Below are 72,089 nucleotides of genomic sequence, written 5' to 3'. Positions count from 1 at the left end.
TATGGAAAAATTCAAAGGCCGCTAAAACGGGTGTCCATGTTGAATATTGGCCGTGACGTCACAAGGCAGTAGCAGAAGGCAGCTTCTACACCGTTTAGTTCTACCACTATTATTGCATTGAAAAATTTCAGAATTAGAGGGTATCCGTTTTTTGCTGTCATAAAATATCTTCAGAATATATATGTGGCTGCTTCTCTTTTGAGTAAACGACTTCATCATTGCGTAATATATTAATATTCATTTACGTGTCAACTTCAAGTTTGGAAAGAGTAGTACGAATAGCACATTGAATCTTTAATAAATGCATGATGGCATTTATTTTTCACTGGGTATATTTTGGCACAATGCCGTTTATCATGCCAAAACTTTTTTTGTAAGAACCGAGTCAAACTAATAAACCTATTTCAGACGTTTGCTGCAAGACTTATTCGTTGCGTATGTATTCACGCCGGCCGGAACGTTCGCCCTTCGCAACTAGAATCATGGGATGTTAGCCTTATTTCCGAGCTGGCTGGTCGTTGCAATGGTTCGCTGTCCAGGATGGGTTCAAGAAAAGATAATCTTGGTTTGGAGAAGGAAAATTCCAACGATTTATAAATGGTATACCAAACTTTGATGTATTTATGGTTACTGAATTTTTGAATAAGGAGGACAGGTTCAACGCTCCATAGAAATGCGAGACGTTAAGGCTAACAAGGGGAGACCGCGTACCTTGCTGCATCTTTTTCAATTGGGGCGTTAGTTAGGCTGCAATTAATTAATTTTCATGCGTTACTTTTTACAAGTTATATATATAAAACCAAAATATCCTCAATTTCTTGGTGGGTCGGTTGGGGTAGTGGTAGCGTGCATAATTCAAAGGAACAATTTCACCCGATGGACCGTGGTTCAAGACTACGTCACGGCATTATTTTTTGTTGTCTTCATTGTGATCATACGGCATCAAGTTTATCATTATTTATAATTGCAGCAATCATTGACATGAGACAATTTTTTATCATCATTATGGCGTTTAGGTATTTTAGCAGTGTCATTACAAACGCAGAGACACGATGATTACAAGGGTTGGTGTGCGCTAAAATGTTAATTTTTTCTTTGCATATACTGACCAACTTCCACATTAAAAATGAAAACCACTCTTGCAAGAGCACATACCATTAAAGGCTCGCGGCAAGCAACAATATGCGTACAGGCATAATTAATAAGAACACAAAGCGAATATAAAATGCCATATATCTCGAACACTTGTAATTCACATTACTCCAAAGGGAGTTTACTTACTCAGTACATACCTCAGTACCTTGTACTCAGTACCTACCAGTTTACCTCAGTAGCAGTGCTAAAAGAACCATTCTGAAATATAATTTCAACTAACAAATGGCATGAAATAAAAGTTGATAACCCTGGACCGGGCGCGCTGGCGTATAAAATACGTCAATCTTTGAAAACCAAGGATTTCGACATTGTACGTACATTCTGGGCTATAATGGTCTCGTGTATTCTTACAATGTACTTTGACTGCCTATATTGCGAGTTTTCAAAGTTCGAGGTATTGTAGCTAATTTTTTAGATCAGCAAGATGAACCCGTCACCAGTGGAGTACAAATTACGCCGCGCGACCTGCCGTGTACCTTTATATCTGTATCACCTATAAATGTACTAATTTCAACAAATAAAGATTAACTTTAACAAAAATCGTTTGTTATCATATATGCACATATCATGGGCAAAGTACGCATTTTGCCCGGTCGTGTAAAAAAACAGTCGCGCCCAGGGGCGGATCCAGGATTTTTTCTGGGAGGGGCACAAGCAAGGCCGTATCCAGGATTTTGTTCTGGGTGGGGCACAAGGATACCTCGTAATACAAAACGAACGCAATGATAATGGGACCGTATTAAAAACCATGCATATTTTTGAGGGTCTGGGGGGGCACGTGCCCCCGTGCCCCCCCCCCCTGGATCCGCCTATGGTCGCGCCATAATTCTTTAACCAAACTACTTTCAGTTTATAAATTACGTAGGTCTACGCGGAAGATGCTATATTTTGACTCAACACACTTTCTGATGTGACTGAGGTACCTATTAAGTAAATTATTATAATATAAATATCAATTTGATCTTACAATACCTTCAAATGATCTTCAAAACAGAATATCATCGATAGGTAAGAGTCAGGAGCAGCCTTGAACCATTTATTCCGTATAGCTTGTGCTTAAGGCACGGGAATGAATATCTTCTCCAGGCTTTTGTTTCGACGTCGAGATGAAATTTGGAACAAAAAATCATTTATAATTCTATTTTGAATTCATGTTTTCGGTACTAGACGACATTTTTAGGAAGCAAACTCCACCGATTCCCGGAAACTCTCGCCGCGCTAAAGAAGGCGACGGAATACAGCGATACTCCACTGGTGACTACTGCCTTGTGACGTCACATCTCAATCAAGATGGAGGCACTGTGTTTCAGCGCAACATAAAATTTTCCGACTTTCAAAACGTGCATACCCCAGATGCAGAAAATAAAAGTGACTATACTAATGTTTCTTTTTTAGGCTAAACTTTCAAATTCAGCAATAAAAAAAAATTAGTGCACTTCCCTATTGTAAAAATTATACGTCATAAGAAATTAATTTCAATCAGCGTGTCATATCATTTTTTTCACTACATCTTCTTCTCTATTCTAGACTTTCATTCCCTGATGCAAAGGAAGAGAGAGCCTTTTCTTTCTTTCCGCACCGTAATTCCTCCTATCGCCTTAATATCGCCGTAAAAAACCTCATTTTACCGGCTCCACCCTCGAGGAGAGGGCGCACATATAATATAATCATATTAAGTTTTCCAATATTGTATCTTCAGTTAATCTAACTGTTCCTACTATTCACACCTATTTCATATTCCACATGTATTTACGAATCATATGTATTATCCATAAACCTTTCGAATAACGAGGGGTTATAACAACCTTTGTAAATCAACAGATATCTTCCATTTGTTATAAAATATATTTTTTAAATGTGTTCACGAAAATGTCATCTTTTTATTTTTATTTACTAATGTGACTATATGCCTTTTGCAATATTTTGTTAAAGTAAATTTATCCGAATAATACATATTTTAGTATTATAATTCATAACAAATTATTTCAATCAGCGTGTAATGTTATTTTTTTGGACTGTAGCTTCTACTCCAATCTGGACTTTTCATTCCTGATGCAAAGGAAGAGCCTTTATTTCTTCCCGCACTGTAAGCTAAGGGTTCCAACTCATCACTACAGATCTAATTAACTATTTCATATTCCACATGTAAGTACAAATGATATGTATCATTGACAAATTTTTCGAATAACAGATATTTTTATTTTATTTATCAAAATGTATTTAAAATTTGTTCATCAATATGTAATATTTTTATTTTTATTTACTAGTGTAACCATCCGTCAATTGTAATATTTTGTAATAGGATATGTATCCAAATTAAAATAGATATTATTAGTATTACTCTTCACAGCCAATCAGTTTTAATAATCATGTCATTTAATGTTTTTTCACTGCATCTTCTACTTAATTCTGGACTTTCATTCCCTAATGCAAAGGAATAGAGAGCCTTTTCTTTCTTCCCGCACCGTAATTCCTCCCATCGCTTTAATCTCGTCGTAAAAGACCTCATTCTCCCGGCTCCACCCTCCCCAAGAGAGGAGAGAGGCCACACACGTGCTCTCCAACACTATCGTGCACGCTCACAAACGATCACTGAGGTGGGAGGAGAGGTCGGAGGAGACGGATGGATGGGGTGGAGAAAGGAACGGAATCTCGGGAAGGAATCTCCCGCCAGGGGGTGAACGATGGGCAGAGGGGGAGGGAGGGGTTGGGTCTTTTTGCCGCTCGCATCAAGGAAGAAGAGGCGGCTGCACAGTGTGGCACAGTGTATGTGCGGGTTTCATTTGAGGAAGAAGGAGCTCGCTTCCGGGCAAAAGGAAGGGAAGGTTGATAGCAAGCAGCAGCCCGGCACGTCCTACTCTCTGTTTTGGGGGCACGGAGAAGAGGAAAGGGGGTTTGCCCTTTCAAGCGGGGACGAAGATGAGGGAGAGGAACAAGAGAGAGAGTGAGAAAATGGCGGTAATTTACACTCGCCTCAAGTTAGCGGTCAATGATTAAGCTCGTGGAGAGGGAGGGAGCTGTAGTTTGGTGGGGGGGATGATTCCTTTCATGAGGCCCTCTCTCTCTCTTGATAGTTTTGAACTCTTCCTCCTTCGGAGTGAGAGAGGGTTTTTGATCTTTACACATAGGTATATATCTCCCGCGGCGCGGAAACTGATTCAATCCGGCGAGGAGCGTTTTGTCGTGGTTTATTTGAAGGAAGAGAAGGGATTTAATCGGGTCTGATGGGGTTTGGCGGATTCCGAATGTTTTAATGAGAATAACTTCATGAAATTTCTCCTCTCCTCCCTCCGCTGCGACGCGAATTAGGTGGTGTGGATGAGTGGGTTGGGGGTCGTTTTAATAAGCTCACGAAGGTCCATATTAGATTGCTTCATTTTGCAACTATTGTTTCCGAACGAAACTTGATACCCGTCGAAATTATTCCGATTTTACTTATCTATGAGTTATCGGTGTTGGCGGGGCACATGACCCGTGCATTAACTGTGGACCATAAGGTCTTTTGAATATGATTTTCGAATGCAGGAAACGGAATTACCTACTATTGTGATGAAAAGTAATGTCATTTGCCTTTGCATTTATACTAGTGATCATTGAGCCTTAATTACAGGGTGAAATAGTTTAAGTGAACATATTAAAGAATCATAAATATATAAAAATGTAATTATCAATGATAATTTATTTACTCCTACATTTTGATTTTGCATCTGAATAAGAAAGATAACAACGAGAAGGAGCTTTAGGTGATTTCCAAGGCTATAGGATCAGAATTGACTCACCATCAGACAACAAAAATGATTGCCAATAAAAGAAAACAATAATGCAGTAAATAATACATGAGTGCTTTAAATAAATAATATCAAAGTAAATGTTCAATTATTTCCTGTAGGAAAAGCCAGTCTTTGGCAAGTCTTAACATTTTATTTGGTGATTCTTTTGTTTAATTTTAGCGGGCAGTAAATGAAATAACTTTGGCCTCATGTAAAGAAAACAACGTTTATATAATGTTAGCTTTGGTCCATTTGTTACCACACATGACTCACTAATTAAATTATATTTTTATTTATCACATCCACTCGGCATATTGCTACTTCATTCACAAAAATGTTTTAGGACTTTGAATAAATACAAATGCCTTAGTGGCAACAATTTTAGGGCCACAAACAACGGAAATGAGTGTTCAAAAGAATTTTTGGACAATATTATCTGTTTTGTTTTGCAAAACAAGTGCATACATGAATGCGTTCATGTATGCACTGTCCCAGCAGATTATACCGTAAGAGATTTTGGAATGAACAAGAGCATTATAAATGTTTTTTTAACGGAAGTGGACATTTGTTTCGTAATTAGTAAATTTTTGACAAGGCACTTTTCAGCCATTTTTCACAGTAAGTAAATGCTTATCCCTGCGCAGATTACTGTCCAAAATCACTTTTAAGTATTTCATTCCATTCATTCTATCAATAGCTGGACAGTTACAGACATAATTGAAACAATTTGTAGTATGAAATACAAATTTACAATAAAAAATACTTGTATTGCATTTGTCATAACACATAAACTTCGTCTTTTCATTTTACTCTAACCCACTGATATCAAACCATTTTCGTAAGAAACGTAGGTCCTCTGTAACAAATGCTTCAGCACAACTCCAATTAGGTGCTGAGTAGCACAGTGCTATATCATCAGCAAAAGCTGTGAGTTCACCATTGAATTTATTTTCACATAAATAGTTTCTGTAAAAAAAAACAGTATAGGTCTGAAAACAGAGCCCTGTGGTACTCCCGTCTCAATAGTAACATATGTTATCGTTATATTCTATCGCATATTCAACTTCAAGACTACCGAGCCCTCATATGTCATCCTCTTCACTTTTCATATAATAAACATTTCTTTTTCCTCCTTTCCTTAATTTTTCTTACGCATGCTCCCTGCTTTACGCTTACTAATGTATTTCTCTCGACTATTACTTGTATATTCCTGTCCCCCAATTTTCTGTAAGTTTTCTATCTCAACTTTCAAACTCATATTGATTTAAAAAATCAAGAAAAATCCTTTTTGGAACTGAAGAAACATTGAAAATATAACATAAATCTAGGATATAGCTGTATTATCGGTCGTATGCGAGAGAACTTGAAGGAAAATCTTCAACCGTGGATTCGCTATTTGACAAAGAATGCAAACTTTTCAATGAAAATATTGACAAAGCTTTAATTCCCACTTCGAACGTGTATAGACTACATGCGATACAAAATTTAATTTAGACATCCCATGTACTGAGGAACCTATGGAAGAAACGGGATGGGATAAATAAACAACTGCAATAGATAAATAGAAGTAAATCTCCGGGATTTGCACTTACTAGAAGTAAAACTCCTTGAGGACACGCGCGGGTAAATACCCGCGCGTGTCCTCAAGGAGTTAGCGTCACAGATCGCGCCGTTCTTAGAGATAATATTCAAGAAGTCATTATCTGAAGGAAAGTTACCGCTAGCCTGGGAAATTGCAAGCATTACACCGATATTCAAAGAGGGAAACGGACATTACCCATGCAACTACCGTCCAATTTCATTAACATCGAATATAGGCAAGGTACTCGAGCATATCGCTGTTACCAATATCATGACTTTCTTGGACAGACGTAACTTCCTCCATGACTGTCAGCACGGCTTCCGAAAAGGTAGATCATGCGAAACACAGCTCGAACTCTTTCTTCACGACATTCTCAAATCTGGTGTATCTAAAAGACAAGTTGACGCCTTATTTCTAGATCTAAAGATAGTCGGAACAACTGTTCCGAAGGAACTACCCCCTGACACTGTTCACCTGTCGGAAACGTTCCGCCAAACTCCCTACTCCGGCACATCTTAACCCCGTACCTCACGTGATCTCATTAAAGATCACTTAAAAATTAACAGATTTCATAATTATCTCTCTGGATATTTGCACATCTCCAGTCTCCATACATCCATATTTATCTGTTATACACAAGAGATTTTAAAAATTTTCGCTCAAAATTAATTGATATGCAAGATTTCACCCGAGATTTGTTGATTTTTAAGTGATCTCATTTGAGGTCACGGGAGGTGATTGGTTAAGATAGGAACGCAGAAGTAAGCGAGAGGCAGGATGATCGTTAGGCCAGGGTTCAATGTGTGGGGTGTGGTTGGATGTCAGGACTATCCTTTTTCTGGATACCTACCTCCATTCGCTATCTCCCCATCTCCATACCTCCCTTCCCCCCTGTTTTAAGCGCCTCTTCCTGAAGACAATCTTCCCTGGAAAGAGGCTGGAATATCTGGAGGCGCTGTTTCCGAGTTTTTAGCGTGGCCAGGGTTCCGCCATCTTACGTTTTGGTAAAGTGCGTTGCCGTCGAGATATTTTCGTCTTTTTGGTTTATTTTGATTAAAAGGAACGATATAAATATTTCCTTAGATGAAAAGTATGGAATTAAAAAAAAATATATCGTACGTAACTGCGATATTCATTTTCTTTTCTACACCTCGGAAATTGAAATCTACCTATCGGCCATTTAAAAAATCAAAGGATGGGTAAAATTTAATTTTAAAAAGCTATTTGCATTGCAAAAATATCATTCTGTCTACAAAAAATGCAATGAAATGCGCCAATCAAATATTTTTCCCGTGACGATATGAAGAAGACGACCGTAACGCCGATCTCATATTTTTTCTCATGTTCTTCTTCACTCTTTCGGCCGTAGTAGCTAAGCGTTAACGTTAAAGCAATTTTTAATGATTCATTGTTTTAGTTGAATAAACAGTGAGTAAAATCATATAAGACTCGATCCTGTGGAGCTGCGGCAGGTTTTCATACAAATGGTTAAAGTTCAGCGTTCTGCCTTTTTTGCGGCGATATTTTTTTTAGTAGTTTGACAATTTTTGGACCTCGTCTTTGACTGATATTTTGAGTTGGCTAAATTTTGTTCTGAAAATGCACTAATTTAAGTGAAAAAAGCTGCCATGATCACTAGTAAAAGGTAAATGTAATGGGAGTTATCCCATAATTCGCGATACTGCTATTCATGTATAAACTCTGTGTCCTGTTAGCCAATTCATAGGTGAGGATAGCCTTGAAAATATACATTTGTACCCTAACTGTTAGATTCCAATTAGCAATAATAACATTAAATACCAGTATAAATGCAAGGTAATTACTATTTTACACCCGTAAAATTTTATTCTAAGCTAAGCTATTTGTAGAACGTAACCGTGGTAATTGAGAATAATATTTCCCTGGGAAAATATGTTTGCGACATAAATTCTCGAAGCCTACCAATGAATTAATTAAAGAAAGTTTACTGTGGTCCTTCCTTAGATTATTTTAGTTTATTAAAGAGTTATGACCAAATATTTCACCAAAACGTACGCATGTACCATTATGAGATTGCCAATGTTTTCATCTACATCTACATACTACCCCGCAATCCGCCTAAAAGGCGTGTGGCAGGGGGTGTTACGACACCAGCCGTTCTTACATAAAAAAGAAGTGCTGGCTAGAAGGAAATTGCGGCTAGCATTTATTAACGTCCTTTACGCTTCGGGGGAAAAACGAATTCCCATATCTATCCGTTCGGCAAAACATCTCTCTTAATTTATCGCTTCTGTCGCACCTGTAAATATAGTGAGGGTCTAATATTATGTTCTCCATATCTTCTTAAAGATATCCATTCTCAACTGTTCAAGCAATCTAAGCCTTCCGCCCAGCCTCCGAGTATCCAGCGGCTCCCAGCGTAATTCGTTTAACATCTGGGTAATGCTATCTGTACGCCCGTAGCAGTTTTTGACGAACCGCGCAGCCTTCATTTGTATTTTATTCAGCTCGCGGATTAAGTCTTTTTGTACCGGATCCCATACGCTCGCTGCATATTCAAGGTGAGGTCGGACGAGTGCAAAATAGCACCTTTCTTTTTCTTTCTCATCCGAAAATCTTCCCATAAAACGATTGACGAATCCTAACTTCTTCAGGACTATGCCGCGAATATTCCTTATATGTTCGTCACGAAACGAGGAGGTTATCGAAACTCCTAGGTACTTCACTTCGTCCGTTGCCTTTATGTTAATACCATCCACAGCATAAACATGGTTAAAGTTGGACGAACTCCGCAAAAAATGTACGGACATGCATTTGCTCAGATTAAGTTTCATTCCCTATTCTTGACTCCAAATATGCGATGTTTTGGTCAAAGTGGGCGTGGCTTGTCCTGCCCAAGCACTCCCATTCCTGCCACACTTCGCTCCACGCTCGAAACCAGTGGTGCCCCCTCCAGTATAGTACAACCTACTTGCAACCTCCCCCATCTGACCATCTGGAAGACCGGAGAGGCATCGTTTCGTGTCAATGAGTCTGTGTCTCTTGTAAATTCCTTCCGCCGCTTTGTCTTCGTTCCATCACAACACCCTACCTCTCTCTCTCTCTCTCTCTCATTGATCTACCTATGGGACCTTCCAGTCCACGTGCTGTTTTCTACCTCTCCCTCACTCTAACTGCTCGGCGAACTCCAATACTTCCGATTGGGTGGGTCACCAGTTTATTGCCGTTTGTGACAGAAATATATTAATTAAATAAAAATATCCGTACTTTTCCATATTTTGATGCGTCGCTATGCCTACTTTTCGAGATATTCTCGGCGAAAAATCAAAGGTCTTGACCCTTTCTTAGATAGGTTGGTGACGTCGTGAGGTCGCGACGGGCGGGCCGCTGCTTCTCCGGTGCTCCTCGGTCTTGAGCATGGGCCGCTTGTGATTCATCGTAATTTATAATATTGTGAGCGATTCCTTCCTTCAGTGAATTGGTCTCTCCGAACGAGTAAATTAACCGGGTGATGACGTCATCAACTCATGAATAGCGGGTGATAAATTTTGCGTTTTCTTATTTAACACTTAACGAGCATAAGAGCGAGCTGACTGTGAAATATTCATTCTTCGTCGAAATCCTATCATCTTCGCTTCCTATCATCTTCCGAATCCTTTGAACGAATCATGATTTCGAGTCCGAGTGAACGATCCCAGTCTTAACCTCGTCCATCCCTCTACCTATGTACATTATACCAGCATCATCTAATTTTCTTTTTCTTTACAGGTACCGGGTGACATTTTCTTTTAATAACTTGTATTAGTAGACACCCATGCTTACATTAGCTCTTTCTCAGTAGGTTTTCGCACGTTTTTCCTGCCCCCATCTTGTGTGGGCGTTTTCCTGCAGTGGATTTTTTCCATAAAGGACGAATCATTAAGTTTTTCCCACGTTTTTTCACATCTTTTTACACTAGGTACCTAAATGGTAACGTTTTGAACTTATAATTTTGCTTGTTGATTGAAAACCGTGCTTTCACGTATCTTTTGCCAAAATTGACTGCATGTAATTTCAAGAGCAACTTGACAACGTATTTCACTGCAAAAAATTCATGTACGACAATGGGTTGGACGGAAGATAGGACTTTCTAGTTCCAATCTCGCACAATAAATTTTTGTGCAAAATAACACATTCCATCTGTTACCAAAGTCTTTAACCCGATTTTGAAGAACAAAGTCTCAAAGGCCGATCATTAGATTTTAAAACTAGGTACACCACGTTTAAATAATTTTAAATCTGCGTGGACTGGTGGCATGCACACTAATTTCACGTTAATTTCATAATGCGCACGGAAACGAAATTCCAGCGCATTTTTCCGGTCGTCGTACAGATGCATCGCTTTATACGACGTACCATTCGTAGCAAATAAAAAAGATTCAGATATCAGCATTTCCATTATGCGACTGCTAGTTTACGGCTTTTGCGGAAATAATGTAAAGTTTCATGTTATGTTCGTTGGTATTTTAGTTATTGACGCACATTATTTGGTATTAGTAATAGGTGCCATTGCCACCTGGTGGCAACGGAGCTAGGGTGGATAGAGATATAATGCTAACTAGGACATGCTACCCGAGTGAAAGAGAGATCTACCTTCACCAGTTCAAATCTCCGCACATTCCATTATTCACACGAATTACGAGGTTAATCCCGAAATGTAAGGTCTCCAATATTTTCAGAAATAGAAAAAAACTATTTATTTTCTATGATATATAGGTACATAATTTTAAAGATTGATCAATTATCTATTTTTCTACATTCCCGCCATTTCGTTCGATGCATTTTTGTAAACGCTGTGACAGTTTTTGCTTCCGCTTGTCGTACCAGCTCGCCGCCATGTTGAAATTCATATTTCACCTCTTCGTCCGAGCTGGGGCCGTATTCTGTATTTCGTCGGTGCCGCACCGGTCGGTTTCCCTTTCAAGCCCACCGACTGGACATCAAACCGTACCGACAACGGATTCCGCACCGACGACGACACTTTCAGCGATTCTGTAAGGTCGTCGGTTTCAAACCAGTCGGTACGGTTCCCCTTCCTTCCCAAACAGGGAAAATCCGAATATATCCGAAGTTTCACGTGTCTCCACCAATGAAAGAAGGGTAAAAACAAGTGAAGACTCATTGGCACAGTTTGTTGTCGTCATTCTCAATCTTTTTATTTGCGGAAATTACGACTTATTGCTAGATTAAGATAAACGATATTGGATAAGTTGTTAACAATGCTTATATAATGTGTGGTAGTAATGCTGTACCTACAGAATCGAAGGAAACAATATTACAACATCACAATAAAGTTTGTATGTGATGGAGATTGTTGTTGCTGGAATGAATTATTGAAACTATCCTTGAGATCGTAGTTTCTTTTTTTAAATATTGGTTCCGTATAATGCTATTTATTCATGATTTGGTAATATAGTTGTCATTAAGTAAGTTCCGTTTAAATGTTATCAACGGAAGGTTATGCCCATGGTTATGCCATTGGCACCGTAGCAGACGAAAATAGCATACCATGGAACGTGAACGTAGGATTCAAATGCAAATGTAATATTAGAGGAACAAGTTAGGAAATTGTTATAAAAATATGGAGCTGGGTGCAATTAAAAGAAGTGTAATGACGAGGAAGTAAATAAATTGTGATTGGGTGAAATACATATGTATAAGTTGCGCATTCCAAGTGAGAGAAAATGATAATATTGCGGTAAACCTCATACTTATTAACAAATATCTTCTTTTATCGTCAAGGGAATCAATGGCTGACGATGAAATGAAATATAGTTGCCCGTTACAAATGAAAGAAACTGATACCGTTGTGGCAAACTTCATACTTAAATAAAAAGATCTTATTTCTATGCCGAGAGAAACGCCAAATTGATGATTGAGTGAAATAACAGTCGCCTATTCAGAGTGATATAAAGTGATAACATTGCGGCAAAACTCATATTTAATCAAAAATATCTTTTTTATGTCAAAGGAGCAAGTAAATGATGATAGAGAGAAATAAAGCCTATTACAAGCGAGTGAAAGTGCGGTAACATAAATGAGAGAAAGTCATTATATGTTAGCAAACCTCATTTTTATTAACCATTATCTCATATTTCTGTCAAGGTAATTAATATAGATGATAACACAGTGAATTATAGAGGCGTATTCGAAGGGGCAGAAAAAGATAACATTGGAGAAAACCTCATTATTTACTCGGTGATGAGGTAAAAACAAAATAAAACGTACAATGCGCACCGGGGAATTCATGAAACCCACTAGTCGGTGGCCGTACCGACACCTCTTTGCTGTCGGTACGGCTACCGACGATCTCCCGTCCTCTCGTCGGTGCCGCACCGACCGGGTTCGTACAGAATCGCACGACTTCTTACCGGGAGTCGGTGTGACGTCGCACCCGACGAATCGGTGCCGCACCGATCGGTTTGGAGTTACAGAATACGGCCCCTGAATCGCCTTCCGGCCAAATGTTCTTTCAACTTAGGGAGCAGGTAAAAGTAGCTGGGGGCCAATTCCGGACTATTGAGTGCAATATTGGAAGTTATTAGTTTCAATGTTGGAAAGTGTGTGCAAGATGGGTGCCGCGAATGCTGAGCACAGATGAAGTCCAACATGGCGGCCAGCTGGTACGATATGGGCATAGAAAAACTGTCACAGCGTTTACAAAAATGCATCGACCGAAATGGCGATTACGTAGAAAAATAGATAATTCATCAATATTTAAAATGATGTATTTATCATAGAAAATAAATAGTTTTTTCTTTTTCTATAAAAAATTGGATACCTTACTTTTGGGATTACCCTCGTATACATATAATTCCGAGGAGGGTAAGGATTGGGCATGGAGGCTGAAGAATAGGTTACGCATATGGTCACTCAGTGATTCAACCTAAAGATTGGATGAGCTGGGTAGAGTTCTCCTCACCTAATCACGGTAAACTTCGCAGGTATAGGGAGATGTCATGCTATTTAGGCGAATGAGAAATCTACAGGGTGAGGTGAATCAAATTCACAAATATAGGAAACGATAGTGAGACCAGAGTTTGGAATTTATAAATCAAACGAGGGCACGTCACATCTCGTCCATGAAATATAATTCATTACAATTTGATAAACCAGTGCGCTATAAACCAACTGCAGTCAAACTATGTATATTTAGATTACCTTCGCCCTTATCCGTTGAAATTTATGCAACTGCAACAATGACAAGAGAAATAGAGTTTTTGCAGTGCATTTAATTACATTAGTACATAATGATACCATTATACCGTTTAAAAAAGATCCCTGAAGCTGATAGACATTGCCCAAACGATACGCAAAAATTTTTATTGGTCTGACATTGCAAAATGTATGAATTTCACGTTCGATGGCTGATTCTATTGCAGAATTGACTGTGCATTCGTGATGAGAACCAGCCCTGGCCAAAGACTCTATCCTATTAATGCCGAAGACCCAGAAATAGTTAAATAAAGAGCGCAATTAAGACGGATATGATGCTCTTCCGGTCAACTAACGGGACAGATTTTTCTCGGGCCTCCGACCGTATTTATCCCGAGAAAAATTCATTCTTTGTAGCGCAGTGTGCTGCGTAATAACTTACTCCTTACTAAACATCGAGATGTTGGCAAGAAGGGAATCATCTAGATGCCCATCCAACGAGAAAAAGATAATTTCAAAAGAAGGATAATGCGCCATGCTAAAGAGCTCTGCGATAGAATTGCAAGCGGGGGTAATTTTAACTCGCGAAATTTGGGCGGAATTCCTTGCGTTGACATTGGAACGCTGAGCAATATCGCCTCCTTTTGCTGGAGTGCCCGACGGCAGTGAACCGTCGTTCCATTAGGAGGGAAGGCACTCCATCCCGAGTCACCCTTCATTCTCCTTCGCTACCTTCATTTTCCTCCCTCCCTTTCTGCGAACGATGCCCCAAATCCCCCTTTAGCGAAGGGACAACAGCTCGAGGAAGAAGGGAGATAGAAATTTACTATCCTCGGTCACCGGTCATGAGACTCGGAGGTGGGGCGGGGTGAAGCCCTCAAGTGCCAATCCGAAGGAATAGGGCTCGAGTCCCGCCAGGGTAAAGACCGATTTACAGTAAATCCTAGCGAAAAATTAAGTGGAACACTCAACGAAAAGAGTTTTACAACGCCACCTATCGGTCTACATCTGAACTAACTGCTAACCGCCGTGTATATGGTATAGAAGGTGAATCGCTTCTTAAGGTTGTTTTACGGTAACGGTACACGGAATTGCGCAATCTGACGTACGTGCGAAGGAGCAATCAAAATTGCGTTGTGTAAAGCGGTGAATTGCTAGAACACATGCGAGAATGCGTGGATGCGATACGGCAAAATAGCCCCTGTTCTAATTTCGTTCATGCATTCGCACAATTCCACGCCATTTTAGAAATTAATGCAGCTTTAACCTGCGCAATTCCGTGCCCCGTATAAAACGGCCTTTAAGACCTGTTTACACGGTACATTAACACATACGGGTTAATGTCTAAATGTATGAACGCGAGAATGAACGCCAAAATGCACCGTGTAACCACCCAACTTGTGCGAATGCATGCACAGAAAATATAACCTGTTTTTAATTGGTTCATGTATTCATATATGTTCCGTTCCGGTCCACAAAAACATTCATGCAAACAGACATTAACTCGTACTTGTTAATGCATCGTGTAAACACGCCTTTAGCAACATCGATGTCTTTTCCGATGTTTACTTTCCAATTCCTAATTACCTATATTCAAATTATTTTTTTCCTGAGATTTTAATTTAATTCCATGATTCACGGTTTGAGTTAACAAAATATGGATGAAAAGTGCATGAAAAAAATGACAACAACACTGCGCGTTCCAAAAACTCATGCTAATTTCCCCGTCAATTAAAAATCGACCAACCCCACGATAATTTTTTCGCGTAAAATTTATGTATGTATCACCCTATTTTTTCCATGAACGCCGCCATTGATGCAAGGGTACTGAAGTATCACAGTAGGTGCTCCTTACGATTGATTTATTGCTAAATTTAGATGGAAAAAGCCAGAAATAAGAAGGTAAAATAAATAAATATATATTGAACTTCTTCTTACCCTAGGGTGGGCACACAGAAACACTTAGCTATATAGGAAAAATTAACGGAAAATAAAAGGAGGGAACTTACGGGGAATAAATACTTCCAATTTTCAATTGGACGTATTTAACCCTCATGTTATTTAATTTTTTACAAACTTTTAACCACATGAATAGCGAAAACATGCGTTGAAATCTGATAGCAATCAATGATGATATAAAAACTATATTATTAATTTGAAAAATTATCATTCATCCAAATTACAGAAGTAAATAATTTAATAAAAATAAATTTAAAAAATTCATATGTCATAAATAAGTAGATCGCTCAATATTTTAAAGTACAAAACTTGAATACATTAGAATCTAACATGGAAATTAATAGGGAAAACGTGCCTTGAATTCTGAATAGAAAATATCATTGCATAGAAAAAAAGTCCGTACTCTAAAATAAGGAAAACGGAAAATGTTCTTAAAATTTCAAAATATGTATCAAATACATGATTTGTGGCTCGGTGGGGTAGAAAATTTTAATATGGTCAAACATTGAAAATTATTTACACAAAGTTTATTTGCTTCCTAAGCGTTTCCTTGTTCGCTGCAATAATCTCAAGTAATGGCGGCAGAATGTAGTAGTTTACAACGAATCAACGAATCGAACGCGCAAATAAATTTTGTGGAAGTATTATGTAATGTCTAATTTTAATATTCTTTCTCGATAGATTAGGAAACTAAATTAGTGAAAGAGCCTGTTATCCATTTAAATGAGACCTGAAAAAATTAACTAAAAGTGACTAATTGCATAATGGAGGAAAGCGGAGGATTTGGTAAGATATTTGTCTCCCGTAGGATAGTATCGCCTGAGGCAAGCGGTGGTCTCTTAAACCCACGCACTCTACGAAACTCTATGAGGTCCTTTCTTCCTGTCCTTTCCCCTCCACGCTCAGATTCCCTTATCTTCCTCTCCACTCCTTCCCTGCTTTCTCCTTCCCTTATCCTTGAGAGACCCTCTCCCCCATCGACCCTTGGGGATGCCTGGTCGCGCCATCTTATGTATTACGTTCCTCTGGCGGAAAAGGCAGGCTCGCCCTGGCCGCGCTAATTAGCAGCGATATTCTGCATTAAAGTGACGTCACGGGCGAAGTTAATTACAAATTACTTTAATAGAGCAAAGGATTTAATGAGCCTAGGCGCGTTCAATTACGGCGTTCCACCTTTCCTACCAATTTGCTCTCGGGTTTAGGGGTGGGGGAGGATTTTCTTCCACCCCTCCCCCCCAATCCATCCTTATTTCGTTCCACTATCCCCTCCCCTCATCTTTCTCTTTTCTTCTCCCCGATTCCGCGCCCCCTTCCTCATCCCTTATTTATTACACTCCCACAACTTAACGAGAGGGGCCTCTCCCTCGTGTACGAGTAGGTATCGCGTCGTTTAATGCCCTCTGACCTCCAGTTTGGCGCCCTTTGCCACTTCTTCTTCAATCTTTGATCCCCCGTCATTCTTTATCAAGCAGCATGGTTGTATCTTGTTGACATTATTTTCTCTAAAAAAGATATTATTGATGATACCTTTTATGCGTCGAAAATTATTACATTTTTATCACTAAAGTCATATTTACCAGTTGCATCATTTGGATGTAAAACAGGCGTCACTTGGTGATGCCTATTTAAGATCAAAATTTAGGAAATACTTCAATGCTAAAAAAAGAATTCATTTTGCCGTCAATAAAATGAAAACATTTTATCATTTAATTGATGGCAATTATTATCGAAGTGATATATGCCAATTATATCATTTTGATGTAAAATAATTACCACTTAGTGATGCTTATTTTAGATCAAAAGTTAGGTAACACTTCAAAGCCAAAAAGTAGAAATCATTTAGACATCAAATTCTGTTAACTGCTTTGGTAATATGGTTGAATAACATTAACAGGCCAAAGTTTGGCCAGTTACTATCCTTCATCAACAGCAGTGATACCACATGGTAATATTTAGGTTTTTTTAAAATATCACTTTTTTATAATTCGTTTGGTAATTAAGTTTTACATCCTATATGATATATACATATACAATAACATTTTAATAATATATCTCATTCGGGATTGAAAAGTTAAGGAGGTATGTAATACATCTTTTAGACGTAAAAATTACTTGGGATGCTGTTTGAAGTCTTTAGCATTTGTGAAAGCAGGCCCTGTTTTTTTCACAGACTTTCCCCGTATTATACGTAATCTGAGATTTCAGGCGAGATGGAGTTGAAACGGAACATAATGAAGAAGTAGAAACAATTTCCACAAATTTTATATTTATTTTGCGATCGGTTTCACTTACAGCATCATCAGATACATATAACAAGGTGTGCAAAGGCTTAAATAGGAAAGCAGAAATATTTAAGCCTTTACACACCTTGTTATATGTATCTGATGATGCTGTAAGCGAAACCGGTCGTAAAATAAATATAAAATTTGTGGAAATTGCTCCTGCTTCTTTATTGTGTCCCCCGTATTAAGTATTCCGGGAGCTTCTATAAATCTTGATAACTTGACCGATTTCACGCTGACTTGTGTAACATCAAGCGATTTTTAATTAATTCCCTGGCCCACAATACTATTTCCTAAATCACTCATTTAATTACATATTTCTTTCTATTACGTTCTATACACTTAAAATAGGCGAATGATTAATTTAATTGATTTGATCAATTAATGGGTTTCTGCATAATATTATGATCAAGTAAACACTGTTTGTCCATACTTTTTAATATCTTAAAGCTTTACACATAAAACCAGAAAGCAAAATTCCTCTTCGAGAATTATTTACATTCATGATCTTTTCCACTCATACTCATAATCATATTATACATTCCTATTCATACCTCTCTTGTTCTGTCTATCTCTACCTATCGCATTTCGTACGACAAATGTTTTCAAATAACATTGTAACATCTATCCCGATGTAATTGAATATCATTGGGATTCATTTAAACAGTAAATAATTAATCGGACGACAGTAAATTACAATACCTGCTTGTTTATGACAATGACAGCAGCATAGACATGTGATTTCTATTTCCTATACACAGTTAGGTATAGAAATTAGGTATAGAAAGCAAACGAGATGAATTAGATAGTTGATATAGTACATTTGATTTTCCACTCGATGTCAGCACAGAACTGAGACTCACTCGTATCCCTTGGCAACCAATTTTCGTGAATTTCTTCTAGCAATCAACTTTACCTAACTCTATGTTGCTGGTGGTTTTCGGGTATTGCTGTGTAGAAAACATTTTAACTCGACGTTTCACTCCTCCTACTGGGAGCGTTATCGCTTATGGTTAATTAAAATTACATCAGTGGGACGCATCAGCTGTTGCTGAACATTTTGCCTCCAGCCCTGGGCATAGAATAATGTTTGACGCTACACGGGTGTTAGCGAAGACGGAAGAATACCATCCGCGTCTTATACGTGAATCCATCGAGATTGCGAAAAGACCTAATAACTTTAATAGGGAGGATGGGTATAACCTCAGCCGTATATGGAGAGGGTTCCTAGCACAATATAATGGCCAACGGCTATCGGCTAAAATTCAAATCCGGCACAACAATGGGTAGCGAAAAAAAAAAAAAAAAAAAACATATATAAGCTCGGGACGAGTATAAATTCCTTCCATTCTCTTGATAACGCTCCCAGTAGGAGGAGTGAAACGTCGAGTTAAAATGTTTTCTACACAGCAATACCCGAAAACCACCAGCAACATAGATAAAAGAAGCTGTGAAAGTCTTCAGACGAAAATTTACCTAACTCTGCTGAGAAAAAATCACTTGTACCCCTTGGCCTTTCACCCCCTCATATAAGGTGGAGGCTTTTGAAATGTGGTGCTACAGAAGAGTGATCAAGATTAAACGGATGGACTAAGTAAGAAATGAGGAAGTCCTAAAAAGAGTGAGAGAGATGAGAAACCTCATGAAAACCTTAGCAAGACTACTGCACAGTCCATTTGATCATATCTTGGAGCATAATGACCTGATGAGGACAATTGTCGAAGGACGAATGGAAGACAAGAACAGAAAAGGAAGATCTCGAGTTAAATATGCTGAAGAGGTAAAGAAGTACAAGAAAGAGGAGAAACACGTAGTTAAACGGGAAATGATTAGCTGATAGGAAAATTGAGTGTAAAGGTGCGTCATATCAATCTTAGGATCATTGACCAGTGGTGGTGATGCTAGTTTCTTTGCACAACTATTTTTAGTGCAAGAATATGATAACCACTGAAGATTCCATGGATACGATTATATTTCAAACACCCATTAGAGGGATTCCTATGCTTAAATGCATTTACGTTTTTAATGCCAATTTTCTACCAAGAGTTCAATATTAAGTCCAGTAGAAGATTTTTCAAAACCAATCATTTACCGAAATCGCTATATGGTGATGCGTGGTGTAGTCTCTTTATAAGTTACCAGATTAAATTTATTCATATTGATGTATAGAAAAAAATGGACAAGCGGTTGGCAATTTATATATTCAGTGAAGGGTTCTTAGAACTTAATTAAAATGTAAGAAGGAAAAAAGTACACCAAACTCAATGTGATGTGCACTCTTTTTCCATTAAAACCCGAATGAATGTTTATTTATTTCAAGCAACATCCCTTGCGTAGAAACAATCCAAAAAAACAATATAAAACTACAAACTCGACAGAACTATGAAATAACAAAACTAAAACGATAAAATGTTATAAACAAACCATATAAAAATGTAGTTAAGACACCGTATCAATTTTCCCCCTCCACGAGATGGCAAGAAGTTTTCAAATCGTGCATTGCTTCCCGAGGGATGCGCAAAATTCGGGAATGTGACGTTTTAATTCGGCTTAGAGTTAAGGAAGGAGCGGGTGGCACAGCGAGAGGACAGCTTGCATTCCACTTCAAGGGAGAATGAGGAGGGAAAAAAGCCAAGCGACCATTTCCGGCAAAATACGTCGCTCCGAAAAGGCATGCAAATTAGTTTCCTCGCGCGAGCCTAGGGATCGCTTGCTTATACACACCCACACAAACATGTACAAGGAACTTGAGCTCGAGTCGACTCAGATATCCTATGAGAGGACAACTTCCTTCCCCAGGGTGACATTCCGAACTACTCAGCATCTCAAGAGAATCAGCGAGTAGACGACGGAGAGATAATCGAATAAAAACTACCATAAAGACAATCCGAAAGATATTAGATTCGCTAACTTATTTCTCCACCAAAAAAAAACTTACCGAAATCGTTTTAGCGATGCGAAAATGTGATTGAATAAGGCTATTCGTCTATCTTGAAAATTCATTTCAGGAAGTGCTGTGCTAAAAACGCTTTTTCGCTCAAAAATGTTTTCAACGCAGCATTTCCCGAAAGGAACTTGCTGAATAAATAAAAGAAGCTGCGAGCATCTAAAAAAAGGCTTCCGGCTTAAAATTTTCAACCCAGAATGCAGGGAAATAAATAAATAATAATAGGTAGAGACAAGCATCCAGTATAGATTTTACAAAGTGAACTAATTGTCCCAACAGTAGAGCTGTGCGCGGAATCAATGATTACCTTATATAGAACCTGTTCCAGCGCTTATTAATGCGTTCAAAGCATCTCATTAAAAATATAGCAACCGCTCTTTCTGACGAGATATGAGAAAAAGTGCAAAAGAAAAAAATGAGAATAAGTAACAAAAAACGTTGACATACAGGGATAACAATTAAACTACTTCCTTTGTTAAAAAATTTGTATAAATATAACGTCGGAAAAAAGTTTCATTTCATTTTAAATATGTATTATCATTTGATCATAATATAACTTCTACAGCATGGTGAGAGACAATTATAATAAATGTAAAACGTGGGATTTGAGCTCGACAGCCTCAAAGATGTAGCGAAAGGGAAAAAATTCAAATGGCCGTATAACATTTTCTTAAATAATATAATATTTTTATACGACCATTTGGGTTTTTCCCCTTTTTCTACCATAATAATAAGATTAAGTCTTTATCGGTGTAAGTTTGAAAATATGAAGTCTCTTCTTTCATCTGAGATGGATAGGCCTGAGGAGATACGGGATGGAGAGATATACGAGGATATAAGAGGGAGAAAAACCCAGAATTTGCATCAAGTTGAATTCGCTGTCCTTAAATTTCTCGCGCGCCCATAGCATCTAACATTTGGAGCGTGTAGTGGGAAAAAAGCTCTTAATATCCATTAAAGAGAGAAGAAAGGGAGCGAGTAAAGCGGGTTTCTTTCCCGGGCGTGATAATTTATCTCCGGAAAAACCCTTATATCCTCGTCCTATCTCCTTCCATCCTTCCTCCGTCCGTTTCTCTGCGAAAACGTCGTCGCAGTGAATTTGGAATGCACCTACTTAAAAATCCATTCTCTCGAAATTGAGGGAATGGGGGGGGGGTGGATGGGGGTGTTGAATGGGATGGGGGAGGTTAAAGAGATAGATGGGGAAAGGGGTGGGAGAGAGCAAGAACGGGTGGGGATCTTTTTAATCTTTTCCCTCTTTCCCTTCGACCCTTCCTCACTTCCCTCATACCCTAGACAGGCCCACGTCCTCGATCCCCATCCGTACTATCCCTATCGCTCCTATGCCTTATAGAATATGGTTGACGTGGCTGCTAAGAGTGCTGGAACATATATTATTACCATATAATCATTATCATAGTGTGTGGTTCGATAAATAGCCAAAAATTACCCTCGGGGAGCGTTAGGATAGTATACTGGCTGCCAATACTGCTAATTTTTTTTAGTTACCGTTCATCGGATAATGATAATGTACGGTAAATGAGAAATAAACTTTGTTTGCATAGGGCAGAAATCATGAATATATCCGGAATTCATCCTGGAAGTTGCGTGAGGCAGGTAGTTTTTGCAAAAATTTCAAGTATTGATTAAAATAGGAAAGCAAAAGCTTGAGGAGGAGAAAGAATATTTTTACTCATGAAGCCGAATTATCAACGACGGACGAAGCAAGAACGACATAGTCAGTAGATTAGAGCAGACGAAGAGCGCTATCTACAGAATGAAGAATCTATTTACAGCTAAAAATTAAAATATACAGGAGAGGAAGCATTTCTTCGTATGCTAAATATGGAGCAAGCTTCTCCTTGGCTTCTCACGGAGGCTTGGACGTTGAGAGGTGCACAGGAGTCGAGATTGCAAGCTTTCAATATGTGGTGCTACCGAAGAATGATGAAGGTGAAAAGGATCGACCGAGTAATTAATGAATGAGAGTGGAAGAAAATAAAAACGCTCTAACAACCTCAAAACTTCACAAACCACAACACTCGATCATGTCTTCTGAAAACCTCAAGGACAGGACAACTCAGTTGGCCGCATTATGTGGAATGGCGGCTTGATATAAACATTCGTGGAAGAACAGGTTTGAAGGAAGAAAGACAAAGCACGGTCCCGAATGAGTGACATAGGAAAGGTTATAAAGGACATCTAAAAGAGAAGGAATTCGTCTCTATGAAAAGGCTAGCACATAGGAGAACGGAATGGAGGGCTGCGTCAAACCAATCTTAGGAATGTTTACGTATGGCTATGATGAGTGCTCAAAATTCATAGTAATAGTTACTTTTTACGGAAAAGGCTGTGGGTTTTTGTTATAACTTGGTAGGTGCATGCGCGCGTTTCCGCAATCCGCCTGATTTTTTTTTTAATTCAAAGTTGAAGGCACTGGTTGTAGCAGTAATATTATCCGACTTTGATAAAATCTCGGATCAGAAAACGTGATCTCTGCCCACAACTTTTAAGATTCAAGAGGAAGTTGAAGAATAAGTGCCCGTGGTCTAGTCGTGTCCTAAGGGTACGTATCCAGGGTAGTCGCTGCAAAGGAAAACAATTCAGGGCCCCTGGCTACGTTCTTGAGTATGGTTGATTAAAATTAGCCTGCAAACAGTTGCTTGAATGATTTCATGTGTAACACAATTTGTTTGAATACTATAATCCCACTGGTACCGACACTTTCATATCGAGGATCAGGTTGGTGAGGTATCAAGATGCATGACTTACCTTCCACTGGGCATGGGTTTTATTCGCGGCGATAATGGAGACTTTTCACAGGCTACCCTTTGTAAATGTGAGTGATTTGAGGAGAAACTTCAACAGCAGCATTCCGTCCGTCGGATGGGATAACCATCCTCTCATAAGCTCCTTCCATAATTTAACGCTTTTTTAAATTTAGCCGTGGCAAAAAATTACATATCAATTTTTATGCATTCATGGCCCTGAAATCATAATAAAATTTCTGCGGTATCATAAAGTTTCTTCATGAATTTATTCTATGCCAACGCAGTTCTCTTCCTGATGCTCTTGCTGTTTTATCCGTTTTCCTCTATAAGAAATTTCCTCTAGTTGGAAATGTTATGCTTGAATGCTATGTTGAAACCATAATTACAGAAATCAAATAAACACAAATTGCGAACGAAATTGTCCTGGGTAATTACTCCGGAGGGATAATCAGCAGCGACGGCACATACCATAACTTCTCAAATCAAATTAATACAATTTGCAAACACAAATGATAGTATTCAGAACAAAACATCGGGAGCGACAAGGCGTACGACCGATCTTCACTATTTCCATGACTTCTTTCCTCTTTATTTTCGCGTCATCAAAGAAAATAGTTGAAGAAAGACCTGAGGTTTTCCCGGCGTATGATGATGTTGAAGTTATTTCGGGGTCCCACCGGATTAGGTTCTCCATCTCTGCCGACGTTTCGATGGTCGTGTCGTCCATCGTCATCAGGGCTTCAGCCCAGCCATCAAAGAGAATAGTTGTTTACAATTATTTGGCTCTCATTGTTTTCTCCCGTCTTCAAGGAGAATTGTTAAGGCTAAATATGCAAATGATGACTTAACAATTGATGGTGACACTTTTCAGGGTGTAAACAGCTTTACTCACCTTGGAGCATTAATAACTAGTGACAATAACCGCAGGAGGTGTTTACGGGAACAAATAGAAGCCGGAAATAGGGCTTTTTATACCATTTTAAAATTATTTAGGAAGAGATCTCTGAAAATGAAACTTTACATGACATTAGTACGTCCAGTGGTGACATATTGCTCAGAGAACTGTACAATGGCAGCGTCGGATGAAGAAAGACTCAGAACCTTCGATAGACATATCCTTCGTAGAATACACGGCCCAGTATACGGGGGGATTCGAGGATAAGATATAATGAGGAAATAGAACAGCTGATCGAAGGAAAGAACACAGTAAAGTTCATCAAGGCAGGGGCGCATCTAGGAATTAAGGGTAGGGGAGGTATTAGGCGCAACTGATACTGGGGGGCTGGGAGTGTGGGTTACCCACCAGGGTAAACAGGAGGTGAAGGGGCTCTCCCCTAAAACTGTTTTCAGATAAATGGTTCAAAATGGTGAGTTTTACGGCTTTCCGAGGGATAATTTATTAATCCTTACACTATTAAATAAGTAATATTAATCCAATTAAAAGAAATGGAACACACTTAAACATTTTCTGAGCTCTGGGGGGTGAGGTTTATCCCCCAAACCCCCCCTCACTGCGCCACTGTATCAAGGCAGAGAAGATACGATGGATGGGACATGTTTAGAGAATGTCAGGAGATGAGATGGACCAAGTACGGTGTGGCAAGATGGGAGTGAGAGGTTGGCGGGAGAAAACTGCCAATAGGACACAATGGGGAGTATTAGTGCAGCTGGCGAAGTCCCACACTGGGCTCTAGTGCCACGAAGAAAAAGAAATGTGTCAATGAAACTGTCGGATCACTTACCTTGCATATAAATATAAGTAGAGATGCGTGAAAATTGCAACTGCAATATAGATGCGATGTGCGCAAATAAATGCGACCCAGATGCGATGACTGGACTTTTATGATATTTTTACGCAAATTTGCCTTTTCGACGGTAAAATTCGTACATATTGTGCCGAGCGCAGTTTAAATGCTCCGCCGACACTCACCGCTTAAAGCATGTGAGCGACTGGCCCGCTGCTAGTTGGCTGGGAGTCTTACGTGGCCGCGAACTACAAGTGGGCGCGGTCAAGCTACACCTCCGCCACTATATGTCTTATTCCTTAATTTATTACTGTTCTACAGCATAATTATTTAAAATATTCTGTATTTTGTCATATAACTGTGTTTCACGACATTTTATCGTCATCTACCTCATTATGAAAATAAAAAAATAGACGCTACAAAATGCGATAAACTGTTATTGAAAGTGCGATAAAATAAAAATGGAAGTGCGATTTTCACGTATCTCTAAATATAAGACATTTCTGATCTTGCTTCCCCCTTCTGTAATAAGCCTTATATCTCCTTCCCCTCCACTGTAGATGGATTTGAATCAAATCAAACAAACGCATCCTTAGGCTGCCCTCGCGCTTGGGATCCTCATAATCCCTAAGAATAAAAAGAAGCACTTCCTCGCCAATTTCTCCGGCATCCGTTGGCACCACCTTCCATCCCTCGCCATCAAAGCGCACCCCTTGTCGTCGCCTCCCTTCAAACGCATTGCCCTTCCCTTCACACCCCTTCCTTATTCTTTCACGCCTCCTGCGAGGGCCCTTGTACCACCCCGGAGAAAACCCTCCTGGACAAAAAGGGGCCAAAATTACGATCGCCTCGCAAGACGTACGACCTCCATCGGAGAATGCAATTTAAAAGTTTCCGCCAGATAAAGCGAGGATCGCTCCCTTATACCGGGGGGGTTAATTCAAACCTTTTCCCCTTCCAAGACATCCCCAACCCATTCCTTCTCTCCTCTTTCGTTGCCATGCCTTCGATTCCCACCCCTTCTCCAGCCGTTCTTTCCCACGTTTTCTCTCTCTTCTCTTCCGTCAGTTCATTCGACCCACTCTGCCACTCTGCCGACATCAACTGCCTAGAGTATTTTTATTTTAATTTCACAGTGTCATTCCCTAATTTCCCAACTATAGGAAGCTAGTAGCTGAATAGGACATTACAATATTTCCAATGAATTTATTTTAAGCCATAGTCCGTGCCCGTACATGCAGGTGGTGTGGGCATCCGAAAAAAGCCAAACCTTAACTGAATACCTCTTGAAAATTTTTATATTTGAGGTTGATAAATATGTTAGCAAATGCGTACTTAATGGATCAAGAATATTTCAATATTATAGCCGGTCCGGTGTAACTAACTCCGGTGGAGTGGTGCCTTTCTCGCTACTACCGGACATTGACTATTAAATCCAGGATGGCGTCCTAAAATATTTACTTTAATTATGGCTATGTTTTAATCGACTAACACGACCGGAATAAAGATCAAGTACGACCGATGGAGCGGGGTGTATGCGTCTTGTTAAAGTTACTCCCTAAGCGTTTTGTGGGAAGATATTCCACGTAGGTCGTCCCACCACAACTAAAATATGAAGCGAGCATATAGAAATCGGCGCAGAAAGACTTAATCCGTCAACTTCACGAAATACCAAGGAAAGCCCCACGATTCGCCAAAAACTGCCACGTGCGTACCAAATGCGTTACACAGATTTCTTATTTGAAGCTCTCGCGGGTCATTCTAGCTGTTGGTGGTGTTTTTTCAGCTGTGGTCCGCGTTCTTATTCGGTTTGTTGGCCGATGTTTCGTGGCCGTTGCTAATCACTTGTTCTTAGGGAATCGCTTCCAGCTAGCTATCACTAGGAAGAAGTGACCAGCAACGGCCACGAAACGTCGGGCAACAAACCGAATAAGTTCGTGGGGCACTCCCGGAAAAAAATCACCAATCGTTACGCAGGTGTTAAACGATTTAGGCTAGGAGCCGCTAGAGACTCGGGAGGCTGCGCGCCAGGTTTAGGTTGCTCGAGAAATTGAATTTTTCATAGCGACAAAGATAACCTTCGAACGCATTCGAACTGCAAATACATAGGCCCAGTCAATGTCAATGCATGCTAACGGTAAAGGGCTGACGGCTAATAGCTAAAATATAGGTAACTGCTGGTTGAGAAACTGTCGGTTAACTAACCGCAGGTTAACTGACTGTTGGTTAACAAACAGTTGGTAAACTAACTGTAAGTTAACTAACTGTAGGTTAACTAACTGCAGGTTAACTAACTAGGTTAAATAACTGTAGGTTAACTAACCGTAGGTTAACTAACTGTAGGTTAACTAACTGGTGGTCACTAACCGTTGGTTAACTAACCGCAGGTTAACTAACTGTAGGTTGACTAACAGTATGTTAACTAACAGTATGTTAACTAACCGGTTGTTAACTAACCGTTGGTTAACTAACCGGTGGATAGCTAACCGTTGGTTAACTAACTGTAGGTTAAATAACTGTAGGTTACCTAACTGGTGGTTAACTAAATGTTGGTTACCTAACTTTTGGTCAGAAAACCGGCGGTTAACTTTATGCTAACTGTAGGGTGGATTACTACCCGGCGGTTAACTAATTGCAGGTTAATTAACAGTTCGTTAGCTGTTGGTTCAATAACTGTTTGTTACTAACTTAACTAACCGGTGCTGATAGTCGGTTAACTCGGTTGACTTAACCGACAGACGGTTCTAAATCGGTTAACTAACTAACCGATTTTAACCTCACTAACGACTAGTCAACCAAACTCACCGCTACTAACATTTGGTTAACCCAATAACTATTAATTGAATAACTAATTCACTGACTAACTGGTAATTACTATCTTTCGCTTTCAAGGCGATTTTTGCTTTTAGGCATCTTTGAAGACGCTTTTGTGTGACTTCGGAAACGCTTTTTAGTAGCTTTGAAATACCTTTCCAGCTGCTTTGAGGCTACTTTGAGGCTTATCTGAACTCGCATTTAAGGCGTTTTGCAACCGCTTTAGAGCCTTCAAACTTAAATATATAGTCCAGTCAATGGTCAAAAATGGTCTTTTTAGGAAAGGTTTTATAAAAGGAGCTTTAATAAGATGCATCAATCCCACTCAAGCGGTCGCATGCATTTCGTCTTTATTCCTTTCGTAATTCCTGCCCTGAGAGTGCATAGTCTAGCAACTAAAACCGATCATTTATTTCAGCCTAATATGTATGACTAAAGTAAATCAAACTACGGTAAGAAATTGGAAAGAAGCGAAAGTTTTCAACTGTCACACATATTTATCAAGTGCTTCGGAAGAATCTATCGATAAGGAATGGGATTCCATCCCCTAAGGGTCGTACTTGCCATTAATATCCGCGATTAAAACCCGTAATGTCTCAACCGGAATTCGAGCAGAATAACATTTGGAACGATAGTAAACCAGCACGCAGACCGACGGATAATTGAATCTTTCAGAGCGGCAACTATCGGGTAACTGGCTATTGGTTAACTAACCGTCGGTCTCTCGTTCTATATTATCTCGTTCTCATTTTATATTAAATGATGTTCATTGGACTCATCGTATACATTATCACAGTCACTCATGGAGGAAAACTGAGAGAAAAATAATTTTCTACCAACCTTAGAGATAGAATCCGGAGCCTTTGCTAATCAACGTGAATATGCTGGCGGTAAAAGGCCACCCATAGGCCGCGTCTGCTTCCCGCCGCGAGCAACTCGATATGGTGGAGACAGCAGATGGTGGTAGGCATGGTAATCACTGTCCATTCAGGCCACAACTTCTAATTCTGTCAAATAATCGGCAGGACCAACCTTTCTACGGATTAGAAAAGAAGCCGAGAAAGTGGCGATATTACTATTGGTATTGTGAGATAAGTGAGGCTTAAATAAATATAAAAGATATTTTCCCTCCGTTGTATTTTGCTTGTGATACTTCACGCATTTTTATGCTACATTTACAAAAATCTCATCCAAAAATCAATTTCCATCCAACTAAAAAGGCAGGTGGTAGGTGTTAGGAGTCCAGTGTAACCAGTTAGCCTGTCTAGAATACTAAAAAACATGCGTGGAGATAGTGAAATATTGGATTTTCTAGATTTCGAACGGTATAGAGAGAAATAATTTTCAAAAATTAAAGACGTTTTAACATTTAAAATCTCTCTTAATGTGTCCTCAATTACAAACATGTTTTCTAAAAATTAGAGAGCGGTTATTAAGGCGTTCGAGTTTTCAGAATAATCATCCTACATAAAAATGAACTTGAAAATTACCAAAAGAGAAGGCTATATTTATGCAAGTAAGGCACCACGAAAATACCAAAATTATGTGCGTTAGAATATTCAAAAGCTTTTTAAGGTATTTATATTAGGAAATTTAGGAAAAATTTTCTAAAATGAGTTCTTTATATTTCCTTTTCTTGACCTCTTTATTTAATTTTAAATCATTATTTTGGAGAAAAAATCATGAAAAAATACTTAAACCAAGAAAATCATTTGTAAGTCATGAAAAAATTTAATCCAATTTCCACCAAAGTTTCGGTTTCTTTTAAACCTTCATAATGGCTTGAAATGGTAATGGTTAGATCATTTTGATGTATAGACAATTTATAGGGTAAAACATTTGTTGTTTTTTTACAATGCTTTATAGTTAAATAAAGTAATATAGTTCTAAATTAACAAAAAAGAAGAAAGTGTGTCAATATGTCTATTTCTTCTTTTGTGACTACTGAATTTGTTTAAATGTTTTATGGTATAAATTAATGCGAAAAACACTGTCATAACGCTTTAATTTGTTTATACATAAAAATTATAAATCCATTTTCATTTCAAGCTCTCATAATGGTTTAAAAATAAACCTGAACGTTGGTAAAAATTCCATTTAAATTTTTCCAAGACCAACACTCCATGATACTGATTAAATATTATGCCAAAATTTACTTTTCTGGAGCAGGGAGAAAGCTTAAAAACTATCGAAGACGTTAGCTATAGTTAACTCCATTTCCGATGGATCAATTGCTACAAGTAAAAGGAGAGATTGACTTTTTAGGCATTTGAACTATTATTTATTTATTAGATTTACTACAAATATGCTATTGTCTCGTGGCAGCATTAGATTTAAACAAATGAATGACAAGTCTACCCATCTAATAACCAAGTAAAAAAGAAAATACTCCTATAGTATAAAAAATATATTAATTCTAATGTCATACAACCAACAAATGAAGATTGACTCAAATAAGCCAATTTTATACTTTCCATAATTAACCTCAATGTCATCAACCGAGAATCGATGAACGCTTATTATTAAAAAAATATTTACATATGTATTTGCGGGGAAGATCTTAAAAATATCTTCATGTAGGTCGTTCCACTCCTTCATTCATCTATGTAGGAAGGATTTTTCAAAATGTCTTTTTTTATAAGTACGTAGATCGAGAAACAGTAGGTAAATGGAAGAAAGAGGCGAAGAAAAAAGGTCAGTTTCGTATGAGAAAAGGGTTAGTGACTCGTAAGGAAAGAAAGGGGACTGTGGTTCCCGCGAGCAAGCGGTTGAAGAGAATAGGAGGATTCAGAGCAGTCATTTCCCTCACACTCCACTCTCTGGAAAAGATGAAGCCGAGGAAAAGGGGGGCGGGACACTTCACCCATTCCTCTAAAGGCCCAGCCATTTTCCCAAAAGGGTTAAGAGGCAGAGTTTCCCCCCTGGAAGGATGGGGGGGGGGGAAGAAGGAGAGGGTGGGAAGGGTAGGTAATAATTATGTGTTGCAAGAGGATTGAGGGTGAAAATTAGGCGTAGTTAGGGAGCTGAAATAGGGGATCTTTATGAGGAGAGACAATTTGGATGGGGGGTTCAAGACGCGCTTTAGAAAGGGGTCGGAACAAGATTGTTTCCTTCGCGCACCCCGAGAGAAAAGGACCCAAAGGATTTTAAAGGAGTCGGGGGGACGTGTGTAATATCACATACCCACACAGACACTTAAAAGTATGTGTGTGGATATGTACTTGGGTACATATGTATTCACATAAAGGTATGGGTTAGGCAGGACTTTTTGGATTTCATGTGAGGTATAATTTAATTAACTATCGTAAAAACTTGGTATCCATGGTAGAAAGAGGAAATATCAAATGCTAACAGTACCTCAAAAATTGTATATTCTTCACAGGATCAGCATATAGTCCAAAAGTTAGTTTTATAGTGACATAGTGATACAGTCATGATAACAAAATTCGAATGGATATATATATTAAATTGCAAAGTTGCTTTTTTATCATCACATTTTAACTTTTTCCAAATTATACTTGAAATGCTTTCACAAGTGCAGGGAAAACCGAAGATAAGTGTTTTTTTATGAATGAACACAATTAAACTCTTTTTAATTATTCATTCGTTAGTTTTGTAATTGAGTGTGTTCGGTTTTAAAGGAGGCGGGGACGTGTACATACATAAATACATGCCCACACACCTTTATGTGTGTGTGTATGTAATTGGGTACATATATATTCACTCAAATACATGTTTGTGTGCGCGTGATACCTTCAAGAGGAAAGCGAGGGATGAGGTTGTTTGAAGTTGAAGAGAGGGAGTGAATAGAGGCCGGATTTTTGGAGGTGGAGGAGTGGGAGGAGGGTTTTTCAAATTAGTGGAAAGAGGGGAGAGAAGAGAATTAAGATTGCCTCCGTTCGTACAATGGGGGCGAGAGGTAGAGAGAGAGAGAGAATCCTACATTAGAGACGCGGGCGCACTCCGTGGAAACGCAAATTGAAATGAGAAGCGTAAAGTTTGTGATACGGTTCCTCTCTCACAGACGTCTTTTAACAACCCCTTGAAATCCCTCTCTCTTTGTCTTCGCTTCTGTATCCGTCGCCTCCTCATTCTCTTGCCTCACACTCCTCTCGCGAAGTTTGGAGCGATTGCAATTTCTGCTAGAGATGGTGTGGATCTGAGGGATGGAAGTGTTATTGTTAAGTGGCACTGCGCATGCGCGGAAGACGCCGAATCCTTCTGAATACGATCATCTACTGAAGGAGTTTGGAAGAGTAGGAATTGAATGGAGACGTCATTAATGGAACTGAAATGCAATGAAATGTCTACTGATGTCTCCCCAATGAATTTCAGAGGAAAATGTTGATTTTGGATATGGCCCTCGACCGCTTTCAGATGATCCGCTTTCCTCAGAAAATAGGGTAGTTTCCTTCATCAAAGAAAAAAAAGGCAATAATTGCGATTCGTTACCCACCATTAGTGTATTCCTAATATATAAATTATTTGGTTTTAGAAATACCAGTTTAGACGAATGGCAATGGTCCATTTTTATCCTCATTTGAAAAGGGCCAGATTGGCGCCCATGCGATGCCACTCCACGTGACGTCACAGGGACATAGTTTCTAAAGGAGAAGATAGGAGTTATACATCGTCTGAGGTTACCAATGCATGCATGAGGCGCAGAGCTCAGGGAAACATGTCTTAATAATCACTTATTAAAACTGGCTAAGGTCGGAGAGTTTTCTTCATTTGATAAGGTATTAATAATCCTTATTTAAGCCAAGCGCTACCAGCCAACAGGGTACTCAGCTACCCGCTAGCAGCCTGCGACGTATCAGCGCTAAGCCTCGCCTCAAGGTCACCTCACCGGGCGGGAGGGGGAACCAGAAATACGACGTACGGAGAGATTTCCCGGCATTCATACTAATGCGTCGCGTTTTCGCGCGCTTGAAATTTTTCAATTTTCATTTAATCGCGAAAAATAGATATTGTCATTTAAAAATCTAAAAGCGTGAAATACGTACTCCAGGAGTAATAATCTTTCGATTTACGCAATAAAAAAATAATAGGAAACCACCCTATTCTAGTTTTATGATTCAAATTTCCCTATACATACCTATATTCTAGATTAAACATTTCTTCTACCGCTACTACTTCAAAGTTCGCCTCATTTAAAATAGATTGACGTTTATAATTTTTTAAATTACTGTTCTTGCGCATAAATAATAATGCAATATAATTTAGGGAGTTATTACCATACTTAGGTAAAAAAATAGTTTGCCTAATAGTTTACCATAATAAAATAGTTTGCCATACGAGAGAGAGTTAATTCCGTTGATTAACTTTTTGGATTTCAAGTAAGGAATACTTTAACTGGCTATCGCAAAAACTGGGTATCCACAGCATAGAGATAAAATACCAAATGGTCACAGTACTTCAACACTTTGAAACTCTTTACGGAGTCAGCGTATAGTCCAACCGTCACTTTTATAGTGACATAATGGTGCAATAATAATTAAAATAAACCATGTGGAAATTTGTTGGCACTGCTGTCATTTGTTTTACAAATCAAATTCAAAAATTCTACCGAATTATATTTTATATGCTTTCGTACGTGCAGGTAAATGCGAGCTTAATTGTTCCTTTTTATGAATGAGCAAAATTACCTCTATTTATTGATTTATTCGTGTGCTTTGCACTTGCTAGGTTTCGCTTGTTAGGTTTTGACGCTGGGTGAATCAAAATCCCGGTTAATACATCTCTCCTCGAGTGTCATACCACAAACCTTCCCCCTCCACCCTCCCCGCGTCTTGAAGATGAAAGGGGGATAGCGTGTGTGATAATGTTGCCCCCTCCGAGCAAAGGCGAACGCTGGCAGACTCTCGTAAGAAGGTTTATCGAAGTGGGAGGATCAGGTGATTGAACGCCTACCGAGGTGATTAAATGGGAGGGGAAGCCTGCGACAAGGACGTAGATATGGGGAGAGGTTCCTTTTGTAGGCTCCAGTTCATTCCGCTGTGATTATGGGTGCGGTGTAAGCTTTGCAAGGGGCCTGCCACCACAAGACATCAGAGCTCTCGTCTTGTTATCCCCGTTATGAAATCACTCCCAAAAGGAGAAATGAAAGCCAAAGGTGATGGGTGGTGGGAGAATATCATAAATTGTGGAGAAAGTGACGACTTATATCAGGATCGGTGTCGCACGAATTAATCGTTCTTTGTCAGGAAGACGTACTCGAAATCTTCGAGGGGAAATTCTCATTCAATTACTGGGGCGCTTCAAGGCCTGATGTGCGCTGCCTTATTTGGTTTGTCATCGTAACATAAAAGGTTGCTTGCTATCTTCATTATAACTCTCAGATTGAAAAGAAGGTAAAATGATAAAAGGCACAACTGCCGGTGTAATTCTGTGGAAATGTTTGGTATTTATCATACTGAAAAGTACTCGTCTGTCTCCACACTTATTTATTCTAAGCGACCCAGGTTTCAATACATAATGGTGTAATATATATAATAATAATACAATTTCAAGGTGATTATTGAATTGAAAATTGATTGATTATTGAAAATTGCTTATCTATTTCCGCAGTATTCATTCCAAGCGTTTCAGGTTTTGCCATTTAAAAATATTTAACAATAACTTGGGGTTTAACAATCATAGAAATATTTTCTAATAAACGACTATCATGAGTGCATGACGTCACACGACAATTTTAATTTACTCTCGGGTGGGCAGATCCCTGTTTATTCCAGGAGCATAGTTGGAGAAAACTGTATTTCAATAGCGATTCATCTTCTATGCTATGCTTCTTCTGAAGCAGCTTTCTTTCCACCTTCAGAAAACTCACAAAAAATGAACCCCATTTCCTGTTCCATCCAATCCACGCCAGAGACTCTGATTTTGGATCATTTCTATCATGTTTATATCTCGTACATTGGTATGTTGTCTCAAATGACGCCGGGATTAAACGCAGCGAGGGTACTGTTTCGGATATCCTTACCAATTACAAATGCTTCAATATAAAAACTCCTAAGTACATCAAAATTACGTTAATAACTTTAATATCACTGAGAGTACTTGGTGTTTAATTTAATATAGGATACCTATTGGAAATATTTACCATCTTTTAAAAATAAAAATGTCTTCATATTTGTCATAATTATTGAACAGTGACATTAATAGCATGCGAACATTTTCCTTAGTAAAAGAATCAATGTGCGTCATCGGTACAAAAATATTATCCTGGCATGTCGTTTCACTTAACCAAGAAGTCATATTAATACATCATACTCACAAGTAGTCGTGGGATTCGCCTCTGCCTTAAATTTAAGGATGCTATTTTTTGCTTCCGTTGCGCACGGTATAAAAATTCTTTTGATGATACCTTCTCCAAGGAACTTCAATTATTTAAGAAATAGATGGCATAACTTTAGCCACGGCATAAACATCTTCCCATAAGGAGAACCCTTGACCGTCATACAAATTAATGAGTCGCAAAGCGCATGCGAAACACGAAACAAACAGCTCCAAAAGCGTTGGGATGCAGGCTGTTCAGGTGGAAATACCAGAGCAACATAAGTATTAATGGTGTGACGTCAGCACATCGAATTAATATTAAGACAAACTGTCTCAACTTTCATGTTTATAAGGAGCATATTTGTTTACGTAAATGACTAAAATCAATACAAGAGAGAAAGTTTGAGTGACCAAATCAAAGATGCAGCACTACCCGTGACCCATAAACATGCTTAAAATAGACGAAGAAGCCTATGGAGTTATATAGTAGGCTACTGATTAGCTATAGTGATTTTACTTCAAGTCCGAAGGTAGGAAATCCAGATTCAAAATGGAGTTAGAAGTAAGACATCTCCAAAATTTACCTTTTTAACTTTAAGGTATTTTCCCCTCTCCCTTAAAGAAAGCTTATAATAAAAAAATATTGAACAAATAACCGGAGGTTAGTTTGATACTTCGATGTCACATATTTCTATTTCGAAGAAGCGAAGATATTGCGGCCGCAGCGCAAAAGCAATGCTCAATGGGATATGAAATGAAACTTGGAACGGTAAAAAAAATAATTCCTCATACAAATATTCCTCCACCCCTCCGTCGGCATGGTATTTTCATAACAAACACCGCCTCCGCAGGCAATTCAATCCAATGAAATGAGGAAAGCAAGCGTCGGCGAGATTCATTTGTGCACAATTCTATTTTTCATCGGAATTTCGACAAAGCCGTTTCATCATCCCGAGGAGGAATAATAAAAATTCTGAGTTTGCTTTGCGTCAGCGAAAACATATAAAAATGAATGCTGTTTCGCTTAAATCTGATCTCGAGCTGGCCCGTTTCATATACCTGGGTGTGACAAATGTTATTCAAAGTGGAATAAATTCGTATTTCGTATCATATCTAACATTCATATGATTGTGACCGGTGCTACACAAAGAACTCAATTTTTGGGTTAGAACGCATAGCTGATGCTCGAGGCGCGGGTAAAATACTCGGCAATCCCAAAACAAGATCCTCGAAGTTGGAGGAGGCCCTGAGAAAGTAATTGGCTCCTTACCATGAATGAGTGAAAGTCACTCGCCTGTGGCTTGGTTCGAGGTGACCTCTACTCTCACCTTTCCAAACCAACCTCCGGGTTGATGGATTGAGTGAGTGATTAGTATCATTGAGTTATACCTAGATAGCTATCATTAATAGTATTATGACTGCTTTGCCTTTTTCCACGATTACTTCACATTTGCATTTTCACAGAGAGTTTCAATGTATAATACTGGCATTATCATCATCAGGTATTTGGTAAAATAAAATTTTCTTAAGTCCTGGATACCAGTGACGTAACGGCAAAATTAGCAGTGCCGGAATGCACTATACGTGACTTTTTTTGGAGTGAAACATAACTCTGTGTGTTTTTTATTACTAGTAATTATCTACATTTTATTAAATTTTTTTGGTTACGAATGTATGCATTGGAAAAAATGAGGCAACAAAATTGATAAAAGCGTTATTTGACAAAACTTTTGTTAACCAGCGGCACCACTGCTGGATGTACGATGTGTACGTGTGAAAGCGCATATGTACGAACAATTGAGTGAGCGCGAAAATACACCATGCAACCGCACCTTGAGCGAATGCATGAATAAATAATAGAACCAGTTCTTACTTGGTTACCTCGTTTGGGTGCGCTAAAATTGCCCACATTTTCACTCATCAACTCACAGGTGTTAAAGTACCGAGTAATTCTTATTTGAAAAAGAAAATGGGATGTTCAGTGTAAGTATACAAATGCCTGTCTTTGAATAACGTAAATGCCGGCTGAAAGTTACTTTTCAATCGTCCTTTTTTGAAGTAAAGGTAGCGAGGAAACATTTTCATCTTCTTCGGGGGTGATTAAAAGTTTTAAGGGATGGCAATGCGAAAGTATATTTCATGTAATAAAAGCAAAAGTTTCCTTTGGAGAGTTTATTAGACTACAACAGTTTCGAATAAAATGAAATATACAAAGTATGTAGAAGGGGAATGAGGTGAAAGAGTACGCATCTAACAAACAATTATAAAACTCATGCATTCAGGTTCAAATGAAGACTTTTATTTTTACATAATTTGTCCACTGTTACATTTGCTACAATGCTCGTGTTCCATTTCTGCAGAAAACATTAGTAACTGCCTTTAACTCATCAATATGTAAGAGAAAAACAAATAGGAATCTTGTCCTACCCTTATAAGACAGGAGTCCTTATCATAGGTTTCACATATGAACTTTCCCTTTCCAGAATATGTGGCACAAGGATCTTTCCTCCATGTTTTACATTCATAACATATCATCCAGTCAACAATTCGTGGATCTGAGTACAACTTCCCACGAAGTCCACAGTGATAATCAGTTTTTCCGGTGAACTGAATTTTGCTTTTTCCGCCGCTAAGCACCGCAACCATTTACCTTGTTTTTTTTAGATATATTCACATTTAGTTTCTGAGTGTAGGGGATGCTCGTAATAATTTCAGAATGCTTTGAGTTATTTAGCTCGTTTTTCTCCATTGCTCCTCCTCAGCATCCACCAAAATTTGTTGCCCTAATGCTTACCGATCGGTTTTTCTCTTTTAGTTCCGCATTTTCATTCAATAGAATTATAAATAATATACAAGTAATATTTATAGTAGAGACTTAGGTCATAGAAGAATCAATGGTATGAATTGGGCAGGAGTCGGCCCCTGTGGGGCAAGAGTCCCAATGCGGACATTTGCCCTGGGACTCTTACCCCAAGGGCATTTGAAACACCTAATGAGTAACAACACAATCACATGTGAGCTACGAGCCAGCTAACTGCATGAATTTTCGAAACAAAGAATGAATATATAGGAACGGTAGACAAACATAGTACGTAATTAAACTCCCAAAGCATAGGTAAAAATTGCGCGGTCCTGCAGTTTAAATAAACGTTGCGTAAAAATTAAAAATAAGAAAAATTCACGTCCTGTCGTCCGCTGTCTTCCATTGAACGCACCCCTGTGCTATATTCGGTCACGTAAATGAAAGTAATTGATTATAAGTGGCATCATTCCGGTATTTAGAGAGCTAATTTGGAATAGGAATCTTGTCCCATGCGGACTCGTGCCTCTCACTACCCTATATGCCCACTTTAATGTTGACTCGTACTTTTCGATGCATTTATGCGTCATCTTCGGATACTACGGTCATTACCAAAGTATAAGTACTAGTACTCCGGAGTACCCGAAGATGACTCGGCGAAACTAGTTGTATGAGTGAAAATTAAAGTGGGTGCATTTTACATCCTTGGAGACTTTCATTTTTTTATTCCTCTCCATCGAAAACAGCACCACTAGTCTTTTACATAGTTTTTTTTTTAACATAACGAGCAAACGTACACGAGCGTCCATTTTATATAGATACTCGAAAATTAAAGATCCACAAAGTCTTCGTTGCTATTTCTCAACAATTGTCCTTCATTGTTCAACTATTTGGGCGATGTCAGCTCCTTCAAATCTCTCTGCCCTTAAATCTCTTACTAACGTCTTCTCAAGTATAGTAAAATATAGTTTCCCTCACATGCTAAATATGCCCACTAACACCATTCTAACTTCTCTCTCCATTCACAGTCTTCCTTCCGTAAAAGTGACCTTAAATTTATCTACAATATCCTCAACTGAATCACAGACCGTCCTGAACTCCTTTCTTTTCTTAATTTCCGAGAACCCACTAGCCCTACGCGCACCCAATCACCGCTCCACACACCAGTTTCCAGACTATCACTCATTCATCGCTCACTTTTTTCCGCCTCCCCTCACTTCTTCAATCCCCCCCTCCGAGTAGTGATACCTTTTCCCTATCCCCGACCGTCTTTTCTAACTTGGCTCTATCTTACCTCTCTGAACATCAATAGCAACATTTCCCATTTCTTACCAGTGCTCCGAATCCCTTTAATTTTTTATTATTTTCATCTCCCCAAAAACAGCTCATTTAAGGCCTTTTACATCGGGGGAAATAACATATAACAACGACTATCACACACAACCATTCCCTGTGTAGGGGCAACCTACCCAGGCGGGACTCGAACCCGCGACCTTCGGTTTGGCAGGCGAGGACTTAACCCCGCCGCCACTGAGGCCGGCGGTAGGTTTTATGTGCTTGTAATTTCAAGGATTTGATTCTCGGCATGTTTTATGTATCTGATTCCAGTTACACAATATGCATTTTGTTTTCTTATTATATAGATATATTTTCTTGTTATTGGGCAATTGGCAAACATTGACTATATTGCTGTATGTGGGCTTTTGAAATAAATAAATATCATCATGTTCCTCCTTATTTCGCCTCACACCGTTGATTTCATACAAGGGCGAAGTTTGTATAAGCAAAAATATATATGTTCTAGACGTAATTTTTCACGATCCTCTGTTGTCTGGTTTCGATGGCGAATCAGAAGTTCTCAGAGTCACGTTGTATGTCTGAAGTTTTGTAGTCAACAAAAAATTAGAATGGAGGGAGATGAGAATAGGTGGTCAGGGTGAACATATATGTATCAACTGAGAGGAAAAGAAGCATCTACCGTCGCAATTAATCCTCAGCATCGAGTGCTCAACAATTTATTTTTCAATCCGTGGCATTCCATGAAAAATGGAAGGGATTGCTAAGGCAGGATAAGTGATAGGGTGGGTTATGGGGATGGAGGGAGGGGTGGATGGGAATGGGGAGATACGGATAGTAACAGGGGAGCTGGGGTTGAGCAAAAATAAAAAAAGAGATTGAGTTTGTGGGGATGAGAGAGAGAAATTTCATTTAAATTATAAACGCTGCAGATCCTCAGGGGGAGTTAAAAAATGTGTGTACAGTCGAACGGGGGAAAATACTTCCGCAAGAATGCCAAGATAGATGAAGTAATGGTCACGCGGGAAAGGCTTTCCGCGGGAGATGGAGGGGTGTATAAGGGAGGAGAGGGGCAGGGATGAGTGGAGGGGGCGGGTCAGTGGTGAAATGAACGGGAAAATATTTAGGTGTGGAAAAATGAGTTTTGGAAGAGAAATAAGGGACAAATTATGCACCACACAATACAGTATGTATACTACGCTCTTGCAAAAGCCTCCGCGATGCGTAGTAAATGCTATAGCGTAATGTCTGTTTTTCCCGGCGAATAGAACCTGGCTACTGCACTGAAAACATTTAGTCAGAACTATCAAATTCTGACAAAATTTATCAAACTTTTCGGTTCATGTGGAACATTGAATATTTCGTCATCAATTACCAAACCAGTTTGATAAATTATATGAAACTGGACAGAGCAGTTCGATAAAAAAACTACTACAATCAAAAAGATAATAAAACCGACGTAGCGTGCATACATGAAAGATTTTCCACACATAAAAACATTATACTGATTAAAAATTATAAAATTTGGAGTTTAACTTACGTTCCCACAAGAGAAATACAAAAAATGGAAAAAATACGACTTTAGGAAGCATTGAACGTGGGCATCCCGCCCGTGGGCCCAAAGTGTAAGTATATTTTTAAAAACTCCCTATCACACCAGTTTGATTGTTATAATCAAATATTTTTTCGGTGTGGCTGAAGGTAACTGGCTAAATCACTCTACCGGAAATCGGGGGAACCGGTTTCCAATCCCGATCAAGGCGAATGATTTTTTTCTCCGTGGAATTTTCCCATAATTTGTGCATTGCGGGTGACTTCGTAAAGATATCACCGCGGCCAATCGTGGCATACTTAAATTACGAAAAGAACTAGTTGAGACCAACGCTGGATTAAAAGTTGAACTCTCATTTGAAATATTCTTTCAGCTTCATCCTTATTACTTAGTGCTTAGAACGGGTGTAAGCAGGTAATAGTTGGTCCAGAATAGAGGAGGGTTGAGGAAAGCATTGAAGAGATCAAAGGATAGAATTGCTGATGTCTCCGAACGAGTCGAACAAAGAGATACGCATCTCGCTTTATTGGTTCGCATCTACTGTGCGTCGCCAGATTTTGTCCGTGGAGCTGATTGGGGGAGACTACTAAGTGGAAGCAGGTTTTGCGGCTAACTCTAGTCGCCAAGATGGATGAGATCCAGAGACACCATGGGTGAGAGTACATGATGAAACATTTGTATAGCTCTTAGACAAGGAAGATGATTGCCCTACACATAAGAAGTGGAAATTCCGTTGTGTAGTGCGGAAAAAAGCATGAAAAATTCCACTATTGCAAGAGTGATTGAGTGAAAAGTAGCTCCTCTTACGAATACATGCAGTCATTTGTGCAACCTTATATTTTATTACTCATTGTTATGGGAATCTTCTTGTCGCAATTCCCTTTAAAATCCATCCCATCTAACATCACTGCATAGTCTGATGCTGCTTGCTTGATAATCACTTGCCTCGCGTAAAGCGGCCATTAGTGGACGTATACCCCCAGCTCGTCAGGTCTTTTTGGCGACGGATAAATCGCCTAAAACTTACGCTTTCATCCTAAAATTGTCAGGGTACTAGATAGGCAATGAGTAGACACTGTTCAACATTTGTATGCATGGCGAACATTAAAAATTTATACCTGGTACAATAATTAAAAGGTAAAGACAAAATTATCAAAGATATACAGACAAATGCCTTGTTGTCGTTACTGCAAGCAGCTATCTATTTGGTTTCATCTAAATAATCTTCGACTCTTAGATAGTTCATTCTTCCCGTATTATTGCCTACGTTTGCGTAAATTTGTTTACTGCTGACCGTCCTCTGATCTGTCCCACAAAATATACAGGCAAATGTCGAAAACGATCAACTTAATATACCCTGAAAATTTCAAGATGATAACATAATGTTTAAAAGATAAATACGTCGCCATAAAAGAACAATCGTGCAGGAGGCATGACTCTTTTTAACACAGATGTGCTGGAGTTAAGAGTAAAAATGTGTGGTCATTTTTCCCACTCTCTAATCTTCTCTTCCAGACCGTTGGACAATCAATACAATATGGATTCACACTTCGACGCGAGAGCTATAAGGGGTAGAATGGGCACCGACCAACAAACATTGAGCGTATGCAACCCGCGTACCACCCAAAACGCCTGCCTGGGGTGGCGCGCGCTCACTCTTACTGCGGTGCCCCGGGAACCAATGGGCAAGAATAAAAGATATTTGAGGTGATACGAAACATATGTCTAACGAGTCGTTGTAAAAAGCAGAAAAGTGACTGAATAATCCGAGAGTGGCATCATCTTCAATTATGTCCAAATAAAAACCCAAAATTACCAAAATTTCAAAACTTAAAGAGCGATGCGGCACGTTTTCCCGGTATCCGATTGTAAAAATAATTTTCACGATTTATTTTCTTACCAAAGGGAACAAAACTGGGAAGCATCCAAAAAGAAATTCGATAACTTTAAAAATGAGGACCGCCCTAAAGGGCAGTACAGTGGTGGCTAACCTCCTCTCCACCAAGACCACCAAAATTTCCTCCCAAAACCATTACCATCATTAATCACTCTCCTTGCACAAAAGGAACATGATGCTAAGCGAAGGAGGTAACTCGTCACACTCCTTTAGATTCTACGAATATTTGAAGGTGAGTCATCCGCAGTATCATACTATCCAGCAAGCCACTCCCAATAGCCAGTGTTGGGCAATGACGGAACATCAGTCTTTAAACTGTGCGAGAATACTATAAATAAGGAAAACAAATTTAGATGAGCATTTTCAGAGACTTGAATGCCTTAGTTCTGATTAAGGTTGCATAATACAACTAATAACTTCAGGCTTAACTGTGTGAAAACTTTCCATTACAGAAAGTAAAAGAATGAAATATAGTTAGGTTCAATCAGTGGCGTAAATATGGGGGTGCCTCCAAAGCCTCAGAGAAATAAAAAATTAAAACTATTGTCTAATTTTGACATATTATAACTGCATCTGCTTTAAGCTAAATTTTAAGTGACAAAATGATGTAAAATGTCTTTTCAGGCATGTCATTTTTCAAACATTTTCCCGGACCGAGGGGGGTCGCCACCCCATCCCCCAAAGCATATCCCTAGCAGAGTCATCAGGTATTTGGTAAAATAAAATTTTCTTAAGTCCTGGATACCAGTGACGTAACGGCAAAATTAGCAGTGCCGGAATGCACTATACGTGACTTTTTTTGGAGTGAAACATAACTCTGTGTGTTTTTTATTACTAGTAATTATCTACATTTTATTAAATTTTTTTGGTTACGAATGTATGCATTGGAAAAAATGAGGCAACAAAATTGATAAAAGCGTTATTTGACAAAACTTTTGTTAACCAGCGGCACCACTGCTGGATGTACGATGTGTACGTGTGAAAGCGCATATGTACGAACAATTGAGTGAGCGCGAAAATACACCATGCAACCGCACCTTGAGCGAATGCATGAATAAATAATAGAACCAGTTCTTACTTGGTTACCTCGTTTGGGTGCGCTAAAATTGCCCACATTTTCACTCATCAACTCACAGGTGTTAAAGTACCGAGTAATTCTTATTTGAAAAAGAAAATGGGATGTTCAGTGTAAGTATACAAATGCCTGTCTTTGAATAACGTAAATGCCGGCTGAAAGTTACTTTTCAATCGTCCTTTTTTGAAGTAAAGGTAGCGAGGAAACATTTTCATCTTCTTCGGGGGTGATTAAAAGTTTTAAGGGATGGCAATGCGAAAGTATATTTCATGTAATAAAAGCAAAAGTTTCCTTTGGAGAGTTTATTAGACTACAACAGTTTCGAATAAAATGAAATATACAAAGTATGTAGAAGGGGAATGAGGTGAAAGAGTACGCATCTAACAAACAATTATAAAACTCATGCATTCAGGTTCAAATGAAGACTTTTATTTTTACATAATTTGTCCACTGTTACATTTGCTACAATGCTCGTGTTCCATTTCTGCAGAAAACATTAGTAACTGCCTTTAACTCATCAATATGTAAGAGAAAAACAAATAGGAATCTTGTCCTACCCTTATAAGACAGGAGTCCTTATCATAGGTTTCACATATGAACTTTCCCTTTCCAGAATATGTGGCACAAGGATCTTTCCTCCATGTTTTACATTCATAACATATCATCCAGTCAACAATTCGTGGATCTGAGTACAACTTCCCACGAAGTCCACAGTGATAATCAGTTTTTCCGGTGAACTGAATTTTGCTTTTTCCGCCGCTAAGCACCGCAACCATTTACCTTGTTTTTTTTAGATATATTCACATTTAGTTTCTGAGTGTAGGGGATGCTCGTAATAATTTCAGAATGCTTTGAGTTATTTAGCTCGTTTTTCTCCATTGCTCCTCCTCAGCATCCACCAAAATTTGTTGCCCTAATGCTTACCGATCGGTTTTTCTCTTTTAGTTCCGCATTTTCATTCAATAGAATTATAAATAATATACAAGTAATATTTATAGTAGAGACTTAGGTCATAGAAGAATCAATGGTATGAATTGGGCAGGAGTCGGCCCCTGTGGGGCAAGAGTCCCAATGCGGACATTTGCCCTGGGACTCTTACCCCAAGGGCATTTGAAACACCTAATGAGTAACAACACAATCACATGTGAGCTACGAGCCAGCTAACTGCATGAATTTTCGAAACAAAGAATGAATATATAGGAACGGTAGACAAACATAGTACGTAATTAAACTCCCAAAGCATAGGTAAAAATTGCGCGGTCCTGCAGTTTAAATAAACGTTGCGTAAAAATTAAAAATAAGAAAAATTCACGTCCTGTCGTCCGCTGTCTTCCATTGAACGCACCCCTGTGCTATATTCGGTCACGTAAATGAAAGTAATTGATTATAAGTGGCATCATTCCGGTATTTAGAGAGCTAATTTGGAATAGGAATCTTGTCCCATGCGGACTCGTGCCTCTCACTACCCTATATGCCCACTTTAATGTTGACTCGTACTTTTCGATGCATTTATGCGTCATCTTCGGATACTACGGTCATTACCAAAGTATAAGTACTAGTACTCCGGAGTACCCGAAGATGACTCGGCGAAACTAGTTGTATGAGTGAAAATTAAAGTGGGTGCATTTTACATCCTTGGAGACTTTCATTTTTTTATTCCTCTCCATCGAAAACAGCACCACTAGTCTTTTACATAGTTTTTTTTTTAACATAACGAGCAAACGTACACGAGCGTCCATTTTATATAGATACTCGAAAATTAAAGATCCACAAAGTCTTCGTTGCTATTTCTCAACAATTGTCCTTCATTGTTCAACTATTTGGGCGATGTCAGCTCCTTCAAATCTCTCTGCCCTTAAATCTCTTACTAACGTCTTCTCAAGTATAGTAAAATATAGTTTCCCTCACATGCTAAATATGCCCACTAACACCATTCTAACTTCTCTCTCCATTCACAGTCTTCCTTCCGTAAAAGTGACCTTAAATTTATCTACAATATCCTCAACTGAATCACAGACCGTCCTGAACTCCTTTCTTTTCTTAATTTCCGAGAACCCACTAGCCCTACGCGCACCCAATCACCGCTCCACACACCAGTTTCCAGACTATCACTCATTCATCGCTCACTTTTTTCCGCCTCCCCTCACTTCTTCAATCCCCCCCTCCGAGTAGTGATACCTTTTCCCTATCCCCGACCGTCTTTTCTAACTTGGCTCTATCTTACCTCTCTGAACATCAATAGCAACATTTCCCATTTCTTACCAGTGCTCCGAATCCCTTTAATTTTTTATTATTTTCATCTCCCCAAAAACAGCTCATTTAAGGCCTTTTACATCGGGGGAAATAACATATAACAACGACTATCACACACAACCATTCCCTGTGTAGGGGCAACCTACCCAGGCGGGACTCGAACCCGCGACCTTCGGTTTGGCAGGCGAGGACTTAACCCCGCCGCCACTGAGGCCGGCGGTAGGTTTTATGTGCTTGTAATTTCAAGGATTTGATTCTCGGCATGTTTTATGTATCTGATTCCAGTTACACAATATGCATTTTGTTTTCTTATTATATAGATATATTTTCTTGTTATTGGGCAATTGGCAAACATTGACTATATTGCTGTATGTGGGCTTTTGAAATAAATAAATATCATCATGTTCCTCCTTATTTCGCCTCACACCGTTGATTTCATACAAGGGCGAAGTTTGTATAAGCAAAAATATATATGTTCTAGACGTAATTTTTCACGATCCTCTGTTGTCTGGTTTCGATGGCGAATCAGAAGTTCTCAGAGTCACGTTGTATGTCTGAAGTTTTGTAGTCAACAAAAAATTAGAATGGAGGGAGATGAGAATAGGTGGTCAGGGTGAACATATATGTATCAACTGAGAGGAAAAGAAGCATCTACCGTCGCAATTAATCCTCAGCATCGAGTGCTCAACAATTTATTTTTCAATCCGTGGCATTCCATGAAAAATGGAAGGGATTGCTAAGGCAGGATAAGTGATAGGGTGGGTTATGGGGATGGAGGGAGGGGTGGATGGGAATGGGGAGATACGGATAGTAACAGGGGAGCTGGGGTTGAGCAAAAATAAAAAAAGAGATTGAGTTTGTGGGGATGAGAGAGAGAAATTTCATTTAAATTATAAACGCTGCAGATCCTCAGGGGGAGTTAAAAAATGTGTGTACAGTCGAACGGGGGAAAATACTTCCGCAAGAATGCCAAGATAGATGAAGTAATGGTCACGCGGGAAAGGCTTTCCGCGGGAGATGGAGGGGTGTATAAGGGAGGAGAGGGGCAGGGATGAGTGGAGGGGGCGGGTCAGTGGTGAAATGAACGGGAAAATATTTAGGTGTGGAAAAATGAGTTTTGGAAGAGAAATAAGGGACAAATTATGCACCACACAATACAGTATGTATACTACGCTCTTGCAAAAGCCTCCGCGATGCGTAGTAAATGCTATAGCGTAATGTCTGTTTTTCCCGGCGAATAGAACCTGGCTACTGCACTGAAAACATTTAGTCAGAACTATCAAATTCTGACAAAATTTATCAAACTTTTCGGTTCATGTGGAACATTGAATATTTCGTCATCAATTACCAAACCAGTTTGATAAATTATATGAAACTGGACAGAGCAGTTCGATAAAAAAACTACTACAATCAAAAAGATAATAAAACCGACGTAGCGTGCATACATGAAAGATTTTCCACACATAAAAACATTATACTGATTAAAAATTATAAAATTTGGAGTTTAACTTACGTTCCCACAAGAGAAATACAAAAAATGGAAAAAATACGACTTTAGGAAGCATTGAACGTGGGCATCCCGCCCGTGGGCCCAAAGTGTAAGTATATTTTTAAAAACTCCCTATCACACCAGTTTGATTGTTATAATCAAATATTTTTTCGGTGTGGCTGAAGGTAACTGGCTAAATCACTCTACCGGAAATCGGGGGAACCGGTTTCCAATCCCGATCAAGGCGAATGATTTTTTTCTCCGTGGAATTTTCCCATAATTTGTGCATTGCGGGTGACTTCGTAAAGATATCACCGCGGCCAATCGTGGCATACTTAAATTACGAAAAGAACTAGTTGAGACCAACGCTGGATTAAAAGTTGAACTCTCATTTGAAATATTCTTTCAGCTTCATCCTTATTACTTAGTGCTTAGAACGGGTGTAAGCAGGTAATAGTTGGTCCAGAATAGAGGAGGGTTGAGGAAAGCATTGAAGAGATCAAAGGATAGAATTGCTGATGTCTCCGAACGAGTCGAACAAAGAGATACGCATCTCGCTTTATTGGTTCGCATCTACTGTGCGTCGCCAGATTTTGTCCGTGGAGCTGATTGGGGGAGACTACTAAGTGGAAGCAGGTTTTGCGGCTAACTCTAGTCGCCAAGATGGATGAGATCCAGAGACACCATGGGTGAGAGTACATGATGAAACATTTGTATAGCTCTTAGACAAGGAAGATGATTGCCCTACACATAAGAAGTGGAAATTCCGTTGTGTAGTGCGGAAAAAAGCATGAAAAATTCCACTATTGCAAGAGTGATTGAGTGAAAAGTAGCTCCTCTTACGAATACATGCAGTCATTTGTGCAACCTTATATTTTATTACTCATTGTTATGGGAATCTTCTTGTCGCAATTCCCTTTAAAATCCATCCCATCTAACATCACTGCATAGTCTGATGCTGCTTGCTTGATAATCACTTGCCTCGCGTAAAGCGGCCATTAGTGGACGTATACCCCCAGCTCGTCAGGTCTTTTTGGCGACGGATAAATCGCCTAAAACTTACGCTTTCATCCTAAAATTGTCAGGGTACTAGATAGGCAATGAGTAGACACTGTTCAACATTTGTATGCATGGCGAACATTAAAAATTTATACCTGGTACAATAATTAAAAGGTAAAGACAAAATTATCAAAGATATACAGACAAATGCCTTGTTGTCGTTACTGCAAGCAGCTATCTATTTGGTTTCATCTAAATAATCTTCGACTCTTAGATAGTTCATTCTTCCCGTATTATTGCCTACGTTTGCGTAAATTTGTTTACTGCTGACCGTCCTCTGATCTGTCCCACAAAATATACAGGCAAATGTCGAAAACGATCAACTTAATATACCCTGAAAATTTCAAGATGATAACATAATGTTTAAAAGATAAATACGTCGCCATAAAAGAACAATCGTGCAGGAGGCATGACTCTTTTTAACACAGATGTGCTGGAGTTAAGAGTAAAAATGTGTGGTCATTTTTCCCACTCTCTAATCTTCTCTTCCAGACCGTTGGACAATCAATACAATATGGATTCACACTTCGACGCGAGAGCTATAAGGGGTAGAATGGGCACCGACCAACAAACATTGAGCGTATGCAACCCGCGTACCACCCAAAACGCCTGCCTGGGGTGGCGCGCGCTCACTCTTACTGCGGTGCCCCGGGAACCAATGGGCAAGAATAAAAGATATTTGAGGTGATACGAAACATATGTCTAACGAGTCGTTGTAAAAAGCAGAAAAGTGACTGAATAATCCGAGAGTGGCATCATCTTCAATTATGTCCAAATAAAAACCCAAAATTACCAAAATTTCAAAACTTAAAGAGCGATGCGGCACGTTTTCCCGGTATCCGATTGTAAAAATAATTTTCACGATTTATTTTCTTACCAAAGGGAACAAAACTGGGAAGCATCCAAAAAGAAATTCGATAACTTTAAAAATGAGGACCGCCCTAAAGGGCAGTACAGTGGTGGCTAACCTCCTCTCCACCAAGACCACCAAAATTTCCTCCCAAAACCATTACCATCATTAATCACTCTCCTTGCACAAAAGGAACATGATGCTAAGCGAAGGAGGTAACTCGTCACACTCCTTTAGATTCTACGAATATTTGAAGGTGAGTCATCCGCAGTATCATACTATCCAGCAAGCCACTCCCAATAGCCAGTGTTGGGCAATGACGGAACATCAGTCTTTAAACTGTGCGAGAATACTATAAATAAGGAAAACAAATTTAGATGAGCATTTTCAGAGACTTGAATGCCTTAGTTCTGATTAAGGTTGCATAATACAACTAATAACTTCAGGCTTAACTGTGTGAAAACTTTCCATTACAGAAAGTAAAAGAATGAAATATAGTTAGGTTCAATCAGTGGCGTAAATATGGGGGTGCCTCCAAAGCCTCAGAGAAATAAAAAATTAAAACTATTGTCTAATTTTGACATATTATAACTGCATCTGCTTTAAGCTAAATTTTAAGTGACAAAATGATGTAAAATGTCTTTTCAGGCATGTCATTTTTCAAACATTTTCCCGGACCGAGGGGGGTCGCCACCCCATCCCCCAAAGCATATCCCTAGCCCATCCCCTCCCAAATAATATTCCTATTTACGCCTCTGGGTTAAACAGTTTATTTAAAAAGACAACACCCGGGTTTGATAAAATAGTAACATCGTTATCTTACAGCTGAATATGTTACTGCCATTATTCCCGAGTCAGGCCTTTTTAAACATACTTGTGAAGTTTTATTCTTTTACTGAATTATTAAAGTCTTTTATTGTTCTCGGTAAATACCTCACTTATTCTGCCATTTCTGTTTGAACTGGAAATATCATGCCGTTCTAAGATGCCGTTGTCAACATCGCTTTGAAAAAATCTATCCTTAATTGCTCAAAAAATCCAAGCCTATCGCGTAAAACATCATAATGAGTGCTTGGCCAGTATCTCTTCTTTGTAGCCATTCTCTCGCCCATACGTCACCACATCCCCCCAAAGCATATTCCTAGTTACGCCACTGCCATGTGATTAATAAAAATTCATCATTTGAGCGATCACTTTTCCGGCCCTGAGAAGCAATCGCTCGAATGAGGACTATGAAAAAAATGATCCAGTAATTCAGGCTTATGCCACCGAGGCTTTGGAGATCAATGGTCTCCAAATGAGATTCCGATTACCAGAAATGATCATACAAATTTACATCTATTTACCGATTCCATTAAATGAATCGCAATTTCGGCTCTGAGTATACGATCCTATTCTGTCTCCTTGTGGTCCACCAAGAATCTCAAGCGGTACCAACTCCAAAATGCCTCAACCGTCTTGCGGTTCGCCACAGGCCAATGACACTTCCGACTGCGGTCGTCCAAGTCCCTCAAGCGCTGTCTCTCTCCCCTCGCCTCCTGCGGCATCCAATTAAGAGGCGCAATCCATGACCCCCGACGGATTCCTGCGGTCCTTATCCTAATGAGTAGGCTTACCTCTATCTCATGCGGTCAATACGGGAAGTAAACATTCCGGGGCAAAGGGTGCGAAATCCGCGCGAATAAAATATATAAGAGGTGTGTGTGTCCAGAATTTGACGATAATATTGAAAAGAACATTTATGTAATAATCTGTATTAATGTGGTACCCTTCAAAATAATCCACATTAGATGTTATTAACTTGTGTCAGAGCTTCTTCCAATCCTCGAAACACTTTTCCAACTCAATCTTTGGCATAGCCTTTAGTTTTGTCAGCGATTTCTTTTAATGTCATCCTTGCTTGTAAAACGACGACCCTTAAAGATTCTCTTTATTTTTGTATATAGAAACTAGTCACACTAAGCCATGTCTGGTGAATATGGAAGCTGGGGCATAATTACAATATTTTTTTAGCTAAAAATTCACCGACAAGAAATGAATTCTGAGTCGAAAATTGCCGAGCTCATAAAAATACAATTAACTTTCGCGGCTGGCACAGACAAAGTAAACAATTAATACAGCTGAAAATTGTATCACACTTCAAGGGTAAGAATACATAATAGAAAATGATATCGGAAACCCCAAACTCGCGAGAAATTCTAAAATTTAGTTCCCTTATTTTCTGAATACACCTCAACCATGTACATATATACTGTCACAGATGGGATGCAAGCCGCTACAAAAAAAACGGAGTATCGCCTTCTGAGTCCCACCTATGATTTATTTACGTTCTCCAGTTTTTTTTTTAATATTGGAGCCCTATTTCAGCAGTAAAAATCATGGCTCATACTAGTGTGATAGAAAAGAGCATTGAAATTAATCAGTTATCTTAATGACATCTGTTTGAAAATACATCTGCGAAGTGAATTCCATCTTATCTAAACATCGTCCACGTATTTCTCTTTCTTGCTTGATAAAATCAAGGAAAGGAGTTAAAAATAGCCTGCTATTTCAAACATAAACTGCTACGCTCATGTTTGAAATAGCAAGGTTTTTACTTCGGTAGTAAAAGAAGTTCTGCATCTATTACGGTTAATCAGTGTGTCGTCATTATTGTATGTATGTAGTATCATATTATTCGTCAGAAGTACGTATTTATTTGATGGTTTCACATTGCAAAACCTGAAAAATTAACACTGACATATGAGCTAAAGGGAAAAAGCTGTTTTTACTTAACATATACATGTAATCGTTTCTCCAAAAAAATAATTTTCAATAGCATACAGTTGATTTAGCATAATCAGTGTAGTGATTTCACCCCTCTGAGTTCAAAACGAAGACATATGGTGGCCAAGAGTAATGTCTTTAGGAGTCCCATCACCGTTGATTTGTTTTATTCCTCCTAACAACCAATAATTTTTCCCAAAAGGAAAGACGCCGATCGGGTTCCGATAAATCCGTTTCGGACAGAATTCGGTCAGAAGGAACACCAATCATGCTGATTGGGTCTCCCAATAAGCAGGTGAACAACATCCGGCGGCGATTATTACCGATGATTTCCGTTGATGGCTCCATCTCGTTGAGTTGGTGAGGACGGATTTGTATGTGTATGTTTGCCTTCATATTCGTAGGGGGAGCGTCATTGTTAGCGAGATGGAAATATGGATGGCAGATAACGCGCAATTAGGAGAATATGATGAAAAAAAAGTTTGCTAAGGAATCATTATTATTGACTGATGTTACGTAGATATTATAATAGATTTATAAATAATATATTTTTTGTTCTCGATCTCTTGTTTACATTTAAATATGAACGCTTAAGGTATAGATAATTTATTTAAAAACATATTTGTCAACGTTTTTCAGATTATTTTCCATTTTCAACGCAAAATATTTTATGAAAATATGATAAAAGAAATAAACACAAAAGTTATCGAGAACTAAAACTTAATTTTACGGTCCAAAAAAATGTCAATAAAATATTTTTATAAATATATTTAAAAACTTCAAAACAAAAGAAAAAAATATGTGATATACCTTTTATGTAGTTGTTTCGTTTTCATGTTAGTCGCTAATATAAAATAAAGTTTGGTTCAGTTTTATAACCTAGTATTTTTAATTGCAAAGACTATTTTAGCATATTTAAGTACAAAATGAGTTTTCTGAAACTATTTAGGAAATAATCGCTTGCAAGCCCATCGGAAACCTTTTCGGAATCTCACGAAAATTCATTTATATTGGGAAAAGTACTCAGGGATGTAATAATTTGGTTTACTTAGATTTGATCATGAATTCTCTCATCTTATACTCTAGGCAGTTTAACTACCAACGCATCTTCTTGGCGTGTAAAATATAGGAGGCACTCTGTCTCGTTCAAGGCAAACGATTTTAACTCCTTGAAATTTTTGGCTGTAACATCTAGTGGTTACTAAGGGTGGTAATAAATAACTTTTTTCGGAATCCCTAGTGATAAATAATGTTAACTGTAGTACTTAGCATCAGCCGAAGGGATTTTTATCTTTTTTTCTAGGTTAAATGACATCCTACTGTGGCACCGAGGCGATGAAGTTGACTAAAGGACGTGAAAACAAATTTTGGAGGATGATTTATGTGAGATTATAGTTACTTTATCATTCCAAAAATGTTAATAAGGGTGATCTAAATCCATGCAAGTGAAGAAAACTGCATTTTAATCACTTAAAATGCAATAATTACCTATATTTCCGTTCACTTGCATATTTATAGCAATTTTGGTCTAATTAAGTAGCTCTCTCATTTCTGTGGCATACTTAGTGAATAAAAAGCGTGATTGGTATATTTTTGGCTGCAAAGAAATGTTCATATCTCATGAAGAGGTGGAGAAATGTCATATAAGACAATGGTGCGTATTAAGTTGTACCTTCCTTTCAAGGATAGCCCAGGTGCCAAAATAGCAAGCTACTAACATTTACGTTAGTACGGTATTATGGGTAGACATGTTGAACATAGAATTTTGAAAAGAAACGTTTTAATTACCACGTCTACTGGACACTGGTCATTAATCTCGGGACCCATCAAACGACTGCCCCCGCAAATACAAATTTTATCACCTAAGAACACTCCAGTATTGCCCTTCTCAGAGACATCAGCCACCTTCATAAGCGTTACATCCCACCACGCCCGAGCAAACACATTAATAAGCGTCCCTGACTCTGTTTTCTATTCTCCGCGGCGGTGTTACCCCCGCGTCATCTGGACACGAGTGACTTATTGTTGAATATTGGACCCTTTTGTGCGCCCCACTCGATTCTTTTGTTTTTTTTTTATTCCTCGTGCTTACAACCCACCACCCCCCTAACCCATCATCATCCTTCCCACTGACGCTTATGAAAGAGGGACGTCCATAAGGAGTTCCCTTGGTTTTACGTCATCTCCCACCCTTCCCCATAATGGGGAAAAGGATTGCTAATCCGGAAGACAAATGAAGGTGGCGAATAATGAAACAAAGGTGAAGGATGAAATCCGGCGTCGAAATTTCCAAGGCGTCCTTTTGTCCGATTGAAATTTGTGATTCCGGGAAAACGATTGGTGGTCACTTTATCTTACGCTCGATGTCGGCGTCTGAGGCCATTCTTCGGGGAAGCGATGATGGCAGCAATTTCGAAAAAAAGGGCAAATTGCTTTTTTTTAACAGTCAGAAGCTGGCTCATTTATTTCCCAAGGCATATCTTTTTCAATTAGTGGCCGTCATCGATCATTTTTCGAGTCTGTAACCAATGGCTACGTTATTATTTTAAACATTTCACTTGATAATTTTATTTTTTTATATTTCTCGAATGATCCATAGCAAATTTTGGGAAAATGAGATATCGAGAAGGGTTTTTTTAAATTAATGCTTCTTTTATTCTATTAGCCATCAAAATTTTCTTCAACAGAAAGTAAAATTCAAGTTTCAATTCAATTCAAATTCATTTTCAATCTCATCTCCTCATTTCACAAGGTATATAATGGTATGTAAATCTTTTGGTATAGTTCGTATAATGCATGACGTGATGTTAGTAAAATACCTCTTAAAATTGTCAAGTAAAAATATCTAATGCCACAAAGTAACATATTTAGAGCAACTATGATTTAATTAAGTAGCTTTCTCATCTATATGACTTATTGGACAATAGAAAGCGTGATTAGTACATATTTGGCTGCAAAAATTGCTCTCATTCCACCGAGAGCTAGAAAAATTTCGTAAAAGGTGATGGTGCGTACCGAGTTGCAAATTCTCTACAAAGACAGCCAATGAAGTGACTTGAGTATTACATTTGATAAATTCAGAGAGGCATGCAACAGTCAGAGACCTCTAACTATCTTCATGGGCTTCGTGGAATATGAAAGCCCTAAAAGTCTCCATGGTTGTTGAAAGTACTTTAAATAAAGATAGATGACTATAATTTCCCTATTGCCGAAAAAAAATGAAATTTCTCATCATTTAAATTAATTTTCGATTATACATCGTATTAACCTGAAATTCATGTTTTATCTAAAATAAAAGTTTTTCTATCAAGTCAGCGAGAAAATACATTTGTAACATACATGATAATAGTAGCCATTGATATTGAATAAAATTACTAATTGGCAATTATGTTAAAAGTCTACAACTATTTTTGTTCGAATCCCGTTGAATGCAAGGGGTTTATCTGAATAATTTATATATTAATTTTCCCCATTACTTGTTTTTACATACATTAAGAAGGAGTGAAAACTTCTGCAGGGTTTTGTTGTTAATGGATATTGTCAGAAGAAAAGTCAGACATTTTAAAGTTAATGATTCTTTGAATACACTTGAAGTCGATTTGCGGAATTTCCGTATTATGTTCTTGAGTGAGAGACGATTTGATATCGACTCCTCTCCCGTCTCCAGCTTAGATAAATGGCTCACCAATGGAATCCGGAATCGACTAATCCAGATGAACGGCAATGCTTCGCGAGGATCCTTTTCCAGGTGCTAATTTCACCGGCGGAGTAATTCGATGATGGACACGAGCAGACTTGGTTTCTTGAATCCGGCATCGTCAATTCGACCGTTACGATCGCATATTTTTCAATTAGTCTCACGAGTGGATCTCATCTCCTCGATCCAATCAACGCGTCACGCGTTCCTCTTGGGCGAAACCTCTGCTCATCCCGAGCATCAAATGGAATTGACTTGGGAGATATCGGATGGTGGAGAATATATGGGCCCGCAATATCACGCCCGAGTTGTGTGCATTACCTTGAGTGGCCCTCTTCCGTTCTTGAGCGATCCTTCCTTGTTTTTCATCGCTCAGAAAGTGGAACACGAGTTTTATTGATTTTCAAGGTTTATCACAGATTTACCCTTACGTGTCCAGTTAAACTCAGTTTCTAAACCTATTTTTACACACAGCCTAAACTTTGCTGCCAACTCATTGTCAATATAAACACCAAAACTGAATACACCAACGGATGAAGTCAGGGATGCCGACTTACAAAAAAATATTGGCGGGGCCCAAACCAGGGATCTTGCACCGGGAAATGTTATAAGTAGTCAGTTTTAAGTTTTTTAAGCATTTTAAAAGGGTCATATGATCAACATTAGAACCATGATAACTCGAATCATGATATCTGAACACTCCGGGGAAAATCGACTAGCCTGACAAATTATTTCCTCACACTCATAACGAATAATTGAGGAAGCTCAGGCCCCCTAAGGCCCCATAGAGTCGGCGCCTCTGGATGAAGTTCGCCATGAAAAAATATTTGACTTAGCCGGGATTCGAACCCAAATCTCCCGATTAACACGCCTGACCGGCAATCGGGTGATTCGGGTTCGAACCCCGGCTAAGTCAAATATTTTTTCATGGCGAACTTCATCCGTTAGTGTATTTAACTTTGCACCCGTGCGCGTGACTGCGTACAAAGTCACTTGTCCCTGCAGTGCTTTTCCATCAAAACTGAAGTTCGCCATAAAAAAATAATTTGACTTTGCCGTGATTCGAACTCTGACTTCCCATTTACTGGTCAGGCGTATCAGAGAGTTACACCACCTATTATATATTCAGTTTATGTTTGCTTTCGTGATATCCCGGACTTGGAACGTTTCTCGGAAGGTAATCAGCTTAATGTTTTTTTATAAAATACAACTATTTTTTTGATTGATTGAATTTTGGACATTAACGTCAGTTGCGCAAAATTATAACAACAATTTTTACCATATTACATCATTAACACATTGCGCGCGGGTCAAGAGTTAACTCGTGTTTTCTACATTCCGCTATTTTATATCACGTGTAATGAGTCATCGTATCTACTTCCTCTAAAAACTTGAATTGGTGGACAATGAATTAAACTCGATTACCTCTGCGTTGTTCGTTACTTATTGAGTGATTAAATTAATTATAGTTGAAATCGAAGCAAGTCCGGGAAATATCAAAATCACCCTGTACACACTCATTTCCTAGGAAGTGTGATTCATAAATTAGTAGTGGCACCCATCCCACATTGTCAGAAATGTAATTAAAAGTTAAATGAGGGGGTTAATAATCTTGAAATGCAAAAGCAAACCACTTTAGGATAGAGGATAACAATATAATGTGGGTTATCACGTAAATGAAGGTTTGTCAATGATGAATAATTCTTGTGAAAAGTTGCATTTCAGAAATCGGCACATATTACAGAGCTCATTTGGATTCACAAGATGGAGAAAAATTCTAACCTTAGATAGCTGATGCCAGTAGGAGCCAAAATTACTCATGATCAGAGATGCGTGAAAATCGCAAATGCGATAAATGCGGTATAGATGCGATGTGCGCAAATAAATGCGACATAGATGCGATGACTGGACTTTTATGATATTTTTACGCAAATTTGCCTTTTCGACGGCAAAATTCGTACATATTGTGCCTAGCGCAGTTTAAATGCTTCGCCGACACTCACCGCTTAAAGCATATGAGCGACTGGCCAGCTGCTAGTTGGCTGGGACTCAACGTGGCTGCGAACTACAAGGGGGCGCGGGCAAGCTACACCTCCACCACTGTATGTATTATTCCTTAATTTATTATTATAATTATTTAAAATATTCTGTATTTTGTCATATAACTGTGTTTCACTACATTTTATCGTCATCTACCTCACTATGAAAGTAAGAAATAGACGCTACAAAATGCGATAAACTGTTACTGAAAGTGGGACAAAATAAAAATGAAAGTGCGATTTTCACGTATCTCTACTCATGATATTAAGGTCTAAAACCTACCACTTTACTTCTTACAAGATACAGAAACTTTGAGCAAAGCGCTCCCATTAGCCGCGAGTTTGCCCGGTTGCTGGTTGCTCTGGACAACTCATGACTTCCAATGCTTTGCTTTGCAAAGATCGCGAAGACTGGTTAACAAAAGACGTAATAGTCCCATAACACTTTTATCAATTTTTTTGCCTCAAAATTTCTAATATATACATTCATAATAAAAAAATGTAATAAAATGTAAATAACAACTTTTAATTAAAAAAAAACACTCAAAGTAATATTTAAATTCTAAAAAGAGATAAGAAAAGTGCATTCCGGCACTGCTAATTTTGCCATGACGTCACTGATCGCGATATACCCGAGACATCTGGCAACAGGGCAAACACGCGGCCAATTGGAGCTCTTGGCTTAAAGTTTCTGTATTTATAGAATGTTGCGTTTTCGACCTAAAAAACATAAATATTTTTTAAAACTGGCATCAGCTATTTAGGGTTAAAATTTCGTGGCATAATTTTTCTTCGCCCTGTAAATTTGTGTGGAGAAATAACATGGAGAATGGAAACTCATGGTATTACAATATATATTGACTTTCTTATGGACTTACTTTTTACGTTTCTATTCCATATGTAATTTAATTGAATGCACTACCTAACTCCTTGATCATTTTCATGAGCATAACGGAATTGTGTGTCGAATATCTTGTCTTTGACTTATCTACCTAATACTCTTCAAGTTACATCAAGAATATTCATTTGAGGATGATTTTATCCTATTAGGACCATCAAATAATACCTATGGTTAATACATTTCAAGATTCACCGTAAAAAATTTTTATACGTGTCTAAAGTGATGTTTTTAATAAATATATGCTTTACATTCTCCAAAGCGCTGGATTAAGGAAGTAAATTTGTACGCAGTCACGCGAAGGGGTGCAAATTTATTCATACCAATGTTGAAATTACCCATGCAAAAAAAAATTTGGCTCCGACGCGATTTTAAAGAGAGTCTGAAATTTGCTTAGGAAAAGAAGTATTGGTGGTGTAAGTTGCAACAATGCAACATGCCTCTTGGATGCGGGGTCGGATTTAATCACAAACAGGTTATGAACTAGATCCAGGTCAATTATCAACAATGTGATGTACTTGATGTAATGTGATGTAACTAAGAAACAGTAATAAAATTACTGTTAACGATTAAATCTTTGGTATTTTTACCTGTAATCGATGGATTAAAAAATAATTGTTACTTATAAAACACTAATTCTTTTAATTGAGAATCAGGATAACTAGCGTCGTGAGAAGAAAGAAAGAAATCATCAGCAGAATAGCCCAAGCGAAGAGAGCATTCTACCAAGAAAGGGACCTGCTTACAGCGGGAAACTTAAATATTGAAGTAAAGATACAATTTATAACAACCTATACTTGGAGTTTGCTCCTATAAGGAAATGAGGCATGTACAATGACAGTAGCAGAGAAAGGAAGGATAGCGACCTTACTTAGAATCTCATTGATTACTTTGCATAGAGTACTTTTTAATTTTGATTAATTGAAAATTTGACAGTTTAATTTTAATTGAGCCCGATTACATTAAAAAATACTTTTCCCATCCCATTACAAGTAGAGTGCAGTCACGTACTCAAACAGCGTTCAGGAAATAAATTCATACTATTCCAGTTGTCGTGGTCAGTCGCCGAACTCAGCGATAAGAAACATTCGTATCTCAAACAGTTTAAGGACGAAATGGAAAAGCCATGCCGACATGAGAACAAAATCAAGGCATGAAGGGGCTTAAACCTGAAGAGACTTATGACAGGCCTTTCGTTTTCAACTGTGTCCGTTGTTTATGTTGCGTGAAGTGGACTCGTCAATTGCGAGTGAAATATCCAAGTCAGTTTGTGAGAGAGGGCTGTGCATTTTTTACCGAACCTTTCTGATCGAGTGGCACGAGTGGTTGGTTAGGGGAGGGAGGAGGCGAATGAGGGATTGATCCATAACTCACTCGTCGGCCTCTCGCCGTGGACAGAACACAAAATGGACGACCGATATATCGATCGAATGGGGCGTCCAATCAATCCTGTGGCCACTCCCCCATTTTCCTTTCCCCGGAACTACAAAAACCCCCAACCACCACCGGATGTCTCCAGCACACGTGCAGAAGCTTATTATACGTATACTCTGTTCATTTTATCTCTGCGGGTGAGCTGGTGTGGCCAAAGCAAGTGGAGATGAGGGGAGGGAAATTTTCCCGACATGTGACTTTGCCTTTGCCAATCAGCAGACAGTAGGTGTGGCCTTGAGTCGCTCTCAGAACTCCGCCGTGTCAACATCGTGAATCTGCTCGTGGAGCAGTGTTGCCAAACCTCACGCGTTTTCATTGTATGTGACTAAGTATGCCTTCCACCAACGGTGCCTCATTCAGCGCGGTAGCTGACAATGTCACGGGCTTCTGTGAAAGGATTATCCCCAATGCCTTCCAAATGAGTAGATATATTGTCTCGGCGCCGGGGCCAAAATACGTGTGGCCACCAATGACTCACACGTTTTCAGTGACAAATTAGGGCGGCTATGTACATTTGGCAACGTTATGTTCGCTCCTCCTCTCTCTCGGTACTACCCCTCCCCTATCAGCGAAGCCATCCGAGTGTCCGAGCTCTCACGACAGCTCACCCGCAGACATAAAGTGAATAGACTATAGCAGGGGCGCAGCTAAGAATTGAGGATAGGGGGGATTTAGGTGCAACTAATACCGGGGAGCATGCGGGGTATGGAATACCCACCAGGATAAGCGGTAGGTGCGAGATTAATAAATTGCGGGAATTTTAACATAAATGGTTCAAAATGGTGAGCTTATGAGTTTCTGAGTGATATTTTATTAATCCTTACACTATTATATTAGTAACATCAATTCAATTAAGTAAAATGGATTAAAATTTAAAACAATTCTGAGCTCTGGGGGGGTTTAATCCCCCTAAACCCCCCCACGCTGCGCCACTGATACCTAGGGATAATGAACGGCCATTTTTTCCTGGAAACGAGAGCGATATGCACTACAAAATTTGGGTGAACAAATAACAAGAATAATTCTTGCAGTGCCAACCTTCCTGTTCCACGGCCAGGTTGACTTTGCTGCGCTACCGGAATTAATTGTGCCTATCCACAGTTTGTCTCCCACTTTGTGGGCAGGCTGTTTTTGGTTCGTTTCTGCAAGTTATTTGCCCTCAACTTTACGCAATGTCACGTTACAGCCCTGGAACCGAGTCTAAAATGTGCGTGAAGAGATTCTGCGTCAAACACCCTAAACCCCATGCCTGCATCACTTGGTGAGACTGAGATAGATTCGAAAGTGTGACTGCGCAAAATACAGACGGACTGACACGCTACAACCTTAATATATATAGACGAGGAAGAGTATTAAAAGAGGGATCGGGTTCGTGTGGTGGCTAGAGTGTTGGCTTCCTACCCCGTGGACTCGGGTTCAAATCCCGGCGGAGGCAGAAAATTTTCAGAGGCTGCCCGATCCCTGCTTGAATGTTGAGTGGAGAACATTTCGAGCGCAACACTCCGTCCGTCGGATGGGACGTTAAGCCGTGGTCCCCTAGGCGCTTTTTGTTAAGAGCAGGCTAATGCCGACGCCGGGTTTCTCTCCACCCTTCCTTACTTATCATTCCCTCATGGCGCAAATGACCTAAGCTGTCGGTCGCCTCCTCCAAATACCATACCATACGAGTATAAAAAGTTGCCAGGTCACCCAAATTTTTGGGGAATGGCCAGAAAAAAATATTTTAATGGAGTTAGTACTTATACAGGCATTACGGCCAGGCCTAGAGGCGATTGAGTATAAGTCCTCGTCTGCTAATCCTAGGGTCGAGGATTCGAGTACCGTTTAAGTGGGTCAATTCCACCTCTAACGGAATGGCTGATGGTCGAGGGGTTGGTGGTCGGCCAATCGACAAGCGACCCACTCCATAAAACCGAATCCGCAGCACGAGTAGCAAGCGAAAATTCGATTATAATACATTACCACCATCTTCTGGTCTCATCCCCCTCCCCTCTGCCCAACTGTAAACCGCCGGTCAAGAGACACACAGGCGACACGGACGTTGGTCATTGCGGGGAGGCTATTCTGTTTTGGATGGTTCGACTTCCATCCCTCATCATTGATTCTACATGCAAAAGTACCATTTCCTCACAAGGTCAAACCAGAAGCATGCATGTTCATGCAGAGGACACATCACACCCGCTCCAGCGGACTCAAAACGAGAACTATTATTCGATTCGGCGAATGTAAAGCATAAATTTTTTAAAATGTGAACTTAGCTTCGTATATGAACTTTTGGCTAATGTAAATCTATAAATAAACTAGCTGACCCGACAGACTTCGTCCTGTCAAAAAAATTTGTAATGTGGCAGTGTTTTTGTTCCTACCTTTTTTATATTCTTTGCAAAAAATTATCCTGAACAGAACCGTCACCCTGGTAATAATTCGGTGTGAATTATTGGGATTATGCCTGAACGCCTCTAAGGCAGAATCCCCTCTAGCCGATGAGGCAACGGTGATTTGAGGAGGCCCGAGAGCCGGCAGGCTCGAGACACTTTTCTTGCTCTTAGTCGACGCGCCTTGCTTAGGGGTGCGTCGGCATCCGAGCCGACTTGCCGATCGGGGAAACCGGGGCTCCCGGGGCGTATCCAGCGCCGACGGGATGCCTCCCCCAAGCGGTCGAACATGGGTGACCGACTGAGGACGGCGTCGGGTCTCGGAATTGTCTGTAGACGACTTTGGTACCGAGCGGGGTGTTGTACTCGGTAGAGCAGCTGCCACGCTGCGATCTCTTGAGACTCAGCCCTAGCTTGGGGGATTCGTCTTGCTTTACTCGGCGAGACCCCCGCTTTCGAAAATTTTTCGAAGTCCCTCCGTCGTCTCAGGTCCGGCTTCGGACTTTGAAAAATGTCGTCCGAATTCCGTCGTCCCAGGTCCGGACTCTGGACTGAAATTTTTCGGCACTTCGAAAATCGTCAAAAAAATTTTCTTCCCTTCGAGCGCCTGCAGATTCGTAGGTCTATTCCGTAGTATGATCGTACTGGTGCCGTAGTCTGATCCCGCCGTGGGTTGATCTTTTTTCGAGATCCGAAATTCCGTCGTCCCAGGTCCCGACTCTGGACTTCGTCGTCCCAGGTCCCAGGTGTGAAAAAGAAAAGGGCTGTTTTTAGGGTTTCCCGGCAATTGTTTGATTTTTTCTCGCCGTAAGAACCATCCTTGGACTTCAACGAACATTTTAAAAAAAGAATTGGCCAAATTGGTCCACGCGTTGTTGAGTTATGCGCTTACCAACACATTTTGCGATTCATTTTTATATATAAGATTAACCGTAAGCATCATTTCCTGCTCGCAATGGGTTAATTTCTCCCTATAATGAGCACTCTTGATGATTGTTGAAAGGTATTAGGTAGATAAAGTAAGTACATGTAAAATAGAAACAAAAAATATTATTTGTGAAAGGATAGATTCAAAAATTCATTCTATCAAAGAAACAAAAGGTCACCACAATATGAAAAATGGTCCCTCATTAACAATGCAGTTATTTAGCTATTTTTTGTTGCAGCTACCGAATAATATGACAAGTATTACAAGTGCAAGTATTCGTACCTTTCGTACGTGCCCTAGTTATGATACATGCCTATGTGGACCTCAGTACTGTCTTAGGTATTGGAATGAATGATGAATACTGAGGGTGAACTAACCCCTGCCACGTAATTACACGCGAAATTGAGTTACCACCTAAAAGCAAGTGAGACCATGTTGAGGAGAATTGTTCACCTCCTCCCAAAAACTCAAGAGACGTCTTGCAGGGTAACGAGTGGATCATCATCATCATCATTAGTCAAAAATGCTAAGATTGGCATGACGCGTATCGCATCAAAATTCGTCCCTCATGATGACGTTTCCATCACGATAACGCGCCGGCTCATACGCTGATTGTGTCAGAGATTTTCGCCAAAACCATAAGTTATCCCGCAGCCAACCTACTCTCCATATGTGGCTCCTATAAACTTAGTTTTGTTTTCATAGTTAAAATCAATCTTGAAAGGGCACCAATTCAACTCTATTGCGGACATTAAAACTAATTGCACGGCGGACCTGATGAGGATCCCTAAGGCGGCTTAACAGGCAGCTTTCGAGAGCTGGGAGAAACGTTGACAAAGGTGTCTAGTGAGACAAGACATGTAATTTCAGGGTGACGAGTTCGATTAAGCTGTATCCGTCAAAAGAAAGAAGTTATAAAATCAGTCCAGTCTCTTATTGATCACACTTTGTATTTTATATTCGCTCTAGTGGGGAAACCCAGAGCACAAATGAACTTCATTCTTCAGTCTTCTTAGTCTTAAATTATTGGAAAGAAAATTTTCAATCGAAATAAACAACGTAAAACGGAAGCTATTGTTGTAATCGGACCTATCAGACCCATCACGAGATCTCCGATTTTACGGTTCCAATCTCGGTCGCTTGCGCCGAAACCGATTATCATCCCTCTTGTTCACACCGAGTCCGAAGCCCCTGCACCTTTCTTCCTGGTGAGGAGAGATTCGCCGTCACAAACGTCAAAAGGGTGGGAAGAGACGCGCTAAGTAACACGCCGCTTCTTCGACCAAAATATTCTCCTTCCTCTCTCTCTCTCTCTCTCCTCGGAATGAACAAGCGAAGGCCGCCGGGCGCGAAGAAAGAAATCGCCAAATCGAGCGTTTAATCCGCCGTGCCGGCCTTTCCAAAACAAACACACAGACTCCTCCCCCCACGGATACGGAAAACTCCCTTATAGTATGCATAACCCCCTATCCGATCCGACACGGGCGATTTCACGCTTGGTATTCCGAAGGGTGGCTATGGGGAGGGTGGAAACCCTTAGGGTCGGGGAGGGGTTTCCTGCCGCCTTCCAAAGTACCCTTCCTTGCAGTAATACGTGGTCGAGGCTGGGGAAGGCAGGGCGGATATTTCTCGCGTACACTAGGGACGCAACAATCGCAGATTAAGCCTATCAATCAGGGGATCAACGGAGCGTGGCCGGACCCCTCTCCTCCCCTGCATGGGTGAACCCTCCCCTCGAATATGTGTACCCCTACCACCCGCGTGCCAACCCTGGCCCCTCCAGTCAGACCCCTCTCCCGGCCCTTCACCTCACCCTCTAGACGTGGTCGTTTGCAGGTGGCCATGTCAAAGGAGAGGGTGGTTGGGGATCGCGTTCAGGGATGATTCGCCGACAAGGGGAGATATTGCGAAGGTTTTTGAGAGATACTGCGCCGGGGCAGCGTCGGACAGATCCCCATCCCCACGACCAAGGATTCGTCGTTCATATCCTGAGGAGCATTGTGCCAGGGAGGAGCAGAATGCGACGTTCGCACAAACAACGTAAAAACCAGGAGAGGCCAAAGCGCCTTATGGCTTATGCACCTGTGCAAGCGCTGGAGATCTAAAAGTCACACGTTTAAAGGGATAATCTCGAAATAGCCAGTAGTGAACACTTTCTATATCATCAACGCAATCAAAAGTGCACAAAAAATCACGAAATTCCGGAGGGAGTAAATAATTTACCTTGATAGATTCAAAAAGAAATTTTGTTATAATAAATACTGTGAGGAATATTACAATTTTTATTTTTTAATCTTTAATTCCACCATTCCACGGAGTGAACTCACGAATTGTTTATTTGAATTTACCTGAGCGAGCATACCAGTTACTATTTTCGAAGAAATTAGCGACCTCCGCTACGATTGGTGTATCGTCTTCCTGAGGGTAGCTAATGCTAGCTGCGGCTAACCTTTGGAAGCAAAGAATATATGCATTAAAAAAATTATTCATGAGCGTCATCTTAATTTTTCTGCTCGTCACGGATTTGGAAAAACCTGGAAAATTCTTTTGCTGTCTACATTTTTAACATTCTCCCCGATGAAGGAAGTCAGAAATTGAAGTGTACACGTTATCACACTACACCAATTTTATACTCCTTTTTCAATTTTTCATGCTATAAACCCGCTGTTCACCTCAACTTAAGGTGTTCCAGTAGGCAATTTTTGATCGAATGTTATATGGACACAGATTTGAACCACGAGCACATGCAAGGGCGGATCTTTAGGATCAGTACTTTTTTCTGGGGGGGGGGGTTTGACAAGGGTTTGACAGGCAAAGGATCCTCTTATATTTGAGATGAAAAATAGCATACAACAATTAATGTATGAAATGTTCTTGTTATTTGATGTGAAAGTTATAAAAGTTAAATTAAATGATTGAGGCTCCGTCATACACTAAGCAAAACGAACGTAATGAAAACTGTATTCAAAATTCAAAATTTTTCAACGCTGCCAGTGCCCCCCAGACCCACACCTAAATCCCCCTAAGACCACAAGTCATGAAATTACGACCGAAATGACCAGTTATCACAGCTGTTGTGAGATTTTGTGTTGGCCAATTACCTACCTGATCTAATTAGATTATATGGACGAAGAGTAAGATAAAAAGCTGATTATAATAAATGAACTAATTATAAATGATCATCAAATTCAGATTTCTGTCGAGACAAATTATCATCAACTTTAGATTTCTGTCGAGACAAATTTTAAGAGGTATTACAACCTACTATTACAAAGGGGACTGATAACCTCAAACTTTTGGTCTCCAAGATGATAAACTGACTCTCAAAATGGGAATCAATGCGTCCACACCAAATTCAACGGCCGGTAGAGAAACTTCTCGACGTTAGATACGAATAGGTAGGTATCTAGAGAAATGGGCAAGAAGGGGAGTGTAAAACATCATACCCCAGAAATGTATACCATGGTCATGTAAATGTTCATGTGAAGAAACGCAGTAATTACCTGGAAGCGTAATGGTGGGGAAAATTGAAGTGAAAGTCTCCGAAGGTAGGCCAATATACAAGCACACAGGACAGCATAAGGCTTGTCCGACCAGTCAGAATGAGATAAAACTGGTATCATCTCTTCAGGAGGTTAATACTTCTATGAAATCCATAGATTCGGCTTTCATTTGGTGAAATTCATACTGAATGAAGATAAACAACCATTGCAATTTTTACCTATTCTCTTTATAGCCTCTATCAACCCTATTAATAGCTCAAATTATCACACATTCCTAGATTTATTTCAGGTACTTCCACAAAAGATAATTTAGTGGAGTTACTAGGAATTACCTTTGAAACTGTTACAGCTTTATTAGTTGTTCCAGGCATGACTTTATGGAATCTACTTAACATAATGAAAAGTAAAGAAAACCAGACGATGACGTGAAACGTCGAAACATAGGTCTTACATTAAATATTTATGTGGAACTACAAAGTTTTCTTTACTTTTCATCATATTACAGTTTTCTTGTTGATGAAGTTTTTTTAGGGCTTCGTAACTCTTACAAGCATTCAACTCCATCAATTAGAGATCAATATCTGAAAAAGTAACGGTAAAACGTAATTTAACTATTTAACTACTGACCGGAAATCGACCTAATCATCTATCAGAAAACGAGGCTTTTAAAAGGCCTCAGGTAAGGGGTAGAATATGACAAGAGCTGTAAACTCCAGCCTAACTTCGAATCGACGCAAGTTATTCAGTTTCCAAAGTTAATTCAACTAAGCAAATGTTTAATTTTCTGACTAAATAAGATTATTATCCTTATAGTGGAGCATCATCAACAACCGATGACCAAGTTTTTTCTAAAAATACCAAAAACAACAAGTTGCTGGTTTATCTTTAAAATACGTGTCTGCGCCTAAGAGTCAAATCCAATACAAAGTAGTGATTTATTTTCGGAAGAGTAAAGTACGAATTAACTTTAAAATAACATTAAGTGTAACGATAGAACTCATAGAACTGTATTATATTTTCAATGATTCTTCACTCAACCCAATTTATGCAGTTGATTGTTAGAATAAATACTCAAAAACCTGGTTGCCGAGGGAAAAAAGTGAGTCTTTGTTCTGTGCTGGCATCGAGTGGAAAATCAAATGCACAACCAAGTATCTAATTGATCTCGTTTGTTTTCTATATCTAATTTCTGTACTTAACTCTGTATAGAAAAGAGAAATCACTAGTACCCCTTGGCTTCCAATCCACTCATACATCTTCTAGGAGTTACCGTAGTAACCAAATGAATTCCAAGTTAATCAAACTTCGGTAGTTATTAGATGGGGCTAATGCTAACATATTGCCACAAAATACTGAGAACGTAGTTTTTCCTGCATTTTATTTTGCTAAAAAGAATATAAATGTAATATTCGATACAAAAAGAATGGTTGGATACTTATTTTCGTATTTATTAACGCCACATACACATGTTGCTGGGTAACCGAAACTATCATCCCGGATAAGGAAGCGGTGCTTTTAAAAGCCCATGGGATATGAGCAGTGCGGCACTGGCTTTCGTCCACGCAAGGGTTTGGGCGGAGGAGAGGGTGGTTGTACGCTTGAGGGTTTCAGATATGGAAACTGCAACCCCCTCCTTCCGTATACTAATACATCGTCTTCTCCTCTCCGGAACTGAAAGCATTCCACGGAGGCATCGGCCGACGAATGCCTCGGCCGGCCGCATGCATATATATATCCCCCCGTCCCACAACGCTGAAGGGTACATACACATGCATACATGCAGAGGACGACTACTACTGGGCGAGGCGGGGCTCAGCCGCCAAAGGGAACCTCGGCCCATAGATCGCCTTAGCTTCCCACCTCTCTCTCTCTCTCTGTACGTATACCGACCGACATCAATCCAGCGCCCCCCAGGTTATGAGATGGGCTGCCCCCCCGGGACGTGGGTTTTCCGTCTTCACCCCATCTCCATCATGACCACCGCAAAAGGGCTACTCCCGATTACCCAGCATCCTCTGCGCACGAGACGCTTCGCAAGGTAGGTAAAGGCGGGGAGTATCGATCGGTCGTAGTGAAAAAAGCTGTGTTGTAGGTATTACTAGCGGGATACTCCCGGCGTTCGTAAACATTTTCACCAGCAAGACATGTTGAGATTTTAACGTGATTAAATACTTATGTTAAGGATGCTTACAATCTATACTTACATGAAGATAAGTATTGTTGTGTTGTTGATCTTTCTAAGAAATTCAATAGTATTAAATGGGGATCGATGCGAGAGCTATATCTTGTTACTTATCGGCCATCAGTCATAACAGATTTCTATGAAATAATACATAATTTCGAGTTTTAGCGAAAAATGCCGATTTTCTCATTCCGTGTTTGAAATTTTTGAATGCACAAGTGGTGCCATATTTTATGAGCTTTTGCGGTCACTCTGTACGTCCGTGATTAAGGGTTTGTTTATTTACTTTGTTGAAGTTACTTTTGGTTTATGGTTGATTTAATGCGAATTGAGATATTGAAGTCTAACTTTATTTTTTCGGACTAAACAACGGACGCTATTTCTTTCTGTTGCTCGAACGCTTCGTCTACTTTAATCCTAGGGATTGCCGATGTAATATTTTATTAAAACAACTATGACAATTAAACAAATTCATTCACTTTGTGTTGGCGCCATAATGTTTTTATTATGCTCCTTCGCATGCCATTTGGATGGCGAAGTTTTCGTTTGTGTTTTGTATTGTATTTTTTATCTATTGATGGTGGTAGCTAGGGAGTGCAGATTGTTGCAGACGGTCATGTGTCTTTGTCTAGTCAACTAGTACATTCAATTTGCATTTACAATAGTCTGCCAATTTTATCTGAAATTGTTTTTCCCTCAGTTTTTGCCTACTCTTTTAGTGCGAAAATACTTAGCATTTTTATATGGTTTTCATTTTTAAGCTCGCCGCAAAGCACACTTATGGAAGCCGTGATTAGGAGCTGAAGATATCATCTGATATAATAGGTAAATAAGGAATAGTACCTGCGAATTTTATCATACCACTTTCACACAATTTAAAAACAAAAATTGGCCAAATAGCAGGTTATAGACAACCACGGGGATAAGAAATCCTTATTACACAATTGAACACTGTCAAAATGCAACATTTATGGCTCTTCAGAAAAAAAGCTAAAAGAAATAATTGAACTATCAAATGGAAGTGAAGAAAAGAAGCGGCTGATCTATGCATTTCAATAGAATATGCATCCTTTCGTTTCGGAAAGAACAAAGTTGTAATAAACGATTTTAATTTCTCCTGGTGAATACTATTGATGAATTCTTCTCGGGTTCTCAGCTAGGTTGATTCTGTCGTATAAGCCGACGTTTCGAAAGACGACTTGTCTCCCATCTTCAAGGCCGTGTTACTCTTTGAAAGTCCAATTTCACACGTCGGCTTATACGACAGAATTAACCTGGCTGAGAACCCGAGAAGAATTCATCCATAAAGTTGTAAGTATGAACTCCATTTGCCGTCGGGATATTTAAGCATTGCTCACAAAATCCTGCATTTATTTCAAGACTATTTGATACACTGTGTGGCAGTGTAAAAATGCCGAAATCATTCCATGTGCCCCCAGATTATGAGATTAGCTGCCCACGGAGAGGGCATCCTCCCCTGCCAACCCCAGGAAAATTCCGTTCTCCAATTACCCAGCATTCTCTTCGAAAGAGACTGTTCGAAAGGTAAAGGCAAGCAAGTTAGCGGTATCGGATAATCTTAGCCAAAAAGGCGTCCAAAATCATCATTACCCGGACAATGCCAGCGGTAGTGTAATGAAGTTTTAAACATATTGAAAAACATAAAACGTGTAGGATTGCTGAATGTGATTTTTAATGACCTGTTAATATTTTACTTTTTTGCCTTTTTTGCCTTTTGGGCATTTTTTGCCTTTTTACCAGTAATTTTACCATCAGTTGGATAAGATGCTTATATTGCCTCCGTAAAAAATTCTGGGGATAAAATATCAATGCATGATGCATGATTCTTCCAATTTATTTTATCTTCTCTTCAAATACTCCATACTTATCCCGGTGAGGTAGAAATTGTTTATTGCTTCCTTATTTACCTATATGTGCCGGGGTATAAACCCTATTAATTTCCACGATTTTAGAATCTTAGATCTTAAAAAAATTAACTGACGACGACAATGATCTTCCCGAAATAGGGAATCATTGAAATTATTTTAATAGGCATGATGTCATACATTTTTATAAATATATACAACATGATAACTTTTCAGTTTTCACCTCATTCTTCTAATAATTATAAAAAATCACGAAATGTGTCAAAAAAAATGACAATGGCAGCCTAAACATTATATGCTCTTTCCGCTGATTTTAGGTTTTAATCAAGACTAGAAAGAATTATCTTTGATGGATTCATCGGTTTCCAGTTTCCCAAAGTTCACAGGAGGGTGAATGAATGCCTTCTCCGAGAAAAAAATTTATAGGCAATAAAAACACAAAAAAATTGAAATGTAGGTAAGCAGAATTTTCGGTACGGATCATTGCAAAGGGGAGCTATTCATGATAGCAAATATTTTTGTCAAAGGAAAATGCCGCAAAAATATTTTCCATGAAATATATTTCTAGGTAAAAAATTTAAAGCTGTTAATGGTTTTTACATAAACCTGATTCCCTAATGCTGGCTTTAGAATT

Source organism: Ischnura elegans, chromosome 3 (assembly GCF_921293095.1).
Source record: "Ischnura elegans chromosome 3, ioIscEleg1.1, whole genome shotgun sequence".
Classification (NCBI taxonomy): domain Eukaryota; kingdom Metazoa; phylum Arthropoda; class Insecta; order Odonata; family Coenagrionidae; genus Ischnura; species Ischnura elegans.
The sequence above is the reverse complement of the archived record's forward strand: the minus strand, read 5'-3'. Positions refer to the sequence as shown.